The sequence below is a fragment of the Elaeis guineensis genome, chromosome 12 (genome assembly GCF_000442705.2).
Source record: "Elaeis guineensis isolate ETL-2024a chromosome 12, EG11, whole genome shotgun sequence".
NCBI classification, from domain to species: Eukaryota; Viridiplantae; Streptophyta; class Magnoliopsida; order Arecales; family Arecaceae; genus Elaeis; species Elaeis guineensis.
Genome location: NC_026004.2, coordinates 11,433,952 through 11,494,899, shown reverse-complemented (window position 1 = coordinate 11,494,899; position 60,948 = coordinate 11,433,952). Strand labels below are relative to the sequence as shown.

General features: G+C 37.8%; 4 protein-coding genes across 5 annotated transcripts; 3 read left to right on the top strand and 1 right to left on the bottom strand.

The window, feature by feature from the left end:
• The first annotated feature begins 3,399 nt into the window (after positions 1–3,399).
• Positions 3,400–10,344, top strand: LOC105055336 (uncharacterized). The gene is made up of 14 exons (XM_019854149.2): positions 3,400–3,479; positions 4,322–4,372; positions 4,465–4,584; positions 4,664–4,783; positions 5,263–5,404; positions 5,493–5,663; positions 7,016–7,165; positions 7,824–7,930; positions 8,300–8,390; positions 8,522–8,663; positions 8,756–8,915; positions 9,145–9,261; positions 9,893–10,019; positions 10,105–10,344. The coding sequence occupies exons 1-14, from the start codon at positions 3,415–3,417 to the stop codon at positions 10,342–10,344; spliced, it is 1,803 nt and encodes a 600-aa protein (XP_019709708.1). The 5' UTR covers positions 3,400–3,414.
• A 3,753-nt stretch (positions 10,345–14,097) lies between these two features.
• On the top strand, positions 14,098–21,762 carry LOC105055217 (uncharacterized). The gene is made up of 16 exons (XM_010936978.4): positions 14,098–14,303; positions 14,403–14,481; positions 14,589–14,710; positions 15,575–15,625; positions 15,716–15,835; positions 15,915–16,034; positions 16,481–16,622; positions 16,714–16,884; positions 18,382–18,537; positions 19,173–19,279; positions 19,641–19,731; positions 19,865–20,006; positions 20,105–20,264; positions 20,497–20,613; positions 21,191–21,317; positions 21,401–21,762. The coding sequence occupies exons 1-16, from the start codon at positions 14,281–14,283 to the stop codon at positions 21,671–21,673; spliced, it is 2,001 nt and encodes a 666-aa protein (XP_010935280.1). The 5' UTR covers positions 14,098–14,280; the 3' UTR covers positions 21,674–21,762.
• A 16,472-nt stretch (positions 21,763–38,234) lies between these two features.
• LOC105055218 (uncharacterized) lies at positions 38,235–46,466 on the top strand. 2 transcript variants are annotated; one of them, XM_010936980.4, is made up of 17 exons: positions 38,235–38,414; positions 38,536–38,744; positions 38,833–38,911; positions 39,019–39,140; positions 40,218–40,268; positions 40,353–40,472; positions 40,552–40,671; positions 41,145–41,286; positions 41,376–41,546; positions 43,115–43,270; positions 43,937–44,043; positions 44,409–44,499; positions 44,630–44,771; positions 44,870–45,029; positions 45,253–45,369; positions 45,916–46,042; positions 46,127–46,466. In XM_010936980.4, the coding sequence occupies exons 2-17, from the start codon at positions 38,722–38,724 to the stop codon at positions 46,364–46,366; spliced, it is 1,968 nt and encodes a 655-aa protein (XP_010935282.1). In that variant the 5' UTR covers positions 38,235–38,414; positions 38,536–38,721; the 3' UTR covers positions 46,367–46,466. The 2 variants fall into 2 exon arrangements, with proteins under 2 accessions (XP_010935282.1, XP_073103081.1); XM_073246980.1 differs by having other exon boundaries at positions 45,920–46,042; positions 46,127–46,409.
• Positions 46,467–50,674: 4,208 nt separating this feature from the next.
• LOC105055219 (uncharacterized) lies at positions 50,675–51,454 on the bottom strand. The gene has a single exon (XM_010936982.3). It carries the CDS (start codon positions 51,382–51,384, stop codon positions 50,830–50,832), a length of 555 nt encoding a protein of 184 aa, XP_010935284.1. The 5' UTR covers positions 51,385–51,454; the 3' UTR covers positions 50,675–50,829.
• Between the last annotated feature and the right edge of the window lie 9,494 nt (positions 51,455–60,948).

The window sequence follows — 60,948 nt, the reverse complement described above, 5'->3', positions numbered from 1 at the left end:
TTTATGATGCATTAGGAACTTAATATGTTGTTGCTTTGAAATATTTTATATGATGCACTTGAGAAAAGTACCCCTATTTGATTCCAGGAGGGTAGCACCGCGCTAACATAGAAGGTTTTTACTCGTATTAAGGTTGTAATTGCAGCATATCTTTCATTTCCATTTTTTCTTTCAAACATTCGTGAAGTAATAAAAATTTATCCTGGTTGGAAAGATGGGATTGAGAGGATAGATGTTCCCCATTCCCCATTTGTTTTAAAAGATTTTAGAAAGAAAGGATAAAAAGAAGGGATTATCTATTCACTCAGACTTGCCAATTTATAGCTTTCATTAGATTGTGCAATAGCCAATATAAAGATCTATTCAAACAAATGTAAGAGAGCATTCGGAGTGCTTTGAAAGCTGTGCAAAACATGATCAAATAGCTGATGTTGCAAAAAAAAAAAAAAACATTAATCATTCTTTTGCATGAAATATACAATCCGAACTCATCAAATCTACAGCCACTGACTTGGCAGCTTCCGAATCAACTGATTCATGTGCTTGGCAATAAATCATTGAGTTGCAGTAAAAGGGTGATAGATATCCTTTGATGGTTAAAGATAACGGATGGTTAAGTCTTACCTTTTCCTTCAAGGGATGTTGCCTAATCTTAAATATATATTTAATTTATTTTGTATTAATTTTTCCAAATAGCTTTTTTTTAATAAAAGTATGCCATTACTGGCTCATCTTAGGAATCTTATTAACAGTATAAAGGATCTTGTTAACAATGATAAATCAAACTATTGTCCCCAATCATTTTGATGGTGGATGTGAGAAGCATGTCCGGTCCTTGTGGTGCTGCAGCAAGGTATTTGGTGTCAAGAAACAATGGCTTCATTTCCCTATGAGTCATCTTATGGTCCCCCTAAAGCTTACATTGCGACATCAGAGCTACCATGCCTACGGATTAATTTTATTTCTATTTTCTTTTATTTTCTCTTCACTTCATCTTTTCCCTGTTTCCTTGTCTTTTTTTGGCTGATGTCTCTGGGTCCGGAGTGGAGTGGCTGTTGATTTGGAGCAAAAGAAGAGAAATCAAGTACTTTATCGTAATAATAATAATAATAATAATAATAATAATAATAATAATAATAATAATAATAATGATAATGATAAAACTTTGTTAATAGCATCTTGGGTTCAGACCAGTTTCCAGTGAAGAGCAGGGACCGTTGAAACGGGGAAGGAGGAAGAAAATGAACAATATTTATTTCTTAAGGGATCATAAATATTGTACTGGATCCTGGATCCTTTTTGTTGTTTTGTTACAAGATGCTATAGATTAAATCTGATCTGTTTGATGTTAATGGATATAACCCAATATATATTTCTTCTTAAATTTGATTTATTCTTTGGGCCTTTGATTTATAAAACCATTTATCTGGTCCGAACCAACGCGATTGAAGCAGACCTGACTTGTTTCGTTTTTTTAAAATCAGACTGGACTGTTCTGCTGTTGTAGCATTGTGCAAGGACCTGACTAGAATAGTGCAGGGACCTGAATGTAAATCTCATCTATTGGGGGACCCAATCGTAAAGATGTATTTTTCAGATTTAATCCGACCTCTAGTTCAGGGGAACCAAACTGGTTATGGTTTGAGGGTGAACCAGATCTATCCTGTTATGCAACTGCGGAAATATGACAATGACCCACGCACAATTATTGAGGAATCTGTTTATGAATTCGTGTTAACAGTTATGGGTAGAAGGGACCCATATCTAAAAGCATGCTTGTTTATTTCTATTTTGCACATTTCATGTTTAATTTATATGCTACGTAATTGATTTATATGAAAATAAAAACTTATAGGTCTATTTCATGTCTCAAATTATCTTAATAATTGACTAACTTATTTCTTGTTCATGCTTTGGCAAAATACAGAACAGGGCCTCACCAGCATACTCTTAAAAAGCCTCCTTTTTGGTTATTTCTAATAATTTTGGTATTGCAGGTTTGAGTCTTGCAAACTCTTAGATCTCTCTCTCTCTCTCTCTCTTCTAGTAACATAAAAAAACTGTTTTTTCAGTGCTGGAGAATGGTTATTTTTGAAGCTGCTAGCTGAGTCACTTATTTGTCACAAGTAGAGGGTCTATAAATAATATACATCAAGGGTTTCAGATCTAGCTAATCTTGGATGTGCTGAGAGACCAGAAATGCTCTAGCTTTATCTCCATGTTTTAAAAAAGCACACAATATAGTCAATCTATAAATTGATGGTAGCTTAAGTGATGAGTAGATCTATGATTGATGTTTACCTATTTATGGTGCTTTGTTCTCATGCAAAATTGAATCTATGCATGCATAATCTTCTGTTGTTGAATTGATCCATTGGTCATCAAGCTATAACTTTGATTTAAAGAATAATTAATTCCTCGAAATATTCAGTATTGAATTGTTCTTTTAGTGTCTTACCAATTTCTATGTGCGATTAAATTATGGTGCAACATGTGTTCATAATTTTGCTTAACAAAGTTAAGTGAATACTGTAAATTATTGACAAATGATTTTATTGTTTCATCATATCCAAGAATTAAGAAACTAGCCTACTTGATATTCAGCAGTATAACAAAATTGACTGGTTTCATTTTCTCTAAGTTCTAGCATAAATATGTTTCTAGATAAAAATTGGTTATTCTTTGGATTTTATAAATATGTATGCTCAAAAGACTCTTTAAGTTTTTTTTTTTTCCCAAATTTAAATTGTTTACTTCAACTCTTATATGTGGTAAATTTTGAATCCATATAATTCATGCTTCTGCTTGGTATCTAAATCATTTACTGTTTTACATTAGTTATGCAACATGGCTGCTAACATGTCCCATTCAATCATCACCCATCATTGATTAATTGAACCAATTAAATTGAACAATAAAACAACTTCCATGGCTGATAAGGGGGAACTTCACTATTTCATATGATCAAACCATAAAATAGGTCAAAAAATGGACCAATTTAAAATATAAGTTGTATAAAATTCTCACCTTGGGCATGTGATAGAGTCTGAAAGAGAAAATCTACTACATAGGTTGAGTATAAAAATTTTCTATAATTCAAATTTTGAAGAATTTGACAGTCATTCTTCGACATTGAAAGATTGGCATTTTAACTATAGGTTGTTACTAATGCAAGCGGACAGCGGTTCTCCAATAATTTGCAAGCCAGGTCATCTGTTGGTGTGAGACTTATTGTTCAAGATGGATGTGTATGTGCTGACTCTTGGAATTGATTATCATGCTTTTGAGTTATATATTGAATGTGATCAAGTTGTTTATGAATGTGTAAAAAGAGGTGTTGATGGAGGATGCATGCAGGTGATCATAGATAATAACATTCTCCAGTTGAATCTATCGAACCCGGGTGGGATTGTGATGGGAGTTCGATATAATGGTATTGATAATCTAATGAAAGCTGATGATGAAGAAAATAGTGGAGGGTAGGTGGCATCATGGTTGCAATAACCTTCGAATTCAGTTAGTTTGGATTAATTTATTCATCAAGTAGATTATTTTGAAGTTTTGTATATCTATAACTAGTAAATTTTGAGAATATAGCATGACTTGTCAAATGAAATATTGGATATTGATGCTATAAATATTTTTTCCATTCTGCTACTTGTGCCATAGGTGTTTGTTTATTGGTGTAATATGGAAACATGATATTTATTTTTTACCCTTCTTATTAAAAACATGATCTATGATTTTATAAATTTGGGTGTGAGGTTGTTTTGATGAGGATATATCTGATTCAAAACTTTGAAACTGAAAATTTCTTATTTCACTAGCAACTTTGAACTTGATGATCTCCTCCTCCTAGTCATCTAAATGTTTTCATGTTTGGATTTTCTCCCTTTTGCAATAAAACTCCTACCAAAGTTTTTTTTTCTTGATTTAAAAAATTAAAGGAAAAGGTGTTATGTTAGATTAAAATTAAAAAATCCAAAATACAAATACAACCTTACGTTGGAACTTATCATTTTAGTAAACTACTTCATAAACTGATTATTTTTAGAAATCTTTTACAGATTTTTCATGTATTTTCAACATTGTGTTGAATGCCAAGTTTTTTTTGTTCACCTGATGGAGTCCCAAAACTCACCTACTAACTTCTTACGGTTTATAGATCTAGTTTTTGAGTGGGGATAAGATTAAATTGAGTGTCACTTTAATTTCATGATATAATTTGGATAAACATAGGATTGATATAGATGCTATTCTTTCTTATAAAGATATAATATTTTTAAGTTATTTCTAAGTCTTGTTTCCATTGAGCATTTAGGTATTGGGATATTATCTGGGGTGGAACTGAAGTCTTCGGTGTATTTGATAGGTGAGTGAATCTCTTCCTCCACCTTTTTTTCTTTCTACCCTAGAATTGAATATAAAATTTCACAATAGCTGATCATATAAATTGTCTTACAGGATAAAAGAAACAGAATTTACAATAATACTTCAAAGTGAAGAGCAGGTAGAAGTTTCATTCAAAAGAATATGGACTCCATCCCACAATGAGACGCTTGTCCCCTTAAACATAGATAAAAGGTGCACCAAGTTTCACTCATCCATTCTCCTCTTGCATTTGAAAAGGTTACAACATGCTGATAGTTATAGAAGTTTCTAGATTTGTGATGCTCCGTGGTAGCTCAGGATTTTACACCTATGCAATCTTGGAACACCAGGATGGATGGCCTGATTTTGGTATAGGGGAAATGAGGGCTGCTTTCAAACTTCGCAAAGACAAGTAAGTGGACTTTCAGTGACCTCCATTAAATTTTACGTAAATGAAGAATGTTTTAATAAGTTAATAATATATAGTTACATGGATAAATCATCTAATTCTATCCAATGTGATTTTTAATCTCAATTGCTTAAAGAACAACCTACCGCAAGAGGCTTCTGCCGTTGCGGGGTCTGGGGAGAGTCAAATATTTGCAGCCTTATCCTCCGAAGTGGAGGAATTTTTTTCAACATTTCGAACCTATAACCTTCAAGTCACAATAGAGCAATCTTACCATCGTGGCAAGGCTCATCCTCTTTTAATCTTAGTTGCTTATGTCCAGGAGTATGAAAAAAATGGTCATTAACTTAGATTGCCTATAATGATAGTTGTTCTCTAGTTTAACCATCTTTACAAATGTACTAGGTTTGCTCATTTGCCTCAGCTAATTTTACTTAATATTTCTATACGAATGTAGTAATCCATTTTGTATGCCTCTATAGGTTTCATTATATGGCAATGTCAGACACCAGGCAGAGAATCATGCCTATGCCTGATGACCGCATGTCTGAAAGATCTCAGCAGTTAGCATACCCTGAGGCTGTTCTCCTCACCAATCCAATTAATCCAGAACTGAAAGGAGAAGTAAGCTAAATGTATTATAGACCCTTATAAGAAGCTTATTATTTTCCATTTACATGGCATCTGATTTAAGAAAATGTCCATTAATCAGGTGGATGACAAGTATCAATACTCCTGTGAAGATCAAGACAATAAGGTCCACGGATGGATAAGTTCGGATCCTCCAATTGGATTTTGGCTAATCACTCCTAGTGATGAGTTCCGAACAGGAGGGCCTATGAAGCAAGATCTAACCTCTCATGTTGGTCCCACGACCCTTGCTGTAAGTATCATCACTTTTCTATTTTTTTTCCTCATTTTTTGAGAAATATGGTGGCAATGCCACCATAAGGGATTAGACCAAAATCCTCATCCTAGTATGTGGGCTATGGTCAAGAGAGGAGCGAACAAATGGACCCAAGTCCCATTAGAATCATTTACAACTTCTTAAAGTACATTGGATTGTCACATTTCTAATGGTTAAGTAAATTACAGTATAGACTCTTATATTATCCTTTTGTTTGCATACCAAATGAGAAGACATGCAAAAAGTAATGTGAACATAGAGAACTCTACCATTCTTTGTATGTGGCTATATATGTCAATAACCATTACATCACAACCAAGCTGACAATTGATGATCCTGCTGCCTACTTGAGCTTATTAAAGCATTCACATTATGCTTATGCATTTGATTATCTTGTGCTTCATCTGTTTATAATTTGATCTTGCAATTGCCAGAAGTTCAATCTTGTTGTTGTGTTTATTCAATATTTCTTTCTTTTTCCTCTTTGCTATATTTAGGATACATACTTTGATAACATATGGAAATGATGCAATATCTTTTTGGATTTAGATCTATGCATTTGATAGCACAATTTTTTGCTTTCTAAAAGATGCCCCTCAAAAAGAAAAAAAAAAAAAAAAGATGCCACCGATTTCCAGCTAAAATTATTGTAATAGATATCTGTTGATAGTTTCAAGTAAGTTCTTGTCTAGATTTTAGAGTTTGTAATATGCCTGAAATATCATTTCTTTTGCCTAAGAATTCATTTCATCATTTACCATTATAACCTTGTTGGTTTAGTTTCCATATTCTATCTACCTAATCTATAAGTGTGGCAGTGCAGCAAACTGGTCTATAGCCCTACAGATAGATAGATGTATCCTCCTTCAAGTGGAGGGGGTTATATGGTTGAGTCTTGGAAAATATTACCTCAAGGATTTGGTGTAGACGATTCCTTGGTTGGGTTTTCCCTCCCTATACTCAACACACACCGCTGTCATCGGTTGAAAATACAATATCTTGACAGTTATATGTTTTGCTTCAAAGTTTTGCTCATTTTGTTCTAGAATCATGATTCTCAAGTAATAGTTCATGACTTAATTCATAATGAAAAATGCATCTTGATGACATAATGCATGATGCATGTCATCTAAGGTATATCCATTTCTTCCATGTTGATAGCTACAATACTATATTTATATTAAACTCCATGGAGCTTGTTACTGCTCAATAAAGACTCTTCTGATACAATGACTGAAATTTTTGGCTTTTGGTTTTGCTGCATTTTATGCCTATGATTTAAAGATCTTTATGAATATTTAATATTTATGTGATCTTGCTGTATTCAGATGTTTATTAGTTCTCACTACCATGGAGAATCACCTAAATTCAGGAATGGAGAGTACTGGAAAAAAGTTTTTGGCCCTGTGTTTCTTTACCTTAATTCTGCTTCGAATGGAGAAGATCCAAAAACACTCTGGCAAGATGCAAAAATGCAGGTTATTATGTAATCTTATTAGCATATTAGAAATGAAGAGCTGTGTTCCAGTGTTTATGAATGTAGGTTGTCCTCTACTACTATATATCAACTTTGAAAGTGCTAACCAATTTGGAAATTCAATTACTGCTTTTTGTTGTGAACAGCTGTGGCCTAGTGGTCGCATCATGCATTTATTGGGAGTATGTTCAATTTTTGAACCTTGAGAAGTGTTTTCGGAACATTTAAAATGGGTGATTCGATCTATGAAATTATTAGTGCTGCTCCCACTTTAACTTTTCCAAAAATGATAACAGCAAAAGAAAAGGATGGACTATCTGATGAAAGTTTTACAATGGCTTGACAATTATACATGCATAATTGCATATAGACTTACCTTTGTTATTGAAACAAACAATTGTGTGCCAAGAACTTTCTCCAAGTATTTATGTGCATGGTTTTCTGTGTTATTGCAACTTCTGAGATATTCATTTTTCTGAACAAAATTTGAATTGTTTGAGCAATTGCTTTAAAAATATAGTATCATTAAGGAATTAAATGAAGCCTTTTTAAAGTATGGATGAATCCATAATGAAGTTACATATGAAAGGTATTTCTATAATTAATAATTTGTAACTGGATCATGCTTACACTTCCATGCTTCTTTTCTGTATTCTCAGATGCAGAGAGAAGTCGAGAGTTGGCCTTATAGCTTTCCGGTTTCAGAGGACTTCCAAAAGAGCTCACAAAGAGGTTCTGTTAGTGGTAAATTACTAGTTCGAGATAGGTAGGTTTGGTTCTCCACTTCACATATTTCCTTAGAAGTTTATTAGTTCTTCTGGTTTCAGTTATGATAAAGAGAATAAAAATACAATTCATGAGGTTCTAATTGTTTTTTTTTTTTTTTATCATACACTTATACAGTCTAATATTATTCTTGTGTGGTGAAGGAAAACAAAATCTTTATGAATAATGATAAGCCGTTATGGTAACTATATATGGGTTTGCTTTCTATATATTTAAAAGAAACATAAGGCCTCTTCTGAGCATTCTCAGCATTGTTGGCATTCCTCTCTAGGGATAATAGGCATCATAATGGGCTTACTGGTTGCTACACAATGATGTTCAAATAATTAAATTGGGATATGATCCTCAGGTATATACATGGTGATGACATATATGCAAACGGTGCTTATGTTGGTTTGGCTTTACCAGGAGAAGCAGGATCATGGCAAAGAGAAAGCAAGGTTAACCATTTATGTCTTTTTTTTTTTTAAAAAAATGCATAATGATATTTTTACTTTCTAGTTTTGTTTTAAAAAAGCTTGGGCCACAAATGAACATCCTAGTATATTATGATGTACTTTGATTGAATCAGGGGTACCAATTTTGGACCAGAGCAGATGAAAATGGGAGTTTCACAATTACAAATGTTCGAACAGGAGATTATAATCTTTATGCATGGGTTCCTGGCTTTATTGGGGATTACAGATATAATGCAACTATAACAATCACCTCAGGTTATTGTACATTAACCATATGCATTGTTAGTAATCATTTGATTATTATTTCTATAATGGAAATCTAATGATTTCTGTACTTCTGTGAACAGGAAATATTATTGATTTGGGTCCCCTTGTTTATGAACCCCCAAGAGATGGTGTCACCTTATGGGAAATAGGCATCCCAGACCGTTCTGCTGCTGAATTCTATATTCCAGAACCAAATCCTAAATATGTCAACAGACTCTACGTCAATGATCCAGCTGATAGGTTATATATATTATCTAGTCGATAGTACTATAGTTTCATTTTTGGAGATCAGCAGTAGCATAGGAAGGGCAATATTTTGTGTTTTGACTGCACTTGATATCATTATTTCTCAAAAAACACTGTACTCGATATCATTATCTCCTAATTTAATTCGGTGTTAAGCACATCTCGTTTTCTTAATCGGCACTTCATTTTTGTATTAAAAAGAATCTCCTACATTGTTTCACAGATTTAGGCAGTATGGCCTATGGGAGAGATATGTAGATCTATATCCATACAGCGATCTTGTTTATACAATTGGTAAAAGTGACTATGAAGAAGATTGGTTCTTTGCTCAAGTTACCAGGTAATATTTCCTCAACCTTAATTTGTGCTCTTTTCAGTCTCTCTCTCTCTCTCTCTCTAAGGAGATTCAGCTTAACAATTTTGAAGAAAACTATAGGTTCACTGGATGACTATCTTTCTTTACACACTAATGTCTTCATTTGGTTTGTTTGATCTTAATTACTAAATGCTGTTGTTAATGCTCTTCTGCCTTGTAATTTCTCATATGGTTGTAGGTAGACTTCAAATTTTCAGATATGGGCTATTTCAATTTTCAAGCTTCAGAATAGTGTTGATTTTGATTCCTTATTTAAAATTTTCATGGTTAATCATTTGTGATTTATGACATGTAGGGAAGAAAACTTGGAACCGATCCTTCTTTTGACAACATTGGACAATTTTATATATATTTGTTTTTAGTGTTTGGCATGCCGCATTTATAAATGCATATAAAATAATCGCGACAATAGCACCAAGTTGAACAAGTTGTAAAATTCTTTTAACCCTTTATTATTGGTCTTCTTTATATCTGTTTCTATAAAAGTTCGGACTAATTATGAATTTCTCCCGCTATCAAGAAATAATTTCCTTCCAGATTACTACTTTGCATTAGCATTGAATGAAATTGATTTGTACTTGCTCTTACATTTCAGGAAGATTGATGAGAAATTGTATCAGCCAACGACGTGGCAGATTAAGTTTCATCTTGATAGTGTTAATCAATCTAAAAGTTACAAACTTCGAGTAGCACTTGCGTCTGTTGCTCATTCTAAACTACAAGTATACTCATAAAACTTTCTCAGTCAAATTTATGATGTGGTAACGATATTGTGATGAACTAACTTAATCTCTATTTTTGTCTAAGGTTCGTTTTAACAACTTGAAAGCAGATCCTACTCACTTTACAGCGAATCCGAATGGTAGGGACAATGCGATTGCGAGACATGGAATCCATGGATTGTATTGGTTGTACGATATCACTGTATCAAATATTTGGCTTGTTCAAGGTGATAATACGATATTTATCACTCAACCTATGAGCCAAAGCCCTTTTTCGGGTATTATGTATGACTACATCCGCATGGAAGGACCCTCAGACTCTTAAATAGAAAGAATTGATATTTGCATTTAGTTGCCGCATTTGACAAATAATTATATAGTATTTTCAAGCCATGAAAGAACACTAACTCTTCCACTAGAAATGTCATGGCTTCTCAGCCATCAATGAACATTAAAATTCTGTGATGATATCAAATTATTTATTGGAGTTGGAACCGAAGTGGCTTAATCAAAAGCCTTGAACAAAGACACTTTTTACTAATTACTTGAGCTATATCTTTCCCTATTTTTTCCCCCTTTTTTGGGTGGACAAGTGGTGGCAAGCCATTTAATATCTGATCATATCTTTGATTATGAGGCACTCTGATTAAGAGACATAATGTTTCCTCCTCACTCAAATGGGATGATAGCTCTCCATCCACCAACGTAAGATTCAAATTGTATAAATTACGGTCACCTTGAGAAATTTAAACGAGTATTGGTACTTCCCTTGTTTCTTAACGCAAACACTTCTCTCTTGGCCATGTTGTGTTTTACTTTTCCATTAATTGTAACCTGAGAAATTTCAATACATCATACGGAAAGGAGCGAGTATTTTGTTCACGGGTGTGCCTCTTTGTGTCGTTTTGTCTGTCTTCGAGAAGCTTGCCCTATTACACACTCAGTGGCCCACCTGGCTCTCTAGTACCTACGTCCAGAATCCACATCTAATCTATGGTCCTTTGTCTGCACACACCTTGAAGGCCTGCCAGCTTGGGTCAATAGATGAAGTGAAAGGGTAGAGACCAGAAAAAATGGGCAAAGAAAAGCAAATAGAGAACTAACAAAGAGTTTTGTTTGCTAGGGGACTCATCTCCAATGCACTTGGCGTAACAGAGGGACCATAACGGCATATTGGTTGTAGCAGCTATGATAATGTTGAAGTATCCTATTATGTGACAGCAATAAATGGCGACCTCATTTTGATAAGCATCTCGTATATTGGCCTACATATCAACCCAACCTACAGCAAGTGCGATGCCGCTGTAGAACATACAAAAGCTCGATTAGTTTGAATTTGTTGGGCCATTTTTTTCTGTGGATGCATGAACTGTGACAGGCCATCAAGAGAACTGGGAAGAAGTTATCCGATGTTAAAGGGCAAACAATAATGCCATATTTCCGGTCTATGGTGGGGTAACCATAATGCCGCATTTCTAATCCATGACACATGAGTTATAATACCACATTCTTAGCCTGTGATAGGGCAACCATGTAATGGCTAGTTCAAAGCACCAAACCAATCATCCAATTATAAAAAATTCAATTTCTTACTTGCTAAACGAAATACAATTTAGTACTCTCTTTCTTGCAAAATTCAATGCATATAGGTATCACGTTCCATGCAAACCAAAATCATGGACAAATGATGATATATACATAAAGAACATATATCTGCATACAGCTGATCGTATGACGAAACCATAGTCATATTTCATCCAAAGCCATAATCATTGATGCATGAAAAATAGAGACATATGTATGTATGCATGCATGCATGTTCGTATATATGCATACATGCATATATATACAGTCGACTACTCATGAAGATTCTTATCTGCATTGGCTCCAAAATCTAGAGATGTAGGGCTAAAAATAGATCATGTACTAGTATATTCATGTCCATATTTATTTCATTTAACGAATACAAATATAGATGCGAGTCGAATATCTATATTTATTTTAAATAGATATAGATACAATTGGATATTAGACATAAATATCAATACAAGTCGAATGATTAAATTTTATCAAAAATATTACTAAATCGATGATAAATTATATTTATAGTATATTAATATAATCATTTATTTTTCTTAAGAATTCATAAGTATTATATAAAGTTAAGTAAGCCATCTTTTTTAACAAATATGGATATTAATATAGATATTAGTTGAATATTCAAATTTCTATCCATATCTACATAATTTAAATATAAAGGTGAATCTGGATAGATATTATTCAATCCACTTTTACCCTTATAGATATGGTGTTTATGAGTATACTCCTAACATATCCAAAAATAAAATCAATATAACACCAACTTGCCCCTTGATCCACCAACAATATTGATTGTTTAATTATTTGCTAGTTTTGTAATTTTAGCATTGCTAAATTACCCTTAATCATTGATTTATCTATCCTTCTCTAATTTTAAAATTAAATACATTAAGGATTAGTATTTTACTTCGATTTAAGGATAAGCATGTAAAACCTTCTACTCAATGCATGTCTTTTTTGTTTGGATGATTGCATCCCTATGGAACCGCAATCAACGCTTTGGGCAAAGTATAGAGTGATTATAATAAATGGTAGAAACATGTGAGAGAGAGAAAGAAGGACAAAGCTGGATGGGTAACAGTTGCCTGAGTAAGTGAGGTCCAGCCTGGGGTAACAACTCGCTAAATTGAGAGATATAAGTCCAACCTAGCACAAGGGTCATCAATGCTAGGGTTTGGGATGCTTGATGGAGGCCCTGATATAATTTTTATTAATAAAATATCGATATCCCTCTTTCCCTCTAATTAAATACGGCACGATCACCTACCCGTTAGGTGTGAACGTGGGCCAATCGTAGCCACTATTTCGGTGGGTTAAATGGTCAAACAAAAAGCCATCCCCACTCGGGGAATGCCGGCCGGCGGTGTCTTTCTTTCCTGCTTGCCTTTACTGCCCTACTTCACAATTCTCCCGCCCAATCCCCCACCATTTGTAAGCCCGCAATTCTTTTGCATCCAATTTCTTCTCGCAGCAAAATTCCAATTTCACCCTCACAAAACTCAGATGAACCCTGGTTTGAACCAGGATCCCTGGTCACTGCCGTCTAGTCTCCATCAGATGAGAAAATATTTGTTGCAATGATGATACCATATTATCATTATAATAAATTAATAAAAATTAAAAAAAATAAAATATACGAAATAATATAAAATATTATTTATAAAAATTAATATAATATATAATAATTGATAAAATATTAATTTTTTTAATTTATTATAAATTTAACATGTTACCATCGTTGCAATGAATATTTATTCCGGATGACATCGTACGCTCGCTTCTAAATACCTCATAAAACCCGGTTCACTGGCACCTGGTGCATGCAATAGTTTCTCCTTCCAAGTACCCTTTTTTTTTTTTTGGTTACTAAGTACCCATTCTTTGCTCTTTGGGAGCGTTTCCCCATTTTGGACATTACCAGCGCCGTCCCCTGCCGTAACCAGAAAGCTTCCGAGAACCAAAGCCCGGCGAGATAACGAGGCGGAGGAGCTGGAGATGAAGGCGGCGGCGGAAGGCGGAAGAGGATGACGCCGCCGCCACCAATGGCGGCGGAGGTGCTGTCGATATAGAGAGCGGTTCGACGGGAAACGGTTGCCGACGTGGCGGGAGCAGCTGACGGTACGCGCCATCGCGGTTGGCGGACTCCTCGGGGTGGTGGTATGCATCATTTTCACGAAGCTTAACCTCACTACGGTATCATCCCCTCTCGACGTCTCCGCCGGCTTGTTCGGGTTCTGCACGTGAAGACTTGGGCCAAGGTTGTGGAGAAGGGCGGTTTTCTTACAGCTCACCACCTGGAGAATACCGTCGTCCAGACCTGCATCGTCGCCACCTCCGTCGTCGCCTTCAGCGGTAACCTTACCCACTTTTTAATTTTTCTAATAATGTGATCATTTAGGATTTTTGCATATGAGCCCCCGTATAATTCGATAATTGCATATGGGCCACTCTTTCTGATGTCCCTATTCGCAAGGCGCAGGAAAAAAGAAAAAGGTAAATAAATAAATAAAAAAAGACAAAAGATCCGGATGCTTAATTTCCGACACAACTGTCTTGGGTTCCAAGACATGGATGCTTAGATTCCAAACCAAGACATAATAAGACGCGCTTGGAGGAAGAATCCGGATCCTGCTACAAAAAGGCCAAGCTAATCTCCAACGAAATGGGACCAGTCCAAAAGCTAAGGTTAGACACACATGGATGATGCTCTACCTCCGTTATAAAATATATCACTAGTATTGTAAAAGTACAATTAAGCCTCTGCTTGTTTTCATGCAATCGCAGGAAAGCGTTACGAGGTTGTTGTTCGTGTTCGCGAGGCATGCCACCTATCGGTGTGACACTCGATGTTCCAGAGGGACATGTATGTGCTGACTATTTGATTTGATTGTCATGCTTTTGAGTTATAAATTGGATATGTAGTTGTTTTCCAATGTGTAAAAAGGTGGTGCTGATGGAGAATGAATGCAGGTGATCATAGATAATGGCATTTTTCAATTGACGCTATCGAATCCTGATGGGATTGTAACGGGAGTTCGATATAATGGTGTTGATAATCTGCTGGAAGTTCTTAACAACGAAGATAATAGAGGGTAGGTAGCATCATATTGGGATCATAGATACAATAATATCCAAGTCTTCAATTAGTTTGAATTTATTCATAAAGTAGATGGTTCTGAAATTTTGTATGCCTACTGCTTCATGAGTCTTGAGAATATAGCATAACTTGTGAAATAAAATACTGCATATTAATGCTATAAGCATTTTTTTTTTCTTTTTGTATTTTGTGCCGCAGGTGCATGTTGGTGTAATATGGAATGTCTTTTACCCTTTTTTTTAGAAAATTATGATCTATGGTTTATAAAACTGGGTGTTAGGTTGTTTTGATGCAGATATATACGATTTCAGAATGAAACTGAAAACTTCTTATTTTACTAGGAATTCAACTTGATGATTTCCCCCTCTTAGTCATCCTTTTTTTTTTTTATTTTAATGTTTGGATTTTCTCCTTTTAGCAGTGAAACTCCTACTAAAGTTCTTGATCAAAAAAATAAAATAAAGAAAGAAAGGGTGTAAAAGTAAATTAGAATAAAAAAAAAATCAAAATCCAGATACAACGTTATGCATGAACTTATCATTTTAATTGAACTGCTTCCATAAACTGATTACTTTGCCCAATCTTTTATGGACTTCTGATGTATTTTCCACATTTTTATGAACACCAAGTTTCTTTTCACTTAGTGAACAGGCTTTTTAAAATGCTTGGAGCCTCAAAACTCACCTGTTAACTTCTTACAGATTATGGATCTGGTTCTTGAATTGGGATAAGATCAGACCAAGTGTTAGTTTTGTGAGACAATTTGGATGAACAAAGGACTGATATAGATGCTATTTTCCCTTGTAAAGATACAACATTTTAAAGTTGTCGCTAAACCTTTTTTCCATTGAGCATTTAGGTATTGGGATCTTGTCTGGAATGGATCTGGAAGGACCGGTGTATTTGATGTGTGAGTGAATCTTTCCTTTTCTTTTTTCTTTCTTACATTTAAACTGAATATAAAATTTCATAATAGTTGATCATATAAATTGTCTTACAGGATAAAAGGAACAGATTTTAGAATACTATTGCAGGATGAAGAGCAGGTAGAAGTTTCATTCACAAGAACATGGACTCCTTCCCTCGAAGGCACACTTGTCCCCTTAAACATAGACAAAAGGTGCATCAAGTCCCAATCATCCATTCTCCTCTTGCAGTTGAAACGGTTATGAGATACTAATAGTAACAGAAATTTCTAGGTTTGTAGTACTTCGTGGCTGCTCAGGATTCTACACCTATGCAATCTATGAACACCTGGAAGGATGGCCTGACTTCGATATAGGGGAAACTAGGATTGCTTTCAAGCTTAGGAAAGACAAGTAAGTGGACTTCCAATACCCTCCATTAAAGTTTTATATATTACATAGTTAAGTCATCTGATCCTATCCAATGTGATTTTTAATCTTAGTTTCTTAAAAGACCGGCCTACTGAATGAGGCTTCCGCCATTACGAGGCCCAGCAAGGGTTGGATGTATGCAGCCTTAGCCTCCCATAGGAAGAGGCTGTTTTTATGTTTCAAACCTGTGACCTCCAGGTCACAGTGGCACAACCTTACCATTGCAGCAAGGCTCATTCTCTTTTAATCTTAGTTGCTTATATCCTAAAATATGGAAAAAATTGTCTTTAAATTAGGTTGCCTATAATGGCAGTTGATTTCCATTTAACCATCTTAGCAAAGGCACTACGTTTGCTCATTTACACCTCAGCTCATTTTACTTTATACTATTGTGCAAATATATTTATCCATTTTGTATGCAATTATAGGTTTCACTACATGGCAATATCAGATGATAGGCAAAGAATCATGCCCATGCCTGATGATCGCATGCCTGAAAGATGTCAGCAATTAGCATACCCTGAGGCTGTCCTTCTCACTAATCCAATTAATCCAGACCTCAAAGGAGAGGTAAGCTAAACATGTTATAGAAAACCCTTATTACAAGCTTATTATTTCCATTTACATACATGGTATCTGATTAAACAAAATGCCCATCTAGGTGGATGACAAGTATCAATACTCCTGCGAAGATCAAGACATCAAGGTCCATGGATGGATAAGTTTTGATCCTCCAATTGGGTTTTGGCAGATCACACCCAGTGATGAGTTCCGAGGAGGAGGGCCTGTTAAGCAGGATCTGACCTCTCATGTTGGTCCTACCACCCTTGCTGTAAGTATCATAATTTTTCTAATTTAGTTTTTTTCTAGCTCTAGCTTCTCCTTCATGATAGAAAACTTCAGACATCAAAAGACCATATACATTATTGGAAGGCCAAAAATCTTGTAATGTCGATATGTTATGGTTGTTGGAATTTCTTCATATCATCTTCTTGTATATAGTCTTAATATGTCCTGATGATCTATTCATTACATTTCTTGTTTTTTCCTTCTTTCATGGGAAATACAGTGAGAAATGCCACCATGAGGGATCAAACCAAAAACCTCTTCCTAGTACATTGGCTATGGAGAGAGATGCAAACTGATGGACCCAAGTCCTATTGGCATCATTTATAACTTCTTAAAGTACATTACATTGTGACACTCCTCCTTAGTTAAGTAAATTATAACCTAGATTACAGTATCCTTTGTTTGCAAACAACAAGTGAGAAGACATGCAAAAATTAATGTGGACATAGAAAGAATTCTGCTGATGTTTGTACTGGCTATGTATCAAGAACTGTTACATCACAACTGAGCTGACAATTTATGATTCTGCTATCTGCTTCAATTTACAAAGCATTCACATTATGCTTATGCATTTCATTAGCTTGAGATGCAGAAGTTCAATCTTCTTGTGGTTATTCGATGTTTTCTATTGTTTTTCCCTTTGCTGTCTTTAGGATACTTACTTTGATTACAAATGGAAAGGATACAACACCATTTTAGATTTAGATCTATGAGTTTGTTTGCATGATTTTTTGTTTTCTAAAAGTTTTCCCCTAAAAAGAAAAAGATGTAATCACTTTTCAGCTAAAATTGTTCTAATAGTTATGTGTTGATATTGTCAGGAAAGTTCTTGCTCTAGAATTTAAGAGTTTGTGATGTGCCTGAAATATCACTTCCTTCGCCTAATAAATAATGTCATCATTTACAATTATAATCCTGTAGATTTAGTTTCTTTGTCTTCAATCGACTTAATCTATATGTGTGGGAATATAGCAAACTGGGCTATGGCCCTACAGTTGTATCCCTCCTTCAAATGGAGGGGGTTTTGTGGCAGAGTCTTGGACAGTGTTTCTGAGTATTTAGTGCAGGCAATTCTCTTGTTGTGTTTTCTCCTGACACATACACATACACACATGTGCACACACGCTCTCTCTCTCTCTCTCTCTCTCTCTCCCCACTATTTTCAGATGAAAATACAATATCTTGTCTGTTATATTTTTTGCTTTAAAGTATGCACCTGTTATTCCATAATCATGATTCTTATGTATAGGTGATGACTTAATGCATAATGCATTTTGATGACATATGTTTTGTTTGTTACACATCAATGGCTAGAATTATGGTATTTATATTAAATCCCATGGAAATTGTTACTGCTCAATAAAACTATTCTGATACAATGACTTGATTGTTTTTTTTTCTTTTTTTTTTGTTTTGTCTATGATTGAAAGATCTTTATGAATACTTAATATCTATGCATTGTTTGTCTTGCTGTATTCAGATGTTTCTCAGTGCTCACTACTCTGGGCAAGATGTTGTACCTAAATTCAGGAATGGAGAATACTGGAAAAAAATTTTTGGCCCCGTGTTTATTTACCTTAATTCCAGTTGGGATGGGAGTGATCCAAAAATGCTCTGGGAGGATGCAAAGATACAGGTTATTATGTAATCTTATTAGCATATTAGAAATTAAGAGTTGTCTTAGAGTGTTTCTGAATCATGGTCACCCACTACTACTATTTTAACTCTTAAAATGCTAACCAATTTGATAAGTCAATTGCTGGTTTTCTTGCAAAGAGGGCTGTGGCCTAGTGGTCACATCATGCATTTGTTTGGAGTATGTTCCATTTTTGAACCTTGAGAGGTGCTTTCAAAATGTTTGAAATGGCTGAATCATCATTTTTTGAAATAATTAGTGCTGCTCCAATTCAACTCTTCCAAAAATGGTAATAACAAAAAAAGGATGGACTATCAATGAAAGTTATATGATGGATTGACAATTACACATAATCATTTTGCATGTCAAGAACTTTCTCTGACTATTAATGTGCATGGTTTGCTTTGTCATTGCAAAATCTGAAATTTTCATGCTAAGTACTTGATTTTCTTGCACAAGATTTGAATTTGACCAACTGCTTTAAAGTTCTTGTACCACTAAGGAATTAAATGAAGCTTTTTTTTAAATAGTAAATGCATGAATTCATAATGAATTTACATATGAAAGGTATGGCTGTCATCACTAGTAGATGCAACTGGATCATGCTTACACTTGCTTCTATTCTGTATATTCAGATGCAAATGGAAATAGAGAGTTGGCCTTATGACTTTCCTCTTTCTGAGGACTTCCAAAAGTGCTGGCAAAGAGGTTCTGTTAGTGGTATATTACTAGTCCGAGATAGGTAGGCTTTGCTCTCCACTTTCATATATTTGCTTAGAAGTTAACGAGCTGTTCTGGCTTGAGCTATATCAAAGAGCATTCGAATACTATTCAAGAAATCTTGATTGTTATTTTTTTTCCTCATGCATTTGTATAGTCTTAATTTATAACCGTGTGGTGAAAAAAGGTCTTTGTGAATAAGGATAGGCTGCTATGGTAACTATATATTGGTTTACTTTCTATGAGTGTAAAAGAAATATAAAGCCTCTTCTGAACATTCTTATCATGGTTTGCATTACTCGCTAGGGATATGTGGCTTAATATGGGCTTACTGGTTGGTGCGAGATGATTTTCATATAATTAAGTTGGGATATGTTCCTCAGGTATATAGATGGTGATGACATATATGCAAATGGTGCTTATGTTGGTTTGGCTTTACCGGGAGAAGAAGGATCATGGCAAAGAGAATTCAAGGTTGACCATGAAAGTTTGCATTCTTTTTTTCATTAAAAAATTTGCATAATGCTTTTTTTTTTTTACTTTATGTTTTAGAGAAACATGTGCCATAAATGACATCCTAGTATCTTATGTATTATGATTGTATCAGGGATACCAATTTTGGACCAGAGCAGATGAAAACGGGAGTTTCACAATTACAAATGTTCGAACTGGAGATTATAATCTTTATGCATGGGTTCCTGGTTTTATTGGGGATTACAAATATGATGCAGCTATAACAATCACCTCCGGTCATTGTACATTAACCATATTCTTTGTTGTTTTAGCAATCATTTGATTATTGTTATCTGTTATGGAAATCTCATGATTTTTGAACTTCCATAAACAGGAAATAATATTGATTTGGGTGACCTTGTTTTTGAACCCCCAAGAGATGGTGTCACCTTATGGGAAATAGGCATCCCAGACCGCTCTGCTGCTGAATTCTATATTCCAGAATCAAATCCTAAATATGTCAACAGACTCTACGTCAATGATCTAGCTGATAGGTTATATATATTATCTAGTCGAAAGTACAATATTTTCATTTTTGGAGATCAGCAATAGCATAGGAAGGGCAATATTTTTTGCTTTGACTGGACTTGATATCATTATTTCTCAAAAAAGACTACTTGATTTCATTATGTCCTATTTAATTCAGTGTTAGGAACATGCCGTTTTCTTCGGCACTTCATTTTTGTATTAAAATGAATCTCCTACTCTCCTACATTGTTTTTACAGATTTAGGCAATATGGCCTATGGGAGAGATACGCAGATTTATATCCAGACAATGATCTTGTTTACATAATTGGTGACAGCGACTATAAGAAAGATTGGTTCTTTGCTCAAGTTAACAGGTAATGCTTCCTCAACATTAATATATGCTATTTTCAGCCTGCCTCTCTCTCTCTCTCTGTGTGTGTGTGTCTCTGTGTGTGTGTGTGTGTGTGTGTGTGAGAGGAGATTGAGCTTAACAATTTTGAGCAAACTTACAAGTTCAGTGGTGCTGATTATTTCTTCTTCTACACCCTAATTTCTTCATATGGCTTGTTTGATCTTATTTACTAAAGCTTGTTATCTGTACTCTTCTGCCTTGTAACTACTCTAATGGTTGTAAATAGACTTCAAATTTGTCAATACTTGGCTATTTTAATTTTCAAGCTTTAGAATGGTGTTGATTTTGATTCCATGTTTATGATTTTCATGGTTAATCTATTGTGACTAATGATGTGTCGACAAGCATTTAAAATCAACACCAAGTCAGACAAGTTCTAAACTTCTTTTGACCCTTTATTATTGGTCTTCGTCATGTCTGTTTCTATAAAAGTTTGAAGTAATTATGAATTTGACTCATTATCAAGCAATAAGTTCCTTTCAGTTTACATCTTTGCACCAGCATTGAGTGAAATTGATTTGTCTACTCTTACCTTTCAGGAAGACTGATCAGAACTCATATCAGCCAACTACATGGCAGATTATGTTTCATCTTGACAGTGTTGATCCATCTGGAAGTTACAAGCTTCGAGTGGCACTTGCATCTGCTACACTTTCTGAACTACAAGTATACCCATAGAGCTTTCTTTCTCAAATTTTCAACTTCATAATATATTGTGATGAACTGACTTAATCTCTACGTTTGGTAAGGTTCGTTTCAATGACTCAGAAGCAAATCCTGCTCACTTTACAACAGGGCTGATTGGTAGGGACAATGCAATTGCGAGACATGGAATCCATGGATTATATTGGTTGTATAATATTGATGTGCGAAGTACTTGGCTTGTTGAAGGTGATAACACGATATTTCTCACACAGTCTAGGAGCCTAAGCCCTTTTCACGGAATTATGTATGACTATATCCGTATGGAAGGACCTTCGGACTTTTACATAGAAAGAACTGATCTTAGTATTTACTTGTAGCATTCGACAATTACTAATATAGTATTCATGCTATTGAAGATCATGAACTCTGATTATTGCACTAGAATATCACTTCTCAGCCATCAATGAGCGATCAATATAAAATTCTATAATGATTTCAAATTGTTTAATGGAGTTGGAACAGAAGTGGCTTAATCAACACTTCCATGAACATTTTGAAGTTGAAACTCTGTGTCCTTCTCATGTTCTGCTTCCGTAGCTGGATTTGTTTCCATTGAAAATCGAAGTATAGCATTTTTATCAGCCTTGAATCGGGACGTTTTACACTAATTTCCTGATTTAAGTTTCTCTCCTTTTTTTCTCTTTCCTTTTTTGGGTGGACAAGGGATGCCAAGCCACCTAATACCTGAGTTTTTTTTATGAACTGGGAGGTGTGTACCACCCGTGAAATTTCTTAGAGCAAGGGAATATACAGAGCGGTCACAATACTGTGACCTTTGTGTAATGGATGTCCTAGAAGCGAGATTAGATTCTTGCTCAGCGTATTCCTTGTGCCTCCAGGGGACGGTATTAAAAGTTGTGCTACAAAGAATACCACCCTTGCAGTATGCTTCTTCTTTTTCTCTTTTCATCTCCTATGCGGCTGAGAATGCTCGCAAAAATTCTGAGATGCTGCATTGGTGCTTTCCGTTATATTCTAAGGTCCAGCTCCTGAAATAAAAAACAACCTGTTCTATTACCAGTGATGAGGAAGTTGTAACGAATCGGAATATCCTGTTGTTCCGTTCTCACCATAAGCACCAATTCACCACTGGTAGGAGGCATCTTAGAGTCACCCTTCTTACTCGATTCGTTATTTCTGTTACCCAAGCTGTCCGTAAATCTGTGAACAGGGTGAACACAATCTACCAACCTGTTTTTGCTTTGAGCTCTTGCCATGCCCTTTGAGAGAAGATGCATGAAAGGAAGATATGGTTTGCCGATTCTTCTATGTTTCCGCACGCAGCCGGTGATTTCCAGTTCCTTTTTCTCAAATTATCAGCCATGAGAAGCTTGTTCAGGAGTTTTATTTTATTTTATTTTTCCTGGCAGAGGCAGTTTCCACAACTTGCTGAGTGGTACTGTTGATGAAAAACAGATAGCCGTTTCTTACCGTAAATATTTTGGAGTCGTGCTACTTCCATTCAATTTTGTCATCATCTTCCTTGTGTGTGAGGTTGTTCAGTCTTTCCGTAAGATTGTCAAGCTCTTCTTTACCTCTACTACTTGAGTTTACCTTTAACGTGGGGAGATTGTTGAAGTAGTTTCCGACCGATACATAAGACTTTCCCAGCATTTGATAGAGAGTTGGGTGAACTTCCTTCAATGGTTGATCACCTGACCAGATGTTGTGCCAGTGGGATATCTTTTTTCCCTTCCCTACTTCAAATGATACGCTTCTCCACGCCTCAGATGCTAAAACATGGCTTTTATTGGTTGGCTGGCTTGGAGTTCTATCTTGGAAGTGTAATTTCCTGATGAGAGAGTTCCAAGGCCTACTTTCTTCTTTGAAGAATCTCCACCACCATTTGATCAGCAGACATGAATATGCACCACCTACGGTGCAATAGTAGTACACCATCCAATAATAATAGGGCATCGTAGCGTATTTAAATAGGACGGACATTAAATATCGTTCAATTTTTTTTTCCTAATTTTTATGACGAAAATATTTTTTTCTCTATACAACAAAGAAGAAATCATATTATTACTTCTTAACGCCTCGTATGATTTTTTGTGAATATATATAATATCTTGAACCACATATATGACTTCCTGTATATTTATGACATCCTGAATAATATATATGACTTTCTGATTCCTTGTATGACTTCTTATAAATATATATGACATCCTGAATAATATATAAGGCTTCCTAATATCTTATATAACTTTCTGTGAGTATGTATGACATTCCGAACAATATATATGACATCATATGAATATATATGACATCCTAAACAATATATATGGCTTCCTAATGCCTTATATGACTTCCTGCGAGTATATATGACATCTCAAACAACATATATAACTTCCTATGAATATATATAATATCCTAAACAGCATATATTACTTTCTAATATCTTATATGACTTCCTATGAATATATATGACATTCCAAACAATATATATGACTTATTATGAATATATATATATATATATATATATATATATATATATATATATATATATATGATAAGCTAAACAATATGCATAACTTCCTAACGCCTTATATAACATCAGAAAGTCATATATATTGTTTAGGACATCATATATATTCACAGAAAGTCATATATATTATTTGAAATATCATATATACTCACAAAAAATCATATAAGATATTAGAAAGCCATATATATAGTTCAGGATGTCATATATATTCGTAGAAAGTCATATATATTGTTCAAGATGTCATATATGCTCATAAAAAGTTATATATATTCACAAGATGTCATATATATTATTTGAGATGTCATATATATTCATAAAAAATCATATAAAGTATCAGAAAGTCATATATATTATTCAGAATGTCATAAATATATAGAAAGTCATATATATTATTCAGAATGTCATAAATATATAAAAAGTCATATATATGGTTTAGAACATTATATATATTCATCGAAAGTCATACAAGACATTAAGAAGTAATAATACTATTTCCTTTTGGTTGTATAGAGGAAAGGATATTTTCATCACTGAAAATTAGAGGAAGAAAAAATTGGATGGTATTAAATGTATGTTCCATCGTTAGATACGCTATGTATTTTAAGATAATTAGGTGCTGCGCTCCACGTCAAATTTATTGCATTGCACAATAGTGCACAAAGACTTTCTCCAACAGACATTGGTTAAAAGTCTTTAGGTCCAGCACCCCTAATCCTCCTATGTGTTTTGGTTTACAATTTGCTCCCACCTAAATAAATAGTAGCCTCCAGAGAATTTTTGGCTACCCCACCAAAGAAATTTTCTTTTCAACACTTCTGTTGACATTAGAAGGGTAGACATCCAAAAGGTTGGTATTGCATCCAATACTGAATAATTAATTAGTGACATCATCCCTACCAATTTTTTCTGTATTTTTTCCTTTAGAAAGTGCCAATCCTTCACTCTTTATTTCCCGTGGTGGAGAGGAAATCCAAGATATCTCATCGGCAAGCTTGCAGTTTGACAACCCATATGGTCTACGAACCATCTTTATTTTTCCATGGAGATGCACATTCCCATCAAGGAGATTTTCTTAAAATTTATTCGCAAGCTTGTAAGAGCTCAAATGAGTACATGAAGAATTTTAGATTTGATGCTTGTGCTTTGCTTGCATCATCGGCAAATTGGATGCTTAGAATAGCGCTGGTCTTTCTTTCCCATTCAATTCCTTTTATTAGTCTATTGGAATATGCTTTTTCCATCATCTTGGCAAGTACATCTGCGCAACTAGGAGAAATAGATGAGGGGACAAGGGATCTCCTTGTTTCAATCCCTTTTTAGCCATGGACCATGGGGTGGGTTCTCCATTAGAAAGAATTGCTATTTTGTTTTTGCTTATGATGTTCTTTATCCATATGCACAAATTACTACTTGTTATGGATAGAAAATTTTTTTCTTAATAAAACTGATGCACAGGGAAGCTAAGTCTGGTCCGATCTTGATGCTAACCGACTTATAAGGCACTTGAGCTAACCTTATCTGGCATAACAGGAAAAGATCAGTCCCCATGTAGATTTTCAAATCTCATGACTATCGAGAACTACTAAATGACAAGCGAATAAGGCAAAAAATAATGAATATACCTCTCCAAATAAAGTAGAAGACGACAAGCATATCTCATCCGATACGATGAGCCTAACTACTTGATTCTTCTTCTTTCTCACAATTCTTCAGTCTTTGCCTATAAATAAAGACCCACAAAAGACTTCCAAAATATGAAAAAACTTCTCACCCTAAGCTCTTACTCCTCATTTATTTCAGAATTCTAACTTGAGCATCGAAGGATCCCTATCGAACCAACTCTAATCGGAGACTTATCTTATAAGTCCTATCACTGCTATCTTACCGTCGCCAACCTGCACTTGCTGCCCAGATCCAACTGAGCCAACCCGAGATAAATTTCTACCACAACACTACTGAATCCCCTTGCCTGCACTAGCTTGAGTAGGAGTTTTTGATCAACAAAGTCAAATGCCTTCTCAAAGTCGAGTTTACATATCAATTCTTTTTGTCATAATCTTTTGCAATACATGATGATTTCTACCACTATTAAGTATCTATCTATTAATTGCCTCCTTTTAATGAATGTTGATTGAGAGCTAAGTACTAATGAGTTTCTATACTTTTGACAACCTATTGCTTAACAACTTTGAGATGATTTTTGGAGCACCGTTGCTGAGGCTTATGGGTATGAAATCTCCAACAGAGAGGTTTTCTTTCTTCTTTGGAATAAGCACTCTATAGTAGTAATTAAGCCTTGAAATGTTGGTAGTTTTTTGTAAATCCCCTCAAATAATCTAGTCAAGTTAGGCTTTAGAATATTCCAATATCTTTGGTAAATATTTGCTGGAAAGGCTGTTCCAAGTCTGTCAAGTCTAGTGGTTTAGTGGTGTATAGTGATTTCCAATCCGCTTCAATCTCTAAATTTTCTTTACTGCTAAGGAGTTCTTTGAAGTAGTTAAGAAATGCTTCTTTGATTTTCTTTGCCTCACTTAATAGGCTGCTTTAATGCTCGATGGTGGATATGATGTTATTTTGCCTTCTTGAGCTTGCATAGGAGACATAGTGTTGTACCTCCACCTTATTTAATATGTGAGCTGTATCTTTTATTAGGAGGGACTCCAATTAGGAGATATAGAGTCATCTTATCTACACTCAAATACGACAATAGCTCTCCGCCCACCATGCATCGTGTATCTTCTAGGGCAAAAATCGGATCGGATATAGATCTGATAGCAGTATATCCATATCTATATACCTCCAGGAGGCTTTCAGTGAGCTGCAGTGATATCAAATGAAGCTGAATCCAAGCAAAGATGTCTTAGGTATAACATCAAGAAAATTCTTCGACTTCCTAGTGATCCAGCAAGGAATAGAAGTCAACTTGGAGAAGATCCAAGCTGTCCTATGTTTAAAGCATCCAACCACCAAGCGAGAAGTTCAGAGCTTGACGGGTCAATTTGTCACCCTTAGCCGATTCATCTCTATATTAGCTGAGAGGTGCTTCCCCTTCTTCAAGATGATCAGGCGGACAAAGACCTTCGAATGGACAGATGAATACCGAACTGCATTTGAAGACGTCAAGCAGTATCTCGGATCCCCCTCCACTTCGCTCCAAACCAGAGGAAGATGAGCAGTTATCATTATGCTTAGTTGTTTCACCTGATGCTATTAGCTCGATTTTGATCCGAGAAGATGCAGAGACTCAAAGGCCGATCTACTACATGAATAAGATTCTTCGAGATATGAAAACAAGATACTTTAAGGCTGATAAGGTAATCTATGCGCTCATCACCTCTGCATGGAGACTTCAACTCTACTCCCATGCTCATTCGATGGTCGTCCTAACTGATCAACCTTTAAAGACAATACTTCGAAGGACTAACCCTCTGGGCATATAACGAAGTGGATGATAGAGGTTGGAGAATTTGACATTAGCTTTTAGCCTCGATCGACAATAAAAGCCCTAGTGTTGGCTGACTTTCTTGTCGAATACACCATCACAGATAAAGAACCATCCTCGATGAGACCCAAGGATGCAAAAGCATTATCCTTGATAAGATCTGAGGATATTAAAAAGTTTTCGTAGTGGATCCTACACATCGATAGAGCTCCGAATGCATAGGGATGTGGAGCAGAGCTTCAATTTGATTTCAAAACCTCCAACAATGAGATTGAGTATGAAGTCTTGATCATCAAATTTTGCCTTGCGAAGGAGCTAGGGGTCAAGGACGTCAAGGTTTGCACCGATTCTATTGTGCTTTGATGCCACTTGTTGAGGGAGAAAGAAAGAAGAAAGAAAAAAAATATCATAAATAAATCAAGATAACATGAATTGGCCTCAAGCCTATCTCCACAGAGCATGCAAGCTTTATTATGAGAGAAAGAAAATCAAACAAATACAAGAGAAACTCATCACTCAATCCTTATACAAAGATCTCTCAATAAGAAGCCTCTCTCACCTAATACAAAGCTCTCATAAAGCCCCTGAAGAAGTCTCTCTGAAACCACCCCCGGACCGCTGTCCTCACATAGCAGTCGGCTCTTTCAACAGCCCTCTTCACACCCTTTTATAGGGCTCAAAGGCATGTAAAAGCCATGCGGAATTTGGTTTAAGAAACAAAATAAAACCCTGCTTGTCACGTCCTAATACTAATCAGATCCAGTGCTCACCCACATCCAAAATCCCATCCGCTAAAAATTTTATGGCGTCACTGTTCCTTAGCCATCGAAACACTGTTCATCCATCGAAACACTGTTCATATGAACAATGTTCTCATGGAACACTATTCACCACTATTCTCGCATGGGTTTTGGGTCGTGCATTTCTTTCACGTACGTGGGCCTTCTTCACGGCCTGCTTCGCATGGGCTGCATCCTGGCTTCTGTCCTCGCATCCAGGGGTTGCACCTACTGTCGTGGGTCCCCACCTACAGACCTATGCATGTGCTGGCCAGATTTTTTTTGCTGTAGTTTTTCATCATGGACTTCATTTTAGGCTTATTATGGATCGAATCTCAAGATATTTTTCTCAGCAATCTTCACCTCGACTCGATATTTGACCTCCAGTTATCTCTAAAAACCTATGATCCATCTCGTCCCCATGCTCTGGGGTACGCCTACTATCTCATGGATGGACAAACATAAGAGTCGAACCAGGCCGTTCGATCCCACTTTCGATATGGATTGTGTCTACTCTGATCAAAGATCTGCTCAGAGAAATCTCTTATAGTAATAGAAACTTTACTCTGTGACGTCACCTCTCATCCTCTTGAGTCTCACATCTCGTACCTGATTCACCTCCACTTGGAGCTCCATCTCGTACTAGGTTCTCCCTAGCTCCTGAAACTCCACCTCGGACTGAGCTCTCTATCAAATAGTAATATCCTCTCATCCTCTTCTTTTTCTCCAGAAAAATTCTATCGTAATGCATAACCTTCAGGATTCTATCACCAACTATCCACCTGTAGCCATTTGAATGCAGTCTGCTTAGTGAGATAAAATTTTATCTGAAATCGAGTATGCATCGAACCTCGCTCAATCTCCTTATTGCACCATCATATGTCCTCTAGCTGACCATCCTGATATCTCTAATTACACAGTTTGATCCATCCAGTAGATGAACAATGTCCTCATTACTTTTCAAAGAGTCAAACAGCTTCTCTCTATAACATATATGATAGGTGCATGCAGAATTATAAATCTACTGCTAGAAAAAAGTAGATATCTCGTTAGATATTACTAGGACATCATCCTCTGACTCACCACTGATTGTTGCAACAGTAGCCCTCATCCAATCTCTGAATTGAGGGCAATCTCTGACACGATGTCCCAACTCATCATATCGATAGCACTTGATCTTAATGGGGTCCCTCATCTTGGACCTAGATCATCCTTTTCATGATTCTCTATCGCTCTGTCTGCTGCCATTTGCTCTTTCAAAAATTGCCAAAGCTGCGCTGCTACCATCCAAGCTTGAAGCCTGATTCTCTTGCTTAAGAACCTCATTCTAGAGAATCACCATAGTAACCTCGTCCATCTTGATGGTGCTCTTCTTCACTAGAAAAGCAGTCATCAAGGACTCATATGAAGGAGAAGCGATACTAGCAAGACCAACGCCTTGATCTTCTCTTCATCTCTCACCTACACTGAAAAGATTGATGAGAATCTTTTGGAAGTGACTGAGATACTCCTGCATATTCTATTCCTCATCCATCTATAATTGGTAAAACTACCTCCAGAGAAAGAGAGTATTGGTGAGAGACTTCATCATGTATAACTCCTCGAGCTTCGATCACAGTATCATCAGAGAAGTCTCGTTAAGTACATGAATCACTACCTCATCCATCGAGTACAAACAAATGATATTCACCTTCTGCATCTGTAGCCGCTCATAGATCTTCTCCTTTATAGTGGCCGACTTCTTTTCATATAAGAGAGTGTCGATCAATCTGTATTGGATTAGCACGTCCTTCACCTTCGCTTGCCATAAGAAGAAATCGCTCTTCTTGTCGAACCAGTTGATCTCCATCTTGATTGTGCTTGTTTTCTCCATCTTTTATCTCGATCACCACCACCTCTGTCTGGATCGTTTGATACCACTTGTCCATGGTAACCAGGCTCTGATACCAATCGTTGTGCTCTGATGCCACTTGTTGAGAGAGGAAGAAGGAAGAAAGAAGAAAGAGAGAAAAATATCACAACAAATCAAGGTAACATGAATTGGCCTCAAACCTACTTCCATGGAGTGTGCAAGCTTCACTATGAGAGAAATAAAATTAAACAAATATAAGAAGAACTCACCACCCAATTTTTGTACAAAGATCTTTCAATAAGAAGCCTCTTTCATCCAATACAAAGCTCTCGTAAAGCCCCTGAAGAAGTCTCCCTAAAACCACCCCTGGATCGCTGCTCCTCACATAGCAGTCAGCTCTTTCAACAGCCCTCTTCATGCCCTTTTATAGGGCTCAAAGGCTTGTAAAAGCTGTGTGGAATTTGGTTTAAGAAACCAAATCAAACACTACCTATCATGTCCTAATCCCAATTGGATCCAACGCTCACCCGCATCCAAAGTCCCGCCCGCTAAGAATTTTATGGTGTCACTGTTCCTTAGCATCAGAACACTATTCATATGAACAGTGTTCTCATGGAACACTATTTCCCATATTCTCATGTGGGTCTTGGGCCACGTGTTTCTTTCACGTACGTGGGCTCTCTTCACAGCCTGCTTTGCATGGGCTACATTCTGGCTTCCGTCCTCACGTCCAAGGGCTGCAATTACTGTCATGAGCCCCCACCCACAGATCTGTGCATCTGTGGGCCAAATTTTTGTTCTGCTATAATTTTTCATCGCAAATTTCATTCTAAATTTATTGTGGATCAAATCTTGAGACATTTTTCTCAACAGATTCTTAACTCATCATCAGGTAAGTTCGAGGTGAATACGAAGCTCGAGGCTCAACAATGGTGAGATACTTATAGAAAGTTAAGGAGATGATGGCGGCCTTTTGGACTCTAGAGGTTCAATAAATACCCCAATCAGAGAACATCTGAGCCAACGCTCTCACTCATCTCACCACCTCAGGACTGATTAATCACAATTAACAGGTCTTCATCGAGCGCCTATAAACTCAAAGTATTAAGAAATCCATAGTACTTTAAATCAAGTATGAGCTAAGCTAGATGGATCCGATCATCAAGTACTTGAACAATGGAGAACTACCTTCCGACCTTATTGAGGCTCATGCAACCAAATAACAAGCACCGTAGTATGTGATCTTCGATGGCAAGCTCTACAAAAAATCTTTCTCCATGCTTTTACTATGACGTCTATGCCCGTTCGAGGCAGATTACATTCTTATCAGGAAGTTCACAAGGGCATCTATGGTGACCACTTGGGGGTAGGTCATTCACCTGTAGGCTCATCCAGTAGTAAGCCTACTACTAACCAACTATGCAGAAGAAGGCAATCAAGCTCATCAGGCAATATGAACAGTGCTAAAAATATGTCAATATCCCGAGAAAGTCAACAACCAAGCTCACGTTGATTGTTTCCCCATACCCATTTGCCATGTGAGGATCGACATCCTCGAACTGTTTCTGCAGGCAACTGGACAAAGAAAGTTTCTGACTTTAGAGGTCAACTATTACACCAAATGGATCGAGGTCGAGCCCTTGGTACAGATTATCGAGACAAAAGCTTGAGATTTCATATGAAAGTCGATCATCTGTCAATTTAAAATTTTTTGAATCATTATCACTGACAATGGATATCAATTTGATAATAAAAAAATCAAGAACTTTTACTCGAAGCTCCACATCGACCATAGGCTCACTTCGATCGGGCATCCATAGTCTAATGGAGAAGCCAAAGTGATCAGTTGTACCATCTTACAAGCACTAAAGACAAGACTTAGCTTGGCGAAGGGGCTTTGGATAGAAGAGCTCTACAACATCCCGTGGGCATACTGAATTATAGCTCGAATGGCAATTGGAGAAACACCCTTAAATCTTGCTTTTGGGTCCGAAACGGTTATTCTTGTTGAGATTAGATTACCATCAACCAGGCTGGAACTCTACGATAAGTAGAAAAATTTTTGATTGACTTTGGACAAATTTGCTTGAAGAAATAAGAGAAAAATATCAGATCAAGATGGCATCATACCAGCAACAGATGGCTCGTTACTACAATGTTCGAGTCAAAGCAAAAGCCTTCCGACTCAGAGACCTTGTCATGAGACGAGCCGACATGTCCAAACCTATCGAACAAGAAAAGTTGGCCCTGAATTGGGAAGAACCATAGTGGATTATTGAAGCCGTCCAACCTGGAGTATACAGACTAAAGACCCTTGATGGAACTCTGATGCCTCGAACATGAAACTCCAAATCTTTAGATATACTACCAGTAAGAGGTGTAACCATTGCTAGTCCTTGTTAATAAAATTATTTCTTTCCAAAATTCATACAAGTTTCTTGTCAAAATGACCAAATAGAAGATCTAACCGAAATTGGTCATCAAGATTGACTGATAATAATGATGGGGGACTAAACTTTTGGAAAAATCGCATAGCTTTTGGTGCACGTCATCCTCAAATGAGTTGAGCCAAAGCTGACACGAATCTACATCGGATGATAGAAAATCCTCCAGAATGGAGGAACAACAATGGTTCGGCAATTAGACTGATACAATAAAAAGAGCATTTTATTTGAGTTTTGTACAAGTTTATTACATGACGACTTTAATTGGACAAGGTCCGTCACAAAAGGGAAAGAACATGGATCTGGTCCCTACACTCAAAGCATGGGCCACACATGGAAACAATGCAATCTTCTATAGAGAACACAGGACTCGATGATGTCAGCCCCTACCATTCTTAGAAACATGCTCTCCTTTACGATGCACCTCTAAGGAGGGCCGAAAGTCTATATCATCGAGGAGAGGGGGGAATGGCCCCCTAGAAAGGTCCAAGATCCTTTTAATGGGCACAGTGTAGGAGCAAATTTTGGTGCCGATCACTGCGACTCAGCAGGTCGAGTGACGGAATTTTCTGATATCTCCCATGCCAAGTGAGATCATCCATCAGCATGCTCCCTTGAAGCGCATTGTGGTTAATCGAAGATTCGAGGAAACCTTCCCCATTTGAAAGCACACAACGACAATCTCATGATGTCGGGCAAGACAGCATTGTAGAAAATGACTGGAGTTGTTCAAGCCTTGAGGTGAAGTCTTATTTATAAGAGAGATAAGCCTAAGCACCCCTAACTACCATCTCTGACTATGCGACGGGTGCCATCACATGAAAGGCCTAGAAGACCATGCCTCTTGAAAATCTGGGTTCCAGCTGTCCTTTCCATTAGACTGTTGCTATTAGAAAAAGACCAACATTAAATGCCTAGAAAAGCGACAAGTATTAAATACTTGAAGACTGCAACCTTTCGACGCTCAACCCATCAAAGATATCTAAGTCCTGATCGAGATCTTTAAAAAAAGTATTTGGTAAAATGCCGACTATGATGATGACAATCATGGGATATATATTCAAGCCCCAAACTAAATCCCAATGTCTGGCTCAATGGATTGATCATTCGAAGATATCTCAGCCTAGGCTAAGACCTCCAAAATACCAGTCAGTAAGGCACCAACGATGAGGAGATATCCTGATCCAAATTAAAGCCTCCACAAGTAAACCTCAAAAATATCTTGGCTTAGGTCGAGACCTTTGAATATTAGTCAGAAGCCATCTGACGATGATTTGAGGATGTGGACGAAGTCATCGATAAGGCAAACTCTACCCAACTAAATCAAGATAAACTTCGAAAATCCACATCAGCAAAGAATATGACTCCAAGAATAGCCCTTGGATAAAGCAACTAAATTTTAATAATGAGGAGATATCCTAATCTAAGCTAAGGCCTCCATAAGTGAATGTCTCAGGAATGACCCGATGATAAACTACAAGATCAAAGACCAACCGACAAATGACTTGGCAAAAACTCAGCCAAAAAGTGAGTTCAAGGATGAACTCAAACAAACCAAACAATCATTAGAGGCACAAACACTTAGATAAAGCAAATATAGTTCCCTCTTCATTAACATAAATAGTTTTTACAAAGAGGTATCCAAGCACCAGAAAAGTAGATACAAAATGGATGAGGACCTAATCCTCATATGAAGAGAAAGTTTCGACTTCCTCGATCATTACTATTATCAGGAAGGAGGTGCCTCAAGTCCAGCTTTGGGGTCATTCGCTTCATACAGACCTTGCAGTCTTCGAAACCTTAGACAAAGGCAGTGGCAACGAGATTGGCAACCTCCTTCTTATATTCTGTCAAGGCCTTGAACTCATCGATGTAGTGGTCTTGGACTATGAAAATCTATAAGGAAGAGACAGAAACCCCACCACTTCCACAAGGCCTGGAGAGGCTCACCCTAGGCCCCATAAAAGGAGTCAGAGGTCAACTCGATAAGGGAGCATGAAACGACCCCAAAGCAGTGGCAAGGGGTCAACTCGGCTCAGCTCTTCTCACCTTCTTGGATGAGAATTCTCTATGAAATGCAGCTATTCTTTTCTTCACCATCTGCTTAATGGACCATGTTGACAGCATCATAACTACTAAAAAGAGAAAGAACTCTAATAAGCACTACAACAGAAAGAGTGACCAAGATGATAGAATCCCGTCAAATAAATGGACTACTTAATGGACCCAGAATAGTGTGGATGTAGTCATTCAATAGTCAGATCTCACAATGTGGCCGTCTTTGAAGTGACAGACTATGAGGCCCTTCGATCCCACGAGTAGCTTATAAGGGATGCTTTAGAAATTCTCACAGCCTACCATATGGTAAGTCCTAATAGGCCCAAGAGCGATCCCCAGAGTTAAATTCTCTCGACAGTGACACAGAGCATTTAATCATTTTTAAATAATTAAATAGCAACCGTCGACTCTTAGCCTTCCGTGACTAAAATAATGATCTGTCTCAAGCCACCTGTACCTCATAAATGCCCCAAGATTCGCAAGGCACCAAATTTTCTCAAAATAATTAAGGTGGGATCTGCGAAGCCACATGTCAAATTAGGATCAAATTTCTTGAAGCAACATGATAGTTCACCTAAAAATCAAGCAATTTGGATTCGCCAACTCGGACATGCCTTGAAGAGTTTTCAAAGACTACTTCCTTCACCCGAAGTAACCACCTCGAACTCGAAAATGGAGGGCAAATATTATGGGATTGTGCTACCTTAGCCGATATCCTCGGAACTCATTCTCAGAGATCCCGGATAGGTAGAAGCACCGATGTAAACCCTGACAATAAGCACCATCAGATCCACCGTGAAGCATAGGGATGAAATGACCTCATCGGCTTCCATCCGACCTCATGCTCAGGTCCTGCCAACCTCTGAATTGATATCTCATCCATGACAAAAATGAAGTCCTACAATTGATGTCGACACGGATTCCTCTCGACCTTCAAGTTGGAATCTTACTGACCTCTGTGTCAAGATCATGCCTACTACAAGGGATAAGCTCCCATGATTCGCCTCGATGCAGATCCCATCAGAATGGTACCTCGGCCACATATCGACCTTGGTTTGCTGACTAGTTGAGTTATGTGAGTAATTAGTTGGAATCTCCCAACAAATTTTTAGAACATGACCACTTCATACAGCAAACACCCATAACTAACAACCTAGTTAATGGGTAGATTTTCTATCATAACCACCTACAGGTTCAGGAATAACAAACTCCAGTACTCTATTACATAAAGGTAATAAAGAGACTCTCAAAAAGTAATAGCATACTGCACTTTATTAAGCAAACTCTCTCTCTCTCACCATGCTTAAAGCTCCGATTGACTTAAGCATCGAAGGGTCCCTCATTGGAGCACCCCTCCTTCAGTGTGAGCGGATTTCTTTTGTAGGTCTCCCATGGCATTCCAATGACTCATCCGACATGTCCCTGCCACCACATCAGTTTGACCTAGAGCCTTGACGCAACAAGAAGTCCAACCTAAAAAGGTGTAGCATAACAAGGGTCATCAATCATAGGGTTTAGGATGCTTGATGAAGGCCTTGAAATAATTTTTGTTAATAAAATATCGATGTTCCTCTTTTCCTCTAAGTAAATACTAGGGTTGCAAATGGGTCGAGTCGGACTAGATCATGAGTGACCCTGATCTGATTCGATTGCTTGATTGGATCTGAATATTGGACTCAAATCCAGTCCAATAGAAGATCGGGTCAGATCAGGTCGGGTTCATGATCAATTTTCTTCGGTCAATAGGTCATTCAAGTTAGGTCAGGTCCATATATAACTCGGTCCCGATCTATGAAATATGGGTTCGGCTTGGGTCAGGATCCAAAGTCAGTTCGAGATCTGGATTATAAATAATAAGATTGATAAGTAAAAAATCTATAAGCAACCTTATTTACACTACTATCGAGCTTAACCAAAATTTTGATCTTAATGCATGAGACTGTTAGAGCCTCCATGTCTCACACTCTTCATCTAAGAGTCCAAAAAGCTTAATCACATTTTTCTCACCCTGACCCTGACTTGGTTAATCCAAATTCAAAATATTCTCACAACTTTTTAAAAGATAAGGGTGTAAAAATCAATAGATTGCACTTTCAAGAGTAACAAATACTACAACAGCCTCGATCAAAATTAACATTCATATAACATAGAAATAGAAGGAGATGAGGGAACCTTGATAGAATAAGAGTATGTAAAGTGTTACTTCTAGTGTTGTATGTGATCTAGCATTCTTTTGTTATACCAGTGAAAATACACAAACACGTGTGAAAGGTATATTTGGGATCCCCTGGATGAAGCTCTAGCAAAAGTTTTATCATATTGATGACCTTTTTTTTTCAAGTCTCTGCATTTTACTGCTTGGAAAGTGAAAAACATCAAGCGAGTTCCTCTGAATTTAATATAATCTATAGGACCGTAACATCTTCTGTAGTGATTATTCACATGCAATATTTTCTATGATCAAAGTAATGAGATGTTGGCTTTATTAACAATAAGAATAAATACTATAGATTTGATGGCAAGAATCACTTACATGTGTCCAAAACCAGCACTACAAAAAATTAGTAGCCATAGCCCAGTGAACTATATAAGGGGCTAAAACATTTGAAATAACAAATGCTACAATGACATGCAGTCATAGAATTAAACACCAGTACACCTAAGAATGGCTATTACAAAATTGGTGGATGCTAGCCTCTACCTCATCGATAACTATGATAGAGGGGGGGGTGTGCATGCAACTTTCTATATATTTCATCAAGTTTTCTGGGCGAGCGAGACAACCAGCCAAACCTATAAATGGAAGTTGTTACATATTAGAAAGATAAGCTAGCATGACTTCTCTAAAACACCAGCTAGAGTAAAAAACTTGCCAAGTTCACAAGCCTTGGCAGCTGCATTAGTAGCAATTTTGGTAGATATCTTTTTGTATATTCATGAAGGAAAGATAGATCAGTCTTTTCGTCAAAATTTTTGTATGTTATCTTTGGACTAATACTTTCGTTGTTTAAAAGGAAAGTGTTTGGATCTCGTATTGTTTTCGAATTGGATTCGATCCGTTTATTTATCTCAAAATTCAAATCAATTCAAAAATTTTCATAAATCATCTGTTTGAGTCAAAATTTAGTAAATTTAAATTTAATTTAAAAAATAAAATAAATTTAATTTTAGAATCCAATTTGAATTTATGGATCTCCCAATGTGATTTAGATTGGATCTATATGAATCACATCGGATCAGTCAACCCGGTCAATTTGCAGCCATAATAAATGGGGCATGATCGCCGAGCCGCTAGGTGTGAACGTGGGCCAACCATCCACCCCCACTTGGGGAAGGGCAGCAGGCGGTCTCTTTCTTTCCCGCTTGCCTTTACTCTCCTACTTCACAAAACCCCCGTCCGGTCCCCCAACAATTATACGTCCGGCACAAGGATCCAATTCTTCATGCATCCAATTTCTTCTCGCAGCAAGATTCCAATTTCACCCTCATAAACCCCGGTTTGAACCGGGAGACCTCGTTGCTGGCGTCCTCCCTTCTAGGTGCCCATTCTTTGCTCTTCTCGAACGTTTTCCCTGCCGTAACCAGAGAGATTCCCGAAGACGAAAGCCCGGCGAGATAATGAGGCGGAGGAGCTGGAGATGAAGGCGGAAGAGGAGGACGCCGCCGACAGCGATGGTGGCGGAGGAGCGGCGGAGGCGCTGTCGATGGAGAGCGGTTCGACGGGAACGGTTGTCGACGTGACGGGAGCAGCTGACGGTACGCTCCTTCGCCGTCAGCGGACTCCTCGGGGTGCTGATATGCATGAAGCTTAATCTCACCACCGGTATCATCCCCTTCCTCGACGTCTCCGCCGGCTTGTTCGGGTTCTTCTTCGCGTGAACACTTGGGCCAAGGTTGTGGAGAAGGCCGGTTTTCTTAAGCAACAGCTCACCGCCCGGAGAATACCGTCATCCAGACCTGCATCGTCGCCACCTCCGTCATCGCCTCCAGCGGTAACCTTACCCACTTTTTAATTTTTCTAATAATGCGACCCTTTAGGATTTTTGCATATCAGCCCCGTATAATTCGATAATCGCATATTGACGACTTCCTTCTGATCTCCCTATTCGTAAGGCTGCAGGAAAAAAAGTAAATAAATAAATAAAAAGAGAGAGAAAAGATCCGGATGCTTAGTTTCCAAAACAACTGTCTTGGCTTTCAAGACATGGATGCTTAGATTCCAAACCAAGACATAATAAGACGCACTTGGAGGAAGGATCCGGATCCTGCTACAAAAAGGCCAAGCTAATCTCCAACGAAATGGGACCAATCCAAAAGCTAAGGTTAGACACACATGGATGATGCTCTACCTACGTTATAAAAATATATCAAAGCACAATTAAGCCTCTGCTTGTTTTCATGCAATCGCAGGAAAGCGTTACGAGGTTGTTGTTCGTGTTCGCGAGGCATGCCGCCTATCGGTGTGAGACTCGATGTTCAAGATGGACATGTATGTGCTGACTGTTTGATTTGATTGTCATGCTGTTGAGTTATAAATTGGATGTGTAGTTGTTTACCAATGTGTAAAAAGGTGGTGCTGATGGACAATGAATGCAGGTGATCATTGATAATGGAATTCTCCAATTGACGCTATCGAATCCTGATGGGATTGTAACGGGAGTTCGATATAATGGTGTTGACAATCTGCTGGAAGTTCTTAATAAAGCAGATAACAGAGGGTAGGTAGCATCATATTGGGATCATAGATACAATAATATCCAAGTCTTCAATTAGTTTGGATTTATTCATGAAGTAGATGTTCTGAAATTTTGTATGCCTACAACTCGTGTGTTTTGAGAATATAGCATGACTTGTGAAATAAAATACTGCATATTGATGCTATGAGCTTTTTTTTTTTTCCTTTTTGTTTTTTGTGCCACAGGTGCATGTTGGTGTAATATGGAATGTCTTTTACCCTTTTTTTCCCAAAAAATTATGATCTATGGTTTTATAAAACTGGGTGTTAGGTTGTTTTGATGCAGATATATACGATTTCAGAATGAAACTGAAAACTTCTTATTTTACTAAGAATTCAACTTGATGATTTCCCCTCTTAGTCATCTTTTTTTTTTTTATTGATTGGATTTTTTTTCTTTTTGTTTTTCATGCTGCAGATGCATGTTGGTGTAATATGGAACGTCTTTTAACCTTTTTTTTTTTAAAAAAAATACGATGTATGGTTTTATAAAACTGATTGTAGGTTGTTTTGATGCAGATATATACGATTTCAGAATGAAACTGAAAACGTCTAATTTTACTAGGTATTCAACTTGATGATTTCCTTCTCTTAGTCATCTAATTTTTTTTTAATGTTTGGATTTTCTCCTTTTAGCAGTGAAACTCCTACTAATGTTCTTGATTAAAAAAATAAATAAAGAAAGAAAGGGTGTAATGGTAAATTAGAATAAAAAAGATCAAAATCCAGATACAACCTTATGCATGAACTTATCATTTTAATAGAACTGCTTCCATAAACTGATTACTTTGCCCGATCTGATGTATTTTCAACATTTTTATGAGCGCCAAGTTTCTTCTCACTTACTGAACGGGCTTTTCAAAATGCCTGGAGCCCCAAAACTCACCTGCTAACTTCTTACAGTTTATGGATCTGGTTCTTGAATTGGGATAAGATTACACCAAGTATTAGTTTTGTGAGACAATTTGGATGAACAGAGGCCTGATATAGATGCTATTTTCCCTTGTAAAGTTTCAACATTTTAAAGTTGTCACTAAACTTTTTTCCATTGAGCATTTAGGTATTGGGATCTTGTCTGGAATGGAACTGGAAAGTCTGGTATATTTGATGTGTGAGTGAATCTCTTCCTTTTCTTTTTTCTTTCTTACATTTAAACTGAATATAAAATTTCATGATCAATTAAATTGTCTTACAGGATAAAAGGAACAGATTTTAGAATACTATTTCAGGATGAAGAGCAGGTAGAAGTTTCGTTCACAAGAACGTGGACTCCATCCCTCGAAGGCACACTTGTCCCCTTAAACATAGACAAAAGGTGCATCAAGTCCCAATCATCCATTCTCCTCTTGCAGTTGAAACGGTCATGAGATGCTAATAGTTACTGAAATTTCTAGGTTTGTAGTACTTCGTGGCTGCTCAGGATTCTACACCTATGCAATCTACGAACACCTGGAAGGATGGCCTGACTTTGATATAGGGGAAACTAGGATTGCTTTCAAGCTTAGGAAAGACAAGTAAGTGGACTTCCAATACCCTCCATTAAAGTTTTATGAGCAAGGCTCATTCTCTTTTATATATCACATAGATAAGTCATCTGATCCTACCCAATGTGATTTTTAATCTTAGTTTCTTAAATGACTGGCCTACCGCATGAGGCTCTCACCATTACAAGGTCTAGGGAGAGTTGGATGTATACAGCCTTTGCCTCCCATATGAAGAGGCTGTTTTTATGTTTCAAACTGGTGATCTCCAGGTCAGGTCACAGTGGAATAGCCTTACCATTGCAGCAAGGCTCATTCTCTTTTAATCTTAGTTGCTTATATCCCAAAATATAGAAAAAATGGTCTTTAACTTAGGTTGCCTATAATGGTAGTTGATTTCCATTTAACCATCTTGGCAAAGGTACTAGGTTTGCTCAGTTACCCTCAGCTCATTTTACTTTATATTATTGTGCAAATATATTTATCCATTTTGTATGCAACTATAGGTTTTACTACATGGCAATATCAGATGATAGGCAAAGAATCATGCCCATGCCTGATGATCGCATGCCTGGAAGATGTCAGCAATTAGCATACCCTGAGGCTGTCCTCCTTACTAATCCAATTAATCCAGACCTCAAAGGAGAGGTAAGCTAAACATGTTATAAAAACCCTTATTACAAGCTTATTATTTCCATTTACATAATGGTATCTGATTAAACAAAATGCCCATCTAGGTGGATGACAAGTATCAATACTCCTGCGAAGATCAAGACATCAAGGTCCATGGTTGGATAAGTTTTGATCCTCCAGTTGGGTTTTGGCAGATCACACCCAGTGATGAGTTCCGTGCAGGAGGGCCTGTTAAGCAGAATCTAACCTCTCATGTTGGTCCTACCACCCTTTCTGTAAGTATCATAATTTTTCTAATTTAGTTTTTTTTCTAGCTTCAGCTTCTCCTTCATGGTAGAAAACTTTCAGACATCAAAAGACCATATACATTATTGGAAGGCCAAAAATCTTGTAATGTCAATATGTTATGGTTGTTGGAATTTCTTGATATCATCTTCTTGTATATAGTCTTAATATGTCCTGATGATCTATTCATAACTTTTCTTTTTTTTCTTCTTTCATGAGAAATACGGTGAGAATGCTACCATGAGGGATCAAACCAAAAACCTCTTCCTAGTACATTGGCTAAGGAGAGAGATGCAAACTGATGGACCCAAGTCCTATTGGCATCATTTATAACTTCTTAAAGTACATTAGATTGTGAAACTCCGCCTTAGTTAAGTAAATCTTAATATAGATTACAGTATCCTTTTGTTTGCAAACAACAAGTGAGAAGACATGCAAAAATTAATGCGAACATAGAAAGAATTCTGCTGATGTTTGTACTGCCTATGTAACAAGAACTGTTACATCACAACTGAGCTGACAATTTATGATCCTGTTATCTACTTCAATTTACAAAGCATTCACATCATGCTTATGCTCATTAGCTCGAGACAGCAGAAGTTCAATCTTCTTGTGGTTATTCGATGTTTTCTATTCTTTTCCCCCTTTATTGTCTTTAGGATACCTACTTCGATTGCAAATGGAAAGGATACAATACCATTTTAGATTTAGATCTATGAGTTTGTTTGCATGATTTTTTTTGTTTTCTAAAAGTTGTCCCTCAAAAAGAAAAAGATGTAACCACTTTCCAGCTAAAATTGTTCTAATAGTTATTTGTTGATATTGTCAGGAAAGTTCTTGATCTAGAATTTAAGAGATTGTGATTTGCCTGAAATATCACGTCCTCTGCCTAATAAATCATTTCATCATTTACAATTATAATCTTGTAGATTTAGTTTCTTTGTCTTCAATATACTTAATCTATATGTGTGGGAATTTAGCAAACTGGGCTATGGTCCTACAGTTGTATCCCTCCTTCAAATGGAGGGGGTTTTGTGGCTGAGTTCTTGGAAAGTGTTTTTGATGATTTTGTACAGGCAATTCTCTTGTTGGGTTCTCTCCCAACGCATACACACACACACAGCTATGGCCCTACAGTTGTATCCCTCCTTCAAATGGAGGGGGTTTTGTGGCTGAGTCTTGGAAAGTGTTTCTGAGGATTTGGTGCAGGCAATTCTCTTGTTGGGTTCTGTCCCAACACACACTCTTTCTCCCTGCTATTTTCAGACGAAAATACAATACCCTGTCAGTTATATTTTTTGCTTTAAAGTATTGCACCTGTTACTCCATAATCATGATTCTTATGTATAGGTGATGACTTAATGCATAATGCATCTTGATGACATATATTTTGTTTGTTACACATCGATGGCTAGAATACGGAATTTATATTAAATCCCATGGAATTGTTACTGCTCAATAAAACTCTTCTGATACAATGACTTGACCTTTTTTCCTATGATTTAAAGATCTTTACGAATATTTAATATCTATGCATTGTTTGTCTTGCTATATTCAGGTATTTCTCAGTGCTCACTACGCTGGGCAAGATGTTGTACCTAAATTCAGGAATGGAGAATACTGGAAAAAGGTTTTTGGCCCCGTGTTTATTTACCTTAATTCCAGTTGGGATGGGAGCGATCCAAAAATGCTCTGGGAGGATGCAAAGATACAGGTTATTATGTAATCTTATTAGCATATTAGAAATTAGGAGTTGTCTTTGAGTGTTTCTGAATCATGGTCACCCACTACTCCTATTTGAACTCTGAAAATGCTAACCAATTTGATAAGTCAATTGCTGGTTTTTCTTGCAAAGAGGGCTGCGGCCTAGTGGTCACATCATGCATTTGTTTGGAGTATGTTCCATTTTTGAACCTTGAGAGGTGCTTTCAAAATGTTTGAAATGGCTGAATTATCACCTTTTGAAATAATTAGTGCCGTTCTAATTCAACTCTTCCAAAAATGGTAATAACAAAAAAAGGATGGACTATCAATGAAAGTTATATGATGGCTTGACAATTACACATATAGACTGATTTTAGTTATTGAAACAAATTCATTTTGCATGCCAAGAACTTTCTCTGACTATTAATGTGCATGGTTTTCTTTGTTATTGCAAAAACTGAAATTTTCATGCTAAGTATTTGATTTTCTTGCGCAAGATTTGAATTTGACCAACTGCTTTAAAGTTCTTGTACCGCTAAGGAATTAAATGAAGCTTTTTTTTTTTAAATAGTAAATGAATGAATTCATAATGAATTTACGTATGAAAGGTATGGATGTCATCACTAATAGATGCAACTGGATCATGCTTACACTTGCTCCTATTCTGTATATTCAGATGCAAGTGGAAGTAGAGAGTTGGCCTTATGACTTTCCTGTTTCCGAGGACTTCCAAAAGTGCTTGCAAAGAGGTTCTGTTAGTGGTAAATTACTAGTCCGAGATAGGTAGGCTTTGTTCTCTACTTTCATATGTTTGCTTAGAAGTTAACCAGCTGTTCTGGTTTGAGTTATATTAAAGAGCATAAGAATACTATTCAAGAAATCTTGATTGTTATTTTTCTTTCCCTCATACATTTATATAGTCTTAAATTATTCCTGTGTGGTGAAAAAAAGGTCTTTGCGAATAAGGATAGGCCACTATGGTAACTATATATTTGTTTACTTTCTATGTGTGAAAAAGAAATATAAAGCCTCTTCTGAACATTCTTATCATGGTTTGCATTACTCTCTAGGGATAAGCTGCTTAATAATGCGCTTACTGTTTGGTGTGAGATGATTTTCATATAATTATGTTGGGATACGTTCCTCAGGTATATAGATGGTGATGACATATATGCAAATGGTGCTTATGTTGGCTTGGCTTTACCAGGAGAAGCAGGATCATGGCAAAGAGAATTCAAGGTTGACCATTAAAGTTTGCATTCTTTCTTTCCTTAAAAAATTTCAATAATAGTTTTTTTTTACTTTGTGTTTTAGCGAAACATGTGCCATAAATGACATCCTAGTATCTTATGTATTATGATTGTATCAGGGGTACCAATTTTGGACCAGAGCAGATGAAAATGGGAGTTTCACAATTACAAATGTTCGTACTGGAGATTATAATCTTTATGCATGGGTTCCTGGCTTTATTGGGGATTACATATATGATGCAGCTATAACAGTCACCTCAGGTGATTGTATATTAACCATGTGCTTTGTTGTTTTAGCAATCATTTGGTTATTGTTATCTGCTATGGAAATCTCAAGATTTTTGAACTTCTGTAAACAGGAAATAATATTGATTTGGGTGACCTTGTTTTTGAACCCCCAAGAGATGGTGTCACCTTATGGGACATAGGCATCCCTGACCGTTCTGCTGCTGAATTCTATATTCCAGATCCAAATCCTACATATGTCAACAGACTCTACATCAATGATCCAGCTGACAGGTTATATATATTATCTATTCAAAAGTAGTGTGGTTTCATTCTCAGAGATCAGCATTGCATAGGCAGTGCAATATTTTTTTTTGCTTTAATACTTGATGTCATTATTTCTCAGAAAAGACTATTTGATATTCTCACTATCCGATTTTGGGGTGGAACACCTGTCATTTTCTTAATTGGTACTTCATCTTAGTATTGAATTGAATCTCCTACATTGTTTTTACAGATTTAGGCAATATGGCCTATGGGAGAGATACGCAGATTTATATCCAGATACTGATCTTGTTTACACAATTGGTGACAGCGACTATAAGAAAGATTGGTTCTTTGCTCAAGTTACCAGGTAATGCTTCCTCAACATCAATATATGCTATTTTCAGCCTCTCTCTCTCTCTCTCTCTCCCCCTCTCTGAGAGGAGATTCAGCTTAACAATTTTAAAAAAAATTACAAGATCAGTGGTGCTGATTATATCTTCTTCTACACCCTAATTCTTCATTTGGCTTTTTTGATCTTATTTACTAAAACTTGTTCTCTGTACTCTTCTGCCTCGTAACTACTCTTATGGTTGTACATAGACTTCAAATTTGTAAACACTTGGCTATTTTAATTTTCAAGCTTTAGAATGGTGTTGATTTTGATTCCACGTTTGTTATTTTCATGGTTAATCAATTGTGACTAATGATGTGGGGACAAGCATTTAAAATCACCACCATGCCGGACAAGTTCTAAAATTCTTTTGACCCTTTATTATTGGTCTTCCTCATGTCTGTTTCTATACAAGTTCGAAGTAATTTTGAATTTGACTCATTATCAAGCTATAAGTTCCTTTCAGTTTACATATTTGCACCAGCATTGAATGGAATTGATTTGTCTACTCTTACCTTTCAGGAAGACGGATCAGAACTCATATCAGCCAACCACATGGCAGATTAAGTTTCATCTTGACAGTGTTTATCCATCTGGAAGCTACAAGCTTCGAGTGGCACTCGCATCTGCTACACTTTCTGAACTACAAGTATACCTATAGAGCTTTCTTTCTCAAATTTTCAACTTCATAGTATATTGTGATGAACTAACTTGATCTCTGTCTTTTGCCAAGGTTCGTTTCAATGACTCAAAAGCAAATCCTGCTCACTTTACAACAGGACTGATTGGTAGGGACAATGCAATTGCGAGACATGGAATCCATGGATTATATTGGTTGTATAATATCAATGTACGAAGCACTTGGCTTGTTCAAGGTGATAACACGATATTTCTCACACAGTCTAGGAGCCAAGGTCCTTTTCAGGGAATTATGTATGACTATATCCGAATGGAAGGACCTTCGGACTCTTAAATAGAAAGAACTGATCTAAGTATTTACTTGTAGCATTCAGCAATTACGAATATAGTATTCGTGCTATGAAAGATCATGAACTCTGATTATTGCACTAGAATATCACTTCTCAGCCATCAATGAGCAATCAATATAAAATTCTATAATGATGTCAAATTGTTTGATGGAGTTGGAACAGAAGTGGCTTAATCAACACTTCCATGAACATTTTGAAGTTGAGACTCTTTTTCCTTCTCATGTCCTTCTTCCGTAGCTGGATTTGTTTCTATTAAAAATCCAAGTAAAAAACAACATGTTCTATTACCGGCGACGAGGAAGTTGCAACGAATCAGAATATTCTGTTGTTCCATTCTCGCCATAAGCACCAATTCACTACTGCTAGGAGGCATCTTAGAGTCACCCTTCTTTCTCGATTTGTTATTTTTGTTACCCAAGCTGTCTGTAAATCTGTTAAGGGGTTGAACACAATCTGCCAACCTGTTTTTGCTTCGAGCTCTTGCCGTACCCTTTGAGAGAAGGGGCATGAAAGGAAGATATGGTTTGCTGATTGCTCTCTGTTTCCGCACAGTGTACACGCAGCAGGTGATTTTCAGTTCCTTTTTTTCAAATTTTCGACAATGAGGAGCTTGTTTTTGATTGCTAACCAGAGGAGTTTGACCCTTTTTTTTTTTTTTTTTTGGGCAGAGGCAGTTTCCATAAGTTGCTGAGTGGTGATGTTACACCACCATTGATGAAAAATAGATAGCCGTTTCTTGCTGTAAATATTTTGAAGCCGTGCCACTTCCATTCAATTTTGTCATCATCTTCCTTGTGTGAGGTTGTTCGGTCTTGCCATAAGATTGTCAAGCTCTTCTCTACCTCTACTGCTTAATTTTACCTCTAACGTGGGGAGATTGTTGATGAAGTTTGCGACTTATACATGAGATATTCCCAGCATTTGGGAGAGAGTTGGGTGAACTTCCTTCAATGGTGGATCACCTAACCAGATGTCGTGCCAGAGGGATGTGTTTTTTCCCTTCCCCACTTCAATTGATTTACTTTGAAAGAAGAGATCTTTTGCCTCTAGAATGCTTCTTCACGCCTCAGATGCTAGAACATGGCTTGTATTGGTTGGCTGGCTTGGAGTGCTATCTTCAAGCCTCGAGCACACAGGTTTTCTTTCTTCTTTGGAATAAGCACTATGTAGGAGTGGTTAAGCCTTGAAATATCGGTAGTTTTTGCGTAAATAGCCTCAAATAATCTAGTCAAGTCAGGCTTTAGAATATTCCAATACCTTTTGTAGCAGTTTGCTGGAAAACCATTGAGGATTTATTTCTCGGTAAGTCAAAGATTGCTTTTGGATTCCTTGCTCTGAGAAAGGCTGTTCCAAGTCTGTCAAGTCTGATGGCTTGTTGGTGTACAGTGATTTCCGATTAATCCGTTTCAATGTCTGGATTTTCTTTACTGCCAAGGAGTTATTTGAAGTAGTTAAAAAATGCTCCTTTGATTTTCTCCTATGTTTGGTTGGAATGATGAGAAAATAGATGAATGAGATTGAAAAAATGGATGGTCTTCGTCAACTATTTAGTTCAAAAAATTACAAAAAGAATGGATCAAAAAAAAAAAAAAAAGATTGTTCATCCATCTGACCCATCAATTTGCATTCTCCCAAATTGAGAGGATACAAGGAAGGATGGATGAGTATTAATGGATGGATTTTTATATTGATAAAATTACCCCTCATTAATTTTTTGACAAATATAATATTTCTTCACTTTTTTATTCATATTATTTCTATATATTTTTATATAATATTAAATTTTATTACTAATTATTTTAATTTTAATACATAATTTTGATAATTATAATTAAATAATTAAAATTTTTCTTTTATTTCTCTATTTTTATTTACTATTTTTAATTAACTATTTTAAATTAAATAATTAATTATTTATTTATTTAATTTATAAATTTTTTTATTAAATTAAATATTTATATAATTATAGATTATAATGATTATAAAATTATATATCGTTTACTTTTTTGGTATAAATAAGTATTATAAGTTGATAATAGTAATATTATTAAAGGATCGTCTAGTAAAAATGTTATATAAATATCATCCATCCTTTTTTTCATTTCTTTTATACTAAATAGAAGCGTAAATTGTTTCTATCCATCCTTTCATGTTTCACCAAATATATGAAATGATGGATGAAAGATGTATTCATCCTCTCTTTCGTCCATCCTTTCTTCTCTATTTTCCATCTATCTTCTTTCTCATCCATTCTTCCTCCTCCATCCCTCCTTCCTTCCATTCATCTTTCATACTAAACAAAGGGCTACATGCTTGGTGGTAGATACGGTGTGGTTTCACCTCTTTGGGTTTGCAAAGGGGGCATAGTGTTGCATCTCCGCCTCATTTTATACCGAGTTGTATCTTTCAACACTCTAATTTGTAGACATAGTCTTGTCTTATCTTCACCCAAATAGACAATAGCTCCCCACCCACCATCCACGTCTCCTTGATAAAGATGGAACATTTTATACTAATTGCCTGAATTAAGTTTCTCTTTTTTTTCTTTTTTTTTAATGCCAAGCCACCAATACCTGAGTTGTATCTTTTATTACGAGGCACTCCAATTAGGAGACGTATGGTGTTCTCTTATCTTCACTTAAATAGGACAATAGCTCTCCACCCGCCATGCACCGTCTATCTTGAAAAAGGCGGGACGTTTTATACTAATTGCCTGAGTTAAGCTTCTCTCTTTCTTTTTTTTTTTTTTTTTTCCCTCTATTTACTCTTTTACTTTAGGAGACTTGGTGTTGTCATGTCTTCGCTCAAATAGGACAATGACTTCTCCATCCACCACCAACTACCCACTACCTTGACATTCAATGCCCACCACCTGTTCATGAAAAGATATCAACGACAATTTTTTGTATTGTAAGTTCAACTCAATACTTCTATCAAGCGAGTGGTGCAATCCCCCGGACGTAGAGCCAAAATTCCACTGGCAGACCGAGTCGAGCGCAGGTGCCAGATCCTAAAAGTAGAGTCTCGATCAGCCTAGTGCACCAACCACATGGTACGACGGACACTCAAAGACCTAGCGAATGATAGCCCACCCCACCCAAGAGCACTTATGTCATATGGGAACTCATGGCTGGAAACAATCTTTATGGTTTTTATATCCGGTAAGAATAATAAGAAAGAATCAAAGTCCAGGTTGGTTGGTGAGCCTAGTGATAGAAGACTATCTAGCTTGGTTCGGAGAGCACTTGTTGGGTTAAAGATTTCTTTTTTGCTAAATGTTACGGCCTAAATGCTGAACTATTGACCCTACTTGTTCGGATGGGTGTTCATCCCAAAGTGTTCCCGAAGTAGAAGAAATCTTGCTTCCGAACCACCAAAAAGTTAATAAAAATAATTGTTTTTTTCACATGATCAAATTCAGTATTATGATTGTTGTCATTTTCTCTTTGATGATGTTGGTATTCTTTTTTTTTTTCGGTAGAATATGTTGGTATTCCTTTGGACTACAGGGCATATGGAAGGTTTTGGTGTGAACACTTGCACTCTTATCAATAACGATGGAAAAGCTCACCATGTCAGGTTCCACTGGAAACCAAAATGTGGTGTGAAGTGATTGTTGAATGATGAGGCTGTGACTGCTAGGGGCAGTAACCACAGCCATGCCACCGTGGATCTTAATGATTCTATCCTGACCATGCCACAATCTGACTACGCCCATACCATCAAGGGATGAACCCTCCATCCATTCACAGTAAATGGTGCTAAAAAAAAATTTTCTAATAAGATAATCTTTCTAACTAGGAGAATTACTGTTGTAAAAAATTTAATCCTATATCAGTTATGAATAAGATGTGCCCTATTTTATATGAGATAAAAAATCTTCTCTTCTCAAAATCTTTTAAGTCAAAGTTCAGAAAGCAAAATCGTGACGTCTGATAACCACAAACATACCAATTACGGTTCAAAAATCGTAAGCTTATAAGCTATGGTATGTATACGGTCAAAACGGATAATATTTTTTACTGAGATGAGCCCTCTGCCGTATAAGCTCTGGAGTCTTTTGACCACAATAAATTACGTACCGGATCCAGCTCAATAACCTTCCCTCCGTGAGTCCCTCTTCATTTATAACAAAGGCCAGGTGGTTTTTGCCTCCCTTTCCCAAAAAAAAAAAAAAAAAAAAAAAAAAAAAAAAAACTTCCATTGCTTTTGACCAGATAATACTTGGCCTCTTTTTTTTCAATTCAACGGATGAGATGTGGCCAGAATATTACAGACTTGATTCATGAAAATAAGACAAAGTGACTTCGACTCATACCATCATGACCACACAAACATGACTTTATATTAAGTACCTCACCCCTACATCTAAAGCAACATAAGATAAAAAATTTAAGATACAACCATGTTGGGGTGGTTATTGCTGCAGCTCAGGCGCCAGTTGCAACTAGTTGGGACTATTGGTGGCATATGGAGGCCAGTAGAGATGGAAGTCGATCTTGTACATAACATTCAGGGCCTCCAAGTCCACCAGCGTCGACTTCACGTACCCCTGAACGAACAAGAAATCCCCCGTACCGCCGACAACCGGGAGGACAGCAGGCTTGGTGTTATGCACAACTCCGACGACGGAGACCGTCCCTCGATAGCCATGGATCTCTAGGGTGATATGGGCCACTGATATACTGCGAAAGCCATCAAAGCTCGATGTTATGGAAACCCCTTCTGCAATGCCCACCAAGCGGGAGGATGCACTAATGGTTGTCGTCAAGTTGTTCAGGTAGACAAATATGGTGCCAAAAGGGGTGGTTGTTCGGGTGATACCGGGGCCAGTCACGCCCTCCACAATGACGAAGCCAGTCTTGTTGGTAGTTTCATGTTGGAAGAGAGAGAATTCGAGGGACCTTAGATGTAGGCCATGGTTGTGGGAAGAAGCCAAGGCTTTGTGAGCAGCCAGAAGAGATAGCAGGAGGAATAGGGTGACATGTAGAGAGTTGGCCATGAGGTTGCTATAGATCTTTCTGAGCTCTGGTTACACTTGGGAGCTGGAGGGTTGGCCATGAGGTTATTATAGATCTTTCTGAGCTCTGGTTGTGGTTAGACAAACTATGTTGGTAGGAGTAATTTTTTGTGCACTGCATCGGATATAATAGTAGCACACCGTTTAATAATATTGATGTACATAGCATATTTAGATGGGATGGATATTAAATATTATTCATTTTTTTTTTAATTTTGAGTGACGAAAATACCTTTTTCTTCATACAACAAAGAAGGAATAATATTGTTCCTTTTTAACACTTTGTATGAATTTTCATGGATATATATGGTATTTTGAACCATATATATGATTTTTTGTATATTTATGACATCCTAAATAATATATTTGACTTCCTGATATATTGTATGGCTTCTTATGAATATATATGACATCTTGAATAATATATATAGCTTTCTAATATCTTATATGACTTCTTGTGAGTATATATGACATCTCAAATAATATATATGACATCCTATGAATATATATGACGTCTTAAACAACATCTATTATTTCTTAATACTTTATATGACTTTCTATGAATATATATAATATCTTGAACAATATATATGACTTCTTGTGAATATATGTAACGTCATAAAGAATATATATAGCTTTCTAATGCCTTATATATATATGACTTTCTGTGAATATATATGATATTCCGAATAATGTATATGACTTTCTGTGAATATATATGACATTCCGAACAATATATGTGACTTCTTGTGAATATATATAATATCCTGAACAAGATATATGACTTCCTGTGAATATATATAACGTCCTGAATAATATATATATGACTTCTTAACGTCATATATATTCACAAAAAATCATATAAGACGTTAAGAAGCCACATATGTTGTTTAGGACGTCATATATATTCACATAAAGTCATATATATTGTTCGGGGATGTCATATATACTCATAGGAAGTCATATATATTCACAGAATATCATATATATTATTCGAGATGCCATATATATTCATAGAAAGTTATACAAAACATCAAGAAGTTATATATATTATTTAGTATATCATAAATATATAGAAAGTCATATATATATATTCATGAAAAGTCATACAAGATATTAGGAAGTAATAATATATTTTTTTTTATTGTATAGAGAAAAAGATATTTTTATCATAAAAAATTAAAGGAAGAAAAAATTAGATGGCATTAAATGTATATTCTATCGTTAAGTATGCTAGATAATTAGGTGGTACAATCCATCTCAAATTTATTGCACCGCATGCGATGCACAAAATCTTTTTCATGCTGGTATTTATGGGTCAATTGGGCAGTTGGGATATGCACTATTTTTGGAACATTATTAAATGGATCGGGTCCAATGGCCTACTCCATTGCGGGGAAAAAAAAAAAGAGTGGGTCCACAATGTTTGTTTTGGGGGCCACTTGAGGATGTGATCCCGCCTATGCACAGATGTCTGCTTAGGATTTACATGCAGTAAAGGGTTTACGTTGCTCATGCAATGTTGAGAAGAGAGTACCGGCTTTGGTTGTAGATATCAACTTGGGTTCAACTGTGTTATCTGCTGCTCCAAGATTGGTTGTAGCCTTGTAGGAGCCAGGCACTCTCTCCAAACGGTGTTATCTTTTGCTCCAAGGTTGGTTGTAGGAGCCAGGCACTCTCTCTCTCTCTCTCTCTCTCTCTCTCTAGGAGGTGAGGGAATCTCTTCCAAAGCATCTTATTTCTAGGTTTTGCATTGGAGAGACTTTTGGGGGATCTGGGGAAAGGACAGATTTTAGGTCCTTTTTCTGTCATTGCCTGTTTTACACGACTATGGTCTTGAAAGTTGTAGGTGGCCCCAAGCATCATAATCGCGGTATGCGTCGGCCGGGCTTCAAAATTTCTCCATTCTTGCTGCAGTATATGATACCTGTCAGTTATCAATATAATAAATCCTTCTCAAAGTAGGAAAAATCCAGATGGGGATTGGTTATCAACACTGACAGCTACCGTTTTTAGGGTTTGTTTGGTTGGATACGATAGATTATGGGATAATTTGATAATTTCTATTATAGTACGGGCTTATGTCTTAGCATATAAGGTATTGTTTATTCTGACTCATGGACCTCACAGTTTTATTCTTCAAAAGATACCTCATATGGAAAGAATGGTCCCTTCCTATATAAGTTAGAGTCTTTTTTGACTTACAACCAATGTGGGACTAATGATGTCCTCCTTTTTACACCACAACATAGCTCTCCAGTCAAAGAAGAGTCTGTGTACAGACAGAAGGTATCCTCCTCATTTTTATCATAGACTGGTACGTGGACAAGAGAAGCCCCATAGTTACAGGGGTGGTCTCCTATCTGAGATATCACTATTGCGATCAAAGATTCATGGCTCGACACATGAGGTATTATCCGCTCTGACCCATGAGCCTCATAGTTTGTCCTTCAAAAGACATCTCACGTGAAAAAAATAGTCTTTTTCTATATAAGTCAGAGTCTCCCTTAACTCACAACCAATATAGGACTAATGATGCCCTCCTTTCTACAACACAATAATTTTTATGAATCATTTATCTGAAAAAATAATTACGAGAAAAGTCAAATTTTACCATATTTGGTTGTTGGAAAAGTTATTCTAGAAGATAGCATGGAAAATGATTATGATATTTGGTCTAAGATAATTTTATATGTGAATATTACTAAATTTTTAATAATATTTTTAAATAAATAATTTAAATAATAATAATTTTTTACCTAGACTATAGGTTAGCCATTGATGGCCCACTTACATAAATACTATCAATATTGAGTATTTTGAATATTTAAATATTTACATAAATTAATAAATATTTTAAAATTAGTTATAATATATTAAAATATATATTTCTTATTATAATAAATTTTAATATATTTTAGTATATAAATAAAAATATTAATTATTAATAAGTCCTATGCTAGATTTATTGATAATTAATAATATTTATATATTATTTATTAATGATTAATATTTATTTATAAATATATTATTTATTAATAGTGTTGGGTATAAAATAACTCCAGCCGAAGTTCGTAAGAGGCCAACCCTCTCAGTACTCTTCCGACGTTCGATCTTGTGCAGCGTCTTTCTGAACTCCCCCGATCGTCTGAGCTTCCACAGTACCATCTGGATTTCTCCAATAATGAGCTCCTTCAGTCGTCTATCGGACTGCTCCAAATGCTCTCTGGGCTTCTCTATCAGTCGATTTTCTACAGTGATCGACTATTCTCCGAATCTCTTCCAGATTTCCTCCTGTCACGATCGACTTTACTCTGAACTTCTTTTGGGCTTCGTCAATGTCCGGACTTCTCCAGCAGCAGGACTTCTACAGTAACCAGACTCCATTCCAGTTTCTACAGTGGTCGACCGCCTTTCGAATTTCACCCGAACTTCTACAGTAAGCGAACTCCATCTAAGCTTCTACAATAAGCGGTCTCCATTCGGGCTTCCACGGTAACCGATCTCCATCCGAGCTTCTACAATAAGCGGTCTCCATCTGGGCTTTCACGGCAACCGATCTCCATCCGAGCTTCTACAGTAAGCGGCCTCCTTTCGGACTCTTACAAGAATCGGACTCCGTCCGAATTTCTACAGCAAAATTGGATTCCAAACGAACTTCTACAATGGACGGGCTCCAGCAGTCGGATTTCTACAGTGACCGACTGTCTCTGGTGTCTTCCGTACCTCTCCAGCCATCAACCTTCAACAGCGCCAATCGGACTTCAACAGTGCCAACCAGACCCCTCCAACGGACGAATTTCCTCCGGACCCCTCCAGCGGTCGACCTCCAGACTCCTCCAGTTGACGAACTTCCATAACGCCTTCCGGACTCTTCTATCGGTCAACCTTCTATAGTGCCTTCCGAATTTCGCTATCGGTTGACTTTCTGCCGGATTCCTCATGCAACCGGACCTCTCCAACGGACAGTCTTCAGACAAGCCTCTACATCAGACATTCCAGACGGACCTCTCTTGCAATTGGACTCCAATCGGATTTTTCCAACAGAAAATTTTCGGTCGGGCTTCTACAACAGATGACTTCCGTTTGTAGCATCAACGCCTAAGGCACCCAACAATAGTTAACCCGTCAGCAATCTCGAAAACATCCGAGCTTCTCTTAGATCGCTGAGACAGAGAGCTATTCTGCTTCACCAGACGTCCCAATCGAGCTTCAGCCGTCCGGCCCGAACTCTCCGGCAAGTCGTGACAACGGACACCACTCCACTCTCTGTAACAAACTACATTGTCAGAAGGAAGCCATTGCATGGTCCTTGTTGGGATATATCGACTGACCCCCTTACGCCGACTTATCCTCGGACCGGTCCGACCGACGTCCGACTTTACCCACTGGACAGACAGATGACTCTGACAATGACTACCGACAATATTCGACCGAAAGTATGCCGGCCAAACAGACTAATACTATTTTTAACCGGCCAAATGGCCGAACCCATATCACCGACTCACTGTCGGGGGTGGCAGTCGACGTCCAACTTCCACAAGGCACCAGATTTGCCGATGGTGTTTTCGAATCATCACCCGACGTCTCGGCAGCCGAATACCGACATATAGTCGGTCAGTCCATCCAAATATCGTACAACCGCTATGGGTTGTTGTCCTGTCAAGGACATGCTACACGACCGCCCTGGGGCATTGTCCTGCCAAGGACATGGGTTAGTTCTGATGACCTGACAACCCACGCCGATTTGACAGCCCCCAGCGATTTGATAACTCTCCAATTGTCTGCACCATTAATGGCGGGACCATACTGTATTCTACTATAAAACGGGGTAAGGCAACAGTTTCAGTAAGTTTTTTAAAAGCTTTCTCACGCTCTCTCAAGCTTTCTCAAGCTCTCAAAAAGCTCTTAAGCTCTAAGCACTATCTCAAAACTCTGCTAAAATTCCATCCGAGTGCTCCATTTCTGTTGAAGCAAAGTACTGACTTGAGCGTCGGAGGATCTTGCCGGAGCACCCCCAACTCCGGTTTAGACTTTCCTTGTAGGTTCCAGTGGCAGCCGTGATCCCCTCGACTCCAGCTTCTCTGACATCGACGAAATTCTGCACCAACAGAATTGGTGCTAGAGGAAGGGCATGTCTTCGCAGGACCCTTGTTCTTAAAGGAGTACTCAATGGGACTGTCTCTGGTCATCTTCTTCGACATCTTCTTCTTCTTCTCCAGCCAGATCCCAACCTGATGCCTCCATGAAAGGCATCCACCAGGCGATCCACAGCCTCCATGGCCAGATCTCAAAGATTATGCAGAAACCGATCCCGTCAAACTTCAAGCTCCCTCAATTTAAGAGCTACGACGGGACCTCGAATCCGGTTGACCACCTGGAGGCCTTTCGGACAATGATGCTGCTCCATGGCGCGCCAGACACCATCCTGTGCTGAGCTTTCCCATCTACCTTGAAGGGAGCAGCAAGAAATTGGTACTCGGCACTGAAGCCGGCCACTATCTTCTCCTTTGATCAAATGAGCCATCAGTTTGTGGCTCATTTCATCAGCAGCCGGCGTCCCCGGAGATGTTTGGAGTCCCTTATCAACATTAAGCAAAAGGAGGGAGAATCCATCCAAACTTATGTCAACCATTTTAATGCCGCCGCATTGGAGGTTCGGAACTTGGACCAATCAGTTGCAATGGCCGCCCTGAAGAGTGATCTTCAAAAGAATGACCTTCTGTTTTCTCTGAAAAAGAAGTATCCCAGGGACTTCGCTGATTTACTAGCTCGGGCCGAAGGATATGCCCGAGCAGAGAAAGCCTTCAAGCTGAAGGATGAGGAGGCCGCGAAGGAGCGGCAGGTGGATGACTCCGGCAAGCCCACAGTCGAAAAAAGGCCGAGTGAAGCTCGACCGCATTCTCGAACTTCCCCCGGACACAAGCATGTCCGAACTCCCTCCTCCCTTCGAGCTCGTAGGCAGAGAAGTTCGGACCACAGAGTTCAGTGGAGCTCTCCCCCAGGAAGATTTCACAGCTACGCCCCTCTCAATACTCCAAAAACTCAAGTATTGATGGAGATCAGGGAGCAGCTGCCAAAGCTGGAGAAGATGTGCACACACCTCGGGATGATGCTTTCATTAAGATCTGACACAAATGAAGACCCGGTTATCAAGAGACCGGATGGGGGGAGAGGCCCTCGCAACGGCCCTTATGCGCCCCCATAGCCATGTTAGGAACAGGAGGAGAACCTCGTCCTAACATGAGCAAAGTTGAAGGCTCGATTATTAAGAGACCGGATGAGAGGAGAGACCCTCGCAATGGTCCTTATGCGCCTCCACAGCCATGTTAGGAACAGGAGGAGAACCTCGTCCTAACATGAGCAAAAATGAAGATCCGATTATTAAGAGACCGGATAGGGGGAGAAGCCCTCGCAACGGCCCTTATGCACCCCTACAGCCATGTTAGAAACAGGAGGAGAACCTCATCCTAACATGAGCAAAGTCGAAGGTCCGATTATTAAGAGACTGGATGGGGGGAGAGGCCCTCGCAACGGCCCTTATGCACCCCCATAGCCATATTAGGAACAGGAGGAGAATCTCATCCTAACATGAGCAAAGTCGAAGGCCCGATTATTAAGAGACCGGATGGAGAGAGAGACCCTCGCAACGGTCCTTATGCGCCCCCACTGTCATGTTAGGACAGGAGGAGAATCTCGTCCTAACATGAGCAAAGTCGAAGGTCCGATTATTAAGAGACCGGATGGAGGGAGAGGCCCTCGCAATGGCCCTTATGCGCCCCCACAGCCATGTTAGGAACAGGAGGAGAACCTCGTCCTAACATGAGCAAAATCGAAGATCCAGTTATTAAGAGATCGGATGGGGAGAGAGGCACTCGCAACGGCCCTTATGCGCCCCCACAGCCATATTAGGAATAGGAGGAGAACCTCATCCTAACATGAGCAAAGTCGAAGGCCCGATTATTAAGAGATCGGATGGAGGGAGAGGCCCTCGCAACGGTCCTTATGCGCCCCCACAACCATATTAGGAATAGGAGGAGAACCTTATCCTAACATGAGCAAAGTCGAAGGCTCGGTTATTAAGAGATCGAATGGAGGGAGAGGCCCTCGCAATGGCCCTTATGCGCCCCCACAGTCATGTTAGGAACAGGAGGAGAACCTCGTCCTAACATGAGCAAAGTCGAAAGTTCGGTTATTAAAAGATCGGATGGGGGGAGAGACCCTCGCAACGGCCCTTATGTACCCCCACAGCTATGTTAGGAACAGGAGGAGAACCTCGTTCTAACATGAGCAAAGTCGAAGGCCCGATTATTAAGAGATCGGATGGAGGGAGAGGCCCTCGTAATGGTCCTTATGCGCCCCCACAGCCATGTTAGGAACAGGAGGAGAACCTCATCCTAACATGAGCAAAGTCGAAGATCCGATTATTAAGAGATCGGATGGGACGAGAGACCCTCGCAACGGCCCTTATGCGCCCCCACAGTCATGTTAAGAACAGGAGGAGAACCTCATCCTAACATGAGCAAAGTTGAAGGTCCGATTATTAAGAGACCGGATGGGGGGAGAGGCCCTCGCAACGGCCCTTATGCGCCCCCACAGCCATGTTAGGAACGGGAGGAGAACCTCGTCCTAACATGAGCAAAGTCGAAGATCTGATTATTAAGAGACCGGATGGAGGGAGAGGCCCTCGCAACGGCCCTTATGCACTCCCACAGTCATGTTAGGAACAGGAGAAAAATCTCATCCTAACATGAGCTAAAATTGACTGTGTCGGAAATAGGAGGAAAATCTCGTCCTGACACAAACGAAGACCTGATCGTTTAAGACCGGATGTGGGGAAAAGCCTCCTCAACGGTTCCTCTACACCCTTACAATCCCATTAGGAGCAGAGAGAAAACCCTCGCCCAAACATAAAAAAAAATAGAATTAGAGAAAAAAAGAAAGCGACGAGCTATGTCAGAGATAAAGGAAAAAACAAACTACATCTAAGATACAAGGGATCTCATCTTAACGAAGAAAAAAACTCTTGTCAAAAATCCTCAGTCTCTAAGGGAGAACCCAACACTAGCAAGAGAAAATAGACTTCCTCAAAATAACGAGAAGTTCGGGCTCCAAGCTCGAACATCGGGAGAAAGCGTCAAATTCGAATGAAGAGACCATCGGTCATGAACGAAAAGGGTGAATCAATGCGGCGATGATCAGAAACCTTCAAACAACGTCGACATCAAATAAGACAAGAGACAAGAGAAGCTCGGTAAACGACAACTCAGAGCAAGAATAGACAAGATAATGAAAAAATTTCTTTTCATTTCATTAGTAAAGAGAGCATTACAAAAGCCTTTGAAGGCTAAAAAAAAACAACAACAACAAGAAAAGAAAAAGAATACATGAAACAAAAGGTAAAACAAGCTCTAAGGAAGCTCGGCTTCTTCTGACTTCGAACTCTCGGTTCCAGCCGTTATCAGAGATTGTTTTAAGTTCTCAATTTCTTCTTCCAGTTCCTTCTTTCTTAGCAGCATCTCTCGATACATTTGGTGAAACCGCCGGCTTTCGCCCTCCGATTTCCGAAGCCTCTTCCTCAGAACTTCGGATTTCGCTTCTGCATCCTTGACCGCCTACTGCTCATAGATCAGCTGAACTTTCAGCCGCTGCAGTTCGGCCTTCTCCTTCCCAAGAGCTATGGACAGTTCTTCCATGGTCCTCCTCAAGGATCGGAGCTCGTCGGAGCCTTGAACCGAAACAGCCTGGGCTCTTTCGGACAACTGCTTCTGAAGGCGAGCAACCTCGTCGATCGCCATCTTGAGCCTCATTCTATAGTTGTCTATTTGTCCGCACCAGCCGACTCGACAAGTGTTGTAATTCATCTCGACATCCTGTAGCTACTTCTGGAGGTCGGAGAATTTCTTCGACCAGTCTCAATCGTGGTTGGCCTGAGTTGTAAGCCAGGACGAGCTCCCTTCCAATTGACCGATCTTCTGTCATGCGGCCGCCAACTCGACCTCGAGGAAACTGATCTTGGAGGCCTGAGTTCAAGATCGATCGTTAGCGCGTTTCTGGAGTTCCTCAAGCTTCTTCACAAAGTTGGCCTTCTTCCGGTTGTAGTCCATGAAGTCCTTTTTGTGGAGGTTCCGAAGGCGAGTAACCTCCACGGTGGTTTTCGAATAGCTCTTCCTCAGCCTGTGAAGTTCGTCGTCCATCTTCTTTGATTTTTTCGTTAGATGACGAACTTTCTTTCTTAGATTCCGGACCATAGACTTCAAAGAAATCTCCTACGGTAGGGGAAGAGCTTCGGTAGGGCACTGTTATCGAAAAACAAGAGCGTCACAATGCAAATCATTATAAAAAAAAAGAGAGAAAAAGGAAGTAGAAGAAAAAAAAGAAGCTCTCTATAAAGAGGAATTCGATTTCATTGATTGAACAATTCTTAAGTACAAAAAAAAAGAGTTGTAACAAAGAAAAAAGTATAAAATTAGAGGTTTCAGACCTCTGAAGCAGAAGTGGAGGAGCTCGGCACCCCCGAAAGGTCGGTCACGGCAGCTACAGCAG

Excerpts from the sequence above, each read along its gene's own strand:
- LOC105055336 (XM_019854149.2), top strand. The coding sequence starts at position 3,415 with ATGGGAGTTCGATATAATGGTATTGATAATCTAATGAAAGCTGATGAT. Across the intron at positions 4,373-4,464 it reads GTCTTCGGTGTATTTGATAG|GATAAAAGAAACAGAATTTA; the intron begins GTGAGTGAATCT and ends ATTGTCTTACAG. Across the intron at positions 8,391-8,521 it reads CATGGCAAAGAGAAAGCAAG|GGGTACCAATTTTGGACCAG; the intron begins GTTAACCATTTA and ends TGATTGAATCAG.
- LOC105055217 (XM_010936978.4), top strand. The coding sequence starts at position 14,281 with ATGGGACCAGTCCAAAAGCTAAG. Across the intron at positions 14,304-14,402 it reads GGACCAGTCCAAAAGCTAAG|GAAAGCGTTACGAGGTTGTT; the intron begins GTTAGACACACA and ends ATGCAATCGCAG. Across the intron at positions 18,538-19,172 it reads GGGAGGATGCAAAGATACAG|ATGCAAATGGAAATAGAGAG; the intron begins GTTATTATGTAA and ends CTGTATATTCAG.
- LOC105055218 (XM_010936980.4), top strand. The coding sequence starts at position 38,722 with ATGGGACCAATCCAAAAGCTAAG. Across the intron at positions 44,500-44,629 it reads CATGGCAAAGAGAATTCAAG|GGGTACCAATTTTGGACCAG; the intron begins GTTGACCATTAA and ends TGATTGTATCAG. Across the intron at positions 45,370-45,915 it reads TTCTTTGCTCAAGTTACCAG|GAAGACGGATCAGAACTCAT; the intron begins GTAATGCTTCCT and ends CTTACCTTTCAG.
- LOC105055219 (XM_010936982.3), bottom strand. The coding sequence starts at position 51,384 with ATGGCCAACTCTCTACATGTCACCCTATTCCTCCTGCTATCTCTTCTG.